Source organism: Gouania willdenowi, chromosome 3 (genome assembly GCF_900634775.1).
Source record: "Gouania willdenowi chromosome 3, fGouWil2.1, whole genome shotgun sequence".
In the NCBI taxonomy this organism is placed as follows: Eukaryota; Metazoa; Chordata; class Actinopteri; order Blenniiformes; family Gobiesocidae; genus Gouania; species Gouania willdenowi.
Window position 1 is genome coordinate 91,271 of NC_041046.1, and position 67,136 is coordinate 158,406.

Here is a 67,136-nt window from a genome sequence, read left to right on the forward strand (position 1 = left end):
TTATAAGTGAGAAAAAGAATCTTGAATTCTATTCTATATTTTATGGGAAGCCAATGCAGAGAGGCTAATACAGGAGTAATGTGATCTCTTCTCCTAGTTTTAGTCAGTACACGTGCTGCAGCATTTTGAACCAGCTGAAGTGTCTTAAGCGACTTGCTCGGGCAGCCTGCTAAAAGAGAATTACAATAATCCAGTCGAGAGGTAATAAAAGCATGGACTAGCTTTTCGGCGTCGCTCTGAGACAGGATAGATCTGATTTTAGCAATGTTACGGAGATGAAAGAAGGCAGTTCTTGAAGTTTGTTTTATGTGAGAGTTGAAGGATAAATCCTGATCAAATAGAATAGGTTTCTAACAGTTGTGCTTCGTGCCAGAGTAATGCCATCTAGGGCAGTTAGGCTAGCATAGGTTTCTCTAAGGTGTCGTGGGCCCAGTACAATGACCTCAGTCTTGTCTGAGTTAAGAAGAAGAAAATTTTGGTCCATCCAGGCCCTAATGTCCTTTAGACAGGCCTCAAGTTTAGATAGCTGATTGGTCTCAACTGGCTTCATTGATACATACAGTTGGGTATCATCAGCAAAGCAGTGAAAGTTAACAGAGTATTTTCTCAAAACATTACCAAGGGGGATCATATAGATGCAGAAGAGGATTGGACCTAGCACAGAGCCCTGAGGAACCCCGTAGCTTACTTTAGTGTACACAGAAGACCTATTATTCACGTGTACAAACTGGTACCTATGAGATAGGTAGGACTTAAACCAGTTTAGGGCAGTCCCTGTCAATCCAAGTAATTCCTCTAATCTCTCTAGTAGAATATAGTGATCTATAGTGTCAAAAGCTGCACTAAGATCTAATAAAACCAGCACTGAGAGTCGTACTTCATCTGAAGCCCAGAGTAGATCATTAGTTACTTTAACTAAAGCAGTCTCTGTGCTGTGTTGAGCTCTAAAACCTGACTGGAAGGCCTCGAACAGGCTGTTGTTTTGAAGGAAGTCACAGAGCTGAGCCACCACAACTTTCTCAAGAATCTTTGAAATAAAAGGAAGATTAGATATAGGCCTGTAGTTTGCTAAAGTGCTGGAATCAAGAGCAGGTTTTTTGAGAAGGGGTTTGATTACAGCTACTTTAAAGGACTGTGGCACGTAGCCTATTGATAGGGATATATTTATTGTCTCCAACAAAGATGGGCAGACCAGGGGAACAACTTCTTTAAACAGCTTAGTTGGGATCGGATCTGAAAGGCAGGTCGATGGTTTGGAGGATGAAATAATAGAGTTAAGTTCCTGAAGTCCTATATGTGTGAAACAGTTTAGGTTAGGCCTATTTACATTTACTGGTACAGCAGGCCCAGGTGAAGGCAGGGAGTGGCTAATTTTGTCTCTAATCTTATGAATTTTATCGTTAAAAAATGTCATAAAGTCCTCACAGCTGAGGGCTAGAGGAATCATGGGCTCAATAGAGCTCTGACTTTGTGTTAGCCTGGCTACAGTGCTGAAAAGGTACCTCGGATTATTTTTATTTTCTTCAATTAGTGAGGAGTAGTATGTAGATCGACTATGTCGTAAGGCTGTCATGTATTTACTATGGCTTTCTTGCCAGAGTATTCGTGACTCCTCTGTTTTATTGGAGCGCCACATTCTCTCTAATTTACGGGTTGTTTGTTTGAGTGTGTGAGTTTCAGAGCTAAACCACAGAGCTTTCCTCTGACGTTTAATAGTTTTGTCCCTCAATGGGGCAATTGAGTCCAAGGTGGATTTTAGTAGACTAGCAGAGCTATCGACAAGCAGATCCAGTTGAGAGGGGCTATAATTAATATCATAGTTATTTATTGGATGGTGCACTGAGTTTAAGGCAGCAGGAATGGCCTCTTTAAATTTAGCCACAGCACTATTGGACAGATTTCTACTCGTAACTATTTTATTGCACAGTGCGAGATCCTCTAGGATAATGTTAAAAGATATTAAAAAGTGATCTGATCGCAGAGGATTTTCAGGGTAGACTTTTAGTACATTAATATCAAGGCCATATGCTAAAACAAGATCAAGAGTATGATTTAAACGATGAGTAGCTTCATTAATAGTTTGAAAAAAGCCAACTGAGTCTATTAGGGACATAAAGGCTGAGCTCAGGCTATCACTATCTTTGTCAACATGGATTTTAAAATCTCCTACTATCAGTATTTCATCAGAACTGAGGACTAAGTTTGATATAAACTCAGAGAATTCTGATAGAAATTCAGAATAAGGGCCTGGAGGACAGTAAATTATCGCAAATAAGACTGGCTGGCAGGTTTTTGATTCGTATGAGATAAAATAAGAACCAGGCTTTCAAAGGAAGTGTAATTGGCCTTTGGTTTAGGATAGATTAGGAGAGAGGAATGATAAATAGCTGCTACACCACCTCCACGGCCTATGTCTCGTGGCATATGAGTATTTAAATGACTGGGAGGAGTGGCTTCATTTAAACTAACATATTCATCTTGATACAGCCATGTTTCAGTTAAACAGAATAAATCAAAGTTATTTTCTGAGATAAGGTCATTTACTAGTAGAGATTTGGATCTCAGTGATCTAATATTTAATAGAGCACATCTAATGGTTTTATGTTTTGGTGTTTCTACATTTGAGATTTAATTTTTTTTCAGATTTTTATAATTGATAGCTCTTTTATTTGATTTTTTGGTAAAATCATTGTGAAATTTGGGTCGGGGGACAGACACTGTCTCTATAAAATAATATTTATCACCTTCACAACAGTTGTCATGGCGATGAACACAGCTATCATAATAGCAATGGGAGGTAAACTGTCCTAAGGCAAGCGCAGAGGGGCGTGGAGGACTCCCCCTCTGTAACATGGTCTCATTCATGAGATGTCATAAACAGTGACTGTGCCATGTTTTCTGATAGTAGAGATGCTCCCTCCAAAGTAGGATGGATTCCATCTCTTCCTATCAGGTTCGGTTTTCCCCAGAATGATCTCCAATTATCAATGAAGCCCACCTCGTTTTCTGGACACCACCTCGATAGCCAGCGGTTAAATGATGACATGCGGCTATACATGTCATCACTGGTCAGATTTGGTAAGGGACCAGAGAAAATTACGGAGTCCAACATTGTTTTAGCATAAGCACAAACTGATTCAATGTTCACTTTGGTTGCTTTCGACTGACGACGTCGGGAGTCATTAGTGCCGACATGGAGGACTATCCTATCAAACTTACGATTACTCTTTGCCAGCAACTTTAGATTTGATTCTATGTCGCCCGCTCTGGCCCCTGGGATGCACCTCACGATGCCCGCTGACTTCGCTAGCTTCACGTTTCTCACTATGGAGTCGCCAATTATCAGAGTTTGTTCCCCGGTGAGTGTGTTGTCCTCACAGAGGGGGGAGAACCTGTTTGAGACGTGAACATGGTGGTGTCCCGAGCGGCTTTTTGACCTTCGACTATGCTTACCACGGACAGTAACCCAGTCATTGCTGGCCGGTGGGGAAGCTAAGCTAGCGCTAGCACGGTCCGCAGCGGCTAGGTCCTGCTTGCTAGCTTCGGGTTTGGTATCAGGGGTGCGGAACCGCTTCTCCAGATTGTTGATCCTCTCCTCCATATCTAACAGTACGCTACACTTTATGCAACTACCATTGTCCCTAAAGGAGGACGAGGAGTAACTAAACATCTGACACACCGAGCAGGAGAGCGGAGGGGAGGAGAGAGAAGCCATAGGTGCTAAATTTAAGCTAAACTAAGCTAAGCTAAGGACAAAAGGAAGTTTAAAGGAGATTACACTGCCTCTTATGCTACGTTCACACCAAACGCGGTTTCTGCGGCACAAGCGAACAGATTACATGCAAAGTCAATGGTTTAGACGCGCTGGGAGGCGAATTATTCGCCGGTGGGGCGGCGCGAACTGTTTCGCGCGTTGAACGCGAATGCTGCGGCAAGCGCGCTCCCGATTTTCGCGTTATTCTCCGTTCGCTTGAGTTGAAAATATTGAACTCCAGCGGCTGTTTCGCGTGACGCGCAGGCGCGAAAGCCAATCAGAGTCCTTGTTGGCAATGACGTCAGGCAGGCAACACGGAAACCAGTATTTTCACCCGTTCAACCATTGAGGAGAAGCTAATCGTAGCGGTGTGTGACCACCGGGAGCTGTATGACACAGCCTGTTATTTTAACCGGGACCAGGACAAGGAAGGATTTGGTGTGGAGGAGAATCAGCGAGGAGGTGGAGCAGCAGGTAAATGTTCTCTCTGTAGTTTTCATCTTTGAAAGTCGGCAGTGAGTGAGGATAGCATTAGCTAATGATAGCATTAGCCGCTAACACCAGCTATTTTCACTTATGGGTTATGAGAGGAAAAAAAAGTCAGGAGAACCGTAGTGGGTCAGCTGCAGGAACATCCAAATGGTGGAAATACCCTGTGGTCATGTTCTTCATCGACCCCTTTGTTTCACCGCGAGAAACAAGCAGCAACATGGGGCAGAGGGTTGAGGAAGACAGGACCACAGAGTATGGTCAACCATCAGAGACTGGAGGTTTGTTTATCAGTGCAGACATGTAGAAATATATACCAGGTTAATATTCAGGCCTTTATGCATCACAGGGCTTCTTCTAGTGGGGGGATCTAAATCTAGTATAGTAATTTAAAATCTATAGTAATGTGTTTCATATATTGTGTTTGCTGTCACTCAGAGGTAGACAATCAGATGAGTGATGGAGAAGGACAGGGAGGGGGAACAGATAGTGCTCAGGGAGCAGGAGGAGATGATGATGATGGTGATGGTGCTACAGCAGCATCTCCTGCAGAAACAAGTGCAGCCAAACCATCTGATATGAACATGACAGAAGTTGTTTTGCATTCTGTTATAAATAAAATGTATCTATAAATGCTTGGTATATCAGTGATGACAATGTTGATCATTACCTCATTTAATGTTTAATTAAAATATATCTATGATCTTATTTAAGTAACAGTGACTTGATAAGCTATTTTATATATACATATATATATATATATATATATATATAATGTTTGTTTATTTTTAAGGAAAAAGAGCAAAGAAGAGGCCCAGCCAAGGCTCTCCAAGAGAGGTGGAGCAGCTTATCCTACAGACCTTCAAGAGACCACCTCCTCACCACCAGCTGTGACTGAGGATGAGATGTTTTTCAGAGACCTGCTTCCTATCCTGCAAAAAGTGCCACCAGAATTTAGGGAACGTTAAATTTCAAAGTTTTAAACTTCTTGATTATCATCCGGTAACACTAAATTTGGAATATTTTAATTAGGTTCTGGATTGGGCTGGATGGGCGGCACTCTTTGCATGGCAGGAACCACATTGTGAATAGTTGTTTATACTAGTTTGTTTATTATGTAAGTATTATAATATTGAAGTAAACAGTTTGTTTAAAATTGAGGTATTATGTTAATGTACATGGTGTTCTTTCAGAATTGTTGATTAAAAACACATTTTGAAGTGTACTTTTGCTTTCTTTTTAATTTCTATCAATGCATCTTAACAGCAATGTGTTCACCACATCAAGGTTATATATTTTGTTCATACAAGAATATATAGTTTCCTCATATTGATTCTCTGTGAGACATTTAATGCCTTAAATTAATTTCAGAGGTGAGGTTTCTTGGATTATTTCTTTCTGGTTAAAAATGAAGCTGACAGACGTTTCTCTTCTCATTCTTCCATATTTATTATACACATGTTAATCCAGTAGGAAGTTGTGGTTGGCTCTTTAAATAGTCGTTTTGGGTGTGCTGGTGCAATATGTCTAGCCATGGAACAGCTCCTGCAGAGAAGTACGATGTGAAGACCTCTCGTCCATAGCTGTTAGCTGTGGTCCTGAAGGAGTCACCTGTGGCCAGATACCTGCACAGTGAACAACATAGAAAAGCTCAGATCATTGATAATCAGATATATATAATGTGGGTGTGTGTACGTGTGCATAAAAGGTGGAGAGATTAGAAAGAACAGGCCTTATCTGCCAGATGACAATAATTAACAGTAGTAAATAAATAATGATTTATTAATAAGAGTTAAAAACAATAAATATTAATGAAACAAGCCTCATCTTCCAGAATAGGTCTCCAGAGGACAAAAAATAACAATAGTAAATAATTTATTATAATGATTAACTTTTATTTTAGTTGTAATATATTTATGATAAAAAACAATAATAAAGCAGGGATTAATATAGTATCTATCTTTATTGTGTATTTAAGAGATGTGTCTGATGAATCATGGCATCTTCGGTTGCTTATGAAACTTACCGGAGACAGACAGACAGTCGTTTGGCTGCAGAGATGGAGCTCCGGTAGTTGGTATCCTGCCGGGACATCCGTGGGCCAATCCGACCCAGCAGGTCGTCGAATCGGGCGCTGGTCATCCACAGGTACCGCTGGAAGCAATCATCATCCAGCTGTAGCTTCTGAAGCGGTCAGTGAAGCTCACCGAGTTGGATGTGGCGCTGGTTAACCTGGTGAAGCCAGGAAAGCCAGGAAAGCCGACGTTCCTTCGGAGGTTAGGAGCAGTGAATTAACGGAGGTCCTCCATAGTTGATGGTGGAAACAAACAGAGCCTGGTTGTCGCCGTTTGGGAGTCTGGTGGGCGGAGCTTCACTTCAGACGCGAATGAAGCGAATAGGGGAACATTTTTTGATCCCGCGAATCCTGCGGAAGGTTTCGCGCGACAGACGCGAACAGTCCCGCAGAAACCACGTTTGGTGTGAACGCAGCATTAGAGGCGAGGTTGCTTTTTACTTAACCTTCGTACGTTTAACTGTACGGTAAAAAATTAAAACAAGTGTTTTCAAGGCTAAAATATCAATGACAACAAGTTTGATTCGCATTAGCAGAACACAGTAGTAGAATGCTGCAAGCAGCGGTAGAGTGTAAACAGGAAATGATCGATACGTCACCACGTCAGCACGTTACCAGCTGCTTCAAACACTTAACGAAGCTGCTACGTTGCTTTATTGTCATCATCTCATGTAGAGATTACAGGAATAGTCCATTCAAGGTAATAGTTCACTCTTTTGTGCAGCCGCAGCATTTGCATTGTGTATTGGAATTTTTATTGTAGGCCTAAAATATCTTCATTTTTATTTCTTTCACCTTTCTTAAAGCTAAACCTATTTAAACCAAACGTCTCAAGCCCCAGTTCTGATTCAGACACCTACAGGAACATGACAATTGCAATAAGCCTTTTCACACTCTGAAACTGCACATGCGAGACCTGGGAGGTCATAGGTCGAGAGTAGGGATGGGCGACATTGACAAAAAAAAATTATCTTGATAATTTCTGGTATTATCTAGGGATTGAACGACTACATAATTTTAAAGGTCGACTTTATGAACATACTAGCCGAATCGACGTCGACAAGTTTTATAGCATGTCCCTTGTCCCTGCCCCTGGGACAAGGGACATGCTATAGAAGCTAATTAAACTCAGGAACACTGCTGCTTCACCTACTGTGAGTCTACGGTAACTGTTTAGCCTCGGGGCTTCCTCAGAACCGAGCGTTTAGACTTTGTTTGGGCTGTTTTTCCTGTAGCTTCGGCCGGTGCTGTGCCAAAGTTTGTGACTCGAAAAAATCTGTGACCGCTGTGGCTTCTCTGTGGTAGAGAAGAAGAGTGCTAAACCTCTTCGTAGCTATTAAGGAGCAATTTACTCCCCCTCAAACATGACGCTCAGGTGGGTGATAAGATTCCATAATATCTCCAATAATCTGTTTAAATAATGCAAAACCCTTGTGATCCAACAGTACAGTATCCATTTTCAAATTTATAGGACACACTTGAAAAAAATATATTTTATTACTTACATTGCAGTCATTATGAGTAAAGTCAGATTTTTCTGTATTTTTTCTAACTTTTCAGTGTTGGTGTTTTATTAATAAGGAAAATATTCCTACTAAACCGTCTGCCTTCTTACTTTCATTGCTCAAATTTTCGTCTTTATATATAAACTATGATAATAAAAAATATTAAAGCCAAAAGTCAACGGACAAATTAAATGACTATTTATAATATATAATATTTGGGTGTAGGAGCAGAGAAGAAACTGGGATAACTTTATCCTGGTTGCTAACCTATTGTAGAGACTAAATCACCATGGTTACTCATCCGGGATATACTTGGCCAGCTTTCGTTCAACCAACTTGGGGATAAGTTTATCCAGGATAGCTGATTTTTCCAGGATTTATCCCCTTCCCTGGTTTTGTGCAATACCCCCCAGGCCCATGGTTAATTTTATTAAGCTATTATTTTAATTAAATTTACAAATTTGAAGAAAGTGCACAAGATGAACACTAAACAGGCCGATAAGTGAATCCGCACTGAACTGATCAGCTGATTGGTCACTGTTTAACGCTGCATTTGATTGCACTTAGAACTCGTATAAATCCAACACAATGAAACGGAAAAGTGCAATAAAACGGCCCTTGAGCTCAGGACCCCAACTCGGGACCACAGGCAGGATCCAAGCGCCCGAGTTTCTCAGAATGACGTTTAGTTAAATGGCGGCGCCCACTGTTAGATATAAACAGTCTCTTTCTCCTCAACTTTAACTTTTATGTGCCATCTAATTTGGCATGTGTGTTACTAAAATTGCAGAATAACTGTGTAGTGGTATTTCCATCCCCCCTCTGTTCATTAGAACCCTGCTCTGCTTAATGATACCGTATAGTTCAATGCACTCATTACAGTCAGCTTGTTTTCATGCCTTGCTGTAGCCTTACCTTCGTTTTTTGGCGTTTGAAATTTTTTCTCTCCCTTTTAAGCCTTGCTATAGCCTTACCTCCATTTTGATGCGTTTGAAATTTTTTCACCCTTTTTTTTTTGCATGTTTTCATGCCTTGCTATAGCCGTACCTCCATTTTGAGGCGTTTGAAATTTTTTCACCCTTTTTTTTTTTTGCATGTTTTCATGCCTTACCTCCATTTTGAGGCGTTTGAAATTTTTTCGTTCTTCTTTATGCCTTGCTATAGCCTTACCTCTGTTTTGAGGCATTTGAAAATTTTTCACCCTTTTTTTTGCATGTTTTCATGCCTTGCTATAGCCGTACCTCCATTTTGAGGCGTTTGAAATTTTTTCGCACATTTTCATGCCTTGCTATAGCCTTACCTTCATTTTGAGGTGTTTGAAATTTTTTCACCCTTTTTATGCCTTACTATATATAGCCTTAACTCCGTTTTTTGGCGTTTGAAATTTTTTTGCTCATTTTTATGCCTTGCTAGAGCCTTCGCTTCGTTTTGAGGCGTTTGACATTTTTTTGCATGTTTTCATGCCTTGCTGTAGCCTTACCTTCGTTTTGAGGCGTTTTAAATTTTTTCACCCTTTTTTATGCCTTGCTATATAAAGCCTTAACTCCAATTTTTGGTGTTTGAAATTTTTTTCGCCCTTCTGAGCAGTGGGAGGTTGTTGTGGCTGAGTGGTTAAGGCGGTGGACTCGAAATCCACTGGGGTTTCCCCGTGCAGGTTTGAATCCTGTCAGCAATGATGGGTTCAAATTTGCTAGGTGACATAGTTAAAGCACCCAGTAGACTGGATACTGTCACTTCACACAGGTTTATTGTGTGGGGAATTTTGTCCAGGAGTCAAAACAATTATCTTCAGTTTTTCTTTCTGACTGTTATTAACCAGTGCCTTACCTCAATATTTTGGTTTTCAAAAATAGGTTTGCATTTTTTTAGCCTTAATAGCCTTACTTCTGTTTTGAGGTGTTTCAAATTTTTTTGCTGTTTTTATGCCTTACCTACATATTTTGGCATTTGAAAAATTTTCTCTCCCTTTTAAGCCTTGCTATAGCCTTACCTCCGTTTTGATGCGTTTGAAATTTTTTCACCCTTTTTCATGCCTTGCTGTAGCCTTACCATCCTTTTGAGGCGTTTGAAATTTTTTCATCCTTTTTCATACCTAACTATAGCCTTACCTCCGTTTTGATGCATTTGAAATTTTTTTGCACGTTTTCATGCCTTGTAGTAGCCTTGCCTTCATTTTGAGGATTTTGTCATTTTTTCACCCTTTTTTATGCCTTACTATATAAAGCCTTACCTCCATTTTTTGGCGTTCAAATTTTTTTTCACCTTTTATAAGCAGTGGGCGGTTGTTGTGGCCGAGAGATTAAGGCAGTGAACTAGAAATCCACTGGGGTTTCCCTGCGCATGTTGGAATCCTGTCGACAACGATGGGTTCAAATTTGCTTAATAACATCATTCAAGCACCCAGTAGTGGATGCTGTCATGTCACAAAGTTTCATTGTGCTGGGAATTTTGTCCTGTAGTCAAAACATTTATCTTCAATTTCTCTTTCTGACTGTTACTAACCAGTGCCTTACCTCAATACTTTGGTTTTCAAAAAATGTTGAAACGTTTTTTTTAGCCTTAATAGCCTTACTTCCGTTTTGATGTGTTTGATATTTTTTCACCCTTTTTTATGCCTTTCTATAGCCTTACCTCCGTTTTGATGCGTTTGAAATTTTTTCGCACGTTTTCATGCCTTCCTATATAAAGCTTTACCTCCATTTTTTGGTGCGTTTTCATGCCTTGCTGTAGTTTTACCATCGTTTTGAGGCGTTTGACATTTTTTTGCATGTTTTCATGCCTTTGTTTTGAGGCATTTGAAATTTTTTTGCACGTTTTCATGCCTTTTTTTATGTCGTTTGAATTTTTTTTTGCCTTTTTAAGGCATCGACCATTGTTCCTGTCCCAAAAAAGCTGAGGACCACAGAACTTAATGACTACAGACCCAACGCTCTGACATCTGTGGTCATGAAGTCCTTTGAACGCCTCATGCTCTCCCACATCAAGGACATCACCGACCCCCACCTGGACCCCCTGCAGTTTGCTTATAGATACAACAGGTCTGTAGACGATGCTGTAAACCTGGCTCTCCACTTCATCCTCCAGCACCTGGACTTCCCAAGGTCCTACGCCAGGATCCTGTTTGTGGACTTCAGCTCTGCTTTTAATACAATAATCCCAGCTCTCCTTCAGGACAACTTTCTCAGCTGAACATGCCAGACTCCACCTGCAGGTAGATCACAGACTTCCAGACTTCCAGGAGGCAGCACGTGAAGCTGGGAAAAACCATCTCTGCTCCCCGGACCATCAGCACTGGATCTCCTCAGGGCTGTGTTCTTTCTCCTCTGCTCTTCTCCCTGTACACCAACAGCTGCACCTCCTCTCACCAGTCGGTCAAACTCCTGAAGTTTGCAGACGACACGACCATCATCGGTCTCATCTCTGATGGAGACGAGTCTGACGACATGTGGAGACAGACCGGCTGGTGTCCTGGTGCAGCCAGAACAACCTGGAGCTCAATGCTTTAAAGACAGTGGAGATGATAGCAGACTTCAGGAAGAACCCAGCCCCCCTCACCCCCCTCACCATGGGAGACTCTACAGTGAGCTCTGTGGAGTACTTCTGCTTCCTGGGGACCATCATCACTCAGGACCTCAAGTGGGAGCTGAACATCAGCTCCCTCATCAAAAAAGCTCAGCAGAGGATGTACTTCTTGTGGCAGCTGAAGAAGTTCAGTCTGCCAACAAAGATGATGGTGAACTTCTACAGCTCCATCATCCAGTCCATCCTCTGCTCCTCCATCACCATCTACGGCCAAGGACAAAACCAGACTGCAGCGTATCATCCACTCAGCAGGGAAGATAATCGGCTGCAATCTGCCCTCCCTCCAGGACCTGTACGCCTCCAGGATTTTGAGGTGTGGAGGAAAGATTGTGGTCGACCCCTCCCACCCCGGTCATAAACTGTTTCAATCTGTCCCTTCTGGAAGGAGGTTTCGGTCCCCCCCCCCCATATTTTATATATATTTATATTTATCCTATTTATCCTTTATTCTCTATCTATCCTTTAATTATCCCTCAACCTTTATATTTATCATTATTATTTTTATTGTTGCTAGGTTGTTTCTTTGTTTTTTGTTTTGCTGGCTCGCTTCTTTGTTCTTTGTTTTCTTTGTTTTTTGTTTCACGCACCAACTACCAAGTCAAATTCCTTGTACTGTCCTAAAAAACTGTACTTGGCCATTAAACATTTCTGATTCTGATTCTATTAACCAGATCTGGAAAACATCAGCAGCGCAGGACAGAGGCGCCGTTAGTGGGGAAAGATGGAAGACATCCAGCCCCTGGGACACACTAAAGGAGCTAATGACAACTTGTATGCACATGAAGTCGACTTTTAAAATTATGAAGTTGTTCAACCCCTAAGTGGTTAAAGTCTCCCAACATGATGATGAGAGCACTGGGGTGTTGAGTTTGAAGTTTGGAGATGGTTGTGTATATGGTGCTGCAGGTAGATGTTGGGTTTGCAGAGGGAGGGATGTACAGGACAACGATGATGACATGCGGGATCTCTCTAGGCAGATGGTATGGCAGAGTCCAATGGCCAGCAGTTCATCATCCGAGCTACAGAGCTGTTCTTTAATTGTGATGTGACCAGGATTACACCACCTGCAATTCACATGAACGGCAATTCCCCTGCCTTTCTGCTTACCGCTCTCGGTACAACCCCGGTCAGCCCGGATGGTGTGGAAGCCATCCATGAAGACATTCTGGTCTGTAATGTCCCTGTGCAGCCATGTCAGACTACACTCCTGGTACTTCATGTGGCTCCGCGTTAGCAACAAAATGGACGAGCTAACAGCGCTAAGAAAATCTTCTCCTCTCTATAAGCCTGTCCCATCTCGACCCTCCTGTCATCCCCCAACGTTGCTTCCCTTCTCTGTATCACCAATGTGTTTTCTCTAGAGTTCAGGTGGTATATCAGCTAGTCTGGCCACAATGCCGGCCGGCATTAGCGCAATCAGTATTAGCACCCTCAGTCCAACACTTACAGGGCCAGCGGAAGTGGATTATTCCTAATGATCCAAACACAACCTAAATATAGAAACAAGACCACCAGTCTAACCAAGCAAAGAAAATTAAAACAAAGAACAAAAAGAAAACATTCAAAGGGTCACATTTGATTAGCCAACCTGTGACTGGAAGCTGCTGTGATGTTGCTGTTGTGGGGCGTCCTCTAGTGGTTGGCTTAAGAGCTAATAGATTGTGATAGTGCATGGGCACTACAGAGAGACTGGGAGTTTGTGGGCGCTGCTGATTGCCGCTGATACTTCTACAGCTTAAATGGAATCCACCTGTGCTCAATTCATTTGATTGGCTATGATCTAGAAAGGCACATCCAATGATCACCGGAACTCCAGCGTTCCTTTGTGGAGAGAAGAAAAGTGTGCAACAGACAACCACTACTACAGCAATCCACCAATCAGGCCCCTTTAGTAGAGTCGTCAGATGGAAGCTCTTCTTTAAAAACTAATTGCAGCCAGCAAAAAACCCCTGAAAAACAAAACATTTACTGACATGTTTAGGCTACGGCTCATCTTTCAGCAGGGCAACGACTCTCAGCGCACATGCAACATATCAAACATGTGGCTTCAGATGAACTCTGAGAATGTCCTTGAGTGGCTTGGTCACAGCCCACACTTCAGTCAGATTGAACATCTCTGGAAAGATCTGAAAATGACTGTGTACCCACACTTTCCCAATGGGGCAATATATAACATATCATTAAAAGTTAATGATATACTGTATATATGTATCATATTACAACATTGATATTCATATGATGCCATGAGATGACTGTTGTATATGGGAAATATAAAATAAAGTTTCAAATATTCTACTTGATGCTGTAATCAGTGCCAAAGGTGCAAAGTTTACAAACTACAAGAAAGTAGTGAGCAAAGCCTGTGTAATACCCAAACACTACTTTCTGAACGCACTGTACTCACTCTCGTGAATTGGAATATTTTATAGATTTGCGTTGGACAACTTTAAATGTGTGTGTGAATGATCTCATCAGGGTTTGCCAAATATAACAGAACATTCTGCAAGAGACTCAAATTCGAGCAGTCATGTTTGAATTTTTAGTTTTCAGGTGCTATAAGATCTCATAAAGGCTGATGTTACTACCAAAGTGCACATTAATGAGTATGGCTATGGTTTGTTTGTGCAGTTGTACTGTATGAAAAAAATAAACCAACTCAGTCAAATTAATAAGATATAGAGTGGATATGTGTAGAAAACACTGAGAAGAAGCATACTAATCAGAAAAATTCAGAAAATCAAAGTTGCGAGATGGAAAATCAAACAAAGTTTAAACTTTATTTCCAGGCACAGAAAAAAAAACTCTCAAACAGCAGCTGTACAGGGTTCAAAATAGCAAACTCAGCAATGTCATTAATGGCATGTTAATTACAAACACAATTGTCAAAAGGTCACACATTAATCTACATATATATGCAGCTAGCAGCAAATGAAACGTTAAAATAAAAACTAAAAACAAACACCCTCATTAACAGTGCTACAAAAGAAAGCTGGTTCTCAGTGAACGGCTCCCATTGGAATAAACTTCCTCCGAGCTAATAGGATATGAAAAACTGTTATCATGTTCACAGTTATCATGCATTAATCAATAAACAAAAATGCTAAGAAAAATAAATAACACAAATTTGAACACATTGGTAAATGCACTAGATTTTAAATTTATTTTACAAATGAAACATCTTCAAAAGTTGTAAACCCCAGCAGGAGTTCCTGATCATCACAACATTAAGGGACATGTGTTAAGGCTTTACTTTCATTACAAAAAGACAGAAAGTGTGTTTGTTATTGGAGAATCTTTTAAGCCTTAAGTGACTGTCAGTCAAGCTGAAATGAAACAATGAAAACTTCAGTGTCATGAGTATATTTCACTCATTTTCTCTTTCTTGTTTATCATCTACAGCCTATCACTGGACTCTATGCATCACTGTGATTGCTAACTTTAGACACAATGCAAACTAAGAAGAAAGCTTCTCATATACAGTATATACTGTATGTTCTTATTGAGATCCTTTCCCATTCAAGTCCATTGATCATTGGAAGCAATAGGGAAAGTAGTTAATTATAGAAAGCTTTCTAAAGTCATTTAAGCTACGGCTGAAAACCTGACTAAGCAAATCTGGGGGAAATTAATTTAATAAATAAAAGCTATTCACTTACAACTATTTTGCAAGTTTGAAAGAAAAAGATCATTCTGGAAACAACTGCGTGATCCCTAGAACTTATACAGTGTGGCTGTGAATATTTTCTGTGCAAATATAAGGCATTATTAATAGCTTTAAACGAAAGCAATGACTAGGAAATGGGAAAAAAGTTACAAACACAGGGACAAAGAACACAGGACAGATTTTAGAAGAAATCTGCATAACCAAAAATATTGCACATTGCTTGAGTTAATTAGAAGCCAGTTTTAGGACAAATAAACAGCAAAGCCAAACATACACAAACACATAATCAAGAAGAAAATGAATACTAAACTGATGATGAGACAGAGACGGGACATAATCTGACAGTACATCTCTGGGATTTCTGATTGTTTTTGTACAGATGTGTTATTTACTTGTATTGATTAAAAGGCCAATTAAAGAATAGCAAAAAGAATAGAAACGCTCTGTGTTAATTATGCTTACATATTAGCTTAAAGCTGATAAAAGGCCAACATTTTCATAATTTCTGCTTATGGTACAGTATGAATTGTTTATTCTATTTATTTTAAAAAACTAATTTTAATGAGGTCAGTTTTATATTGATGTCTTGTTTAATCCTGACAATCCAGTGGAGTGATGCAACATTAAAGATCAACAGGGCACTGATATGCATTATGTACAATACAAGGTAAAAACAGCAGTTTCTATATATTCGTAGCAGCTGTTCTCATTATGAGGGAATCTGCACAAGAGGACAAGGATGGCACGTTAAGCTCACTATATAAACACCAAGAGGTTGAATGTAATCAGTCCAAAAACCTGAAATAGACATTTCCTCACTGAAACTCACTCGCATATTTTATTTACTTTCCCCTTTATCAAAATCCTGCAGAGGATGGAAAATCCACATTTTACACGGAAAACTAAACTGTGTACTTAAAAAAAAAAAGTCTATGTTTTGCAAAAAGCTTTCAATGTCTTAAAGTGATCAGTTCAGTGTTTGTTAGGGTAGAATGATTCACCAAAACAGAGGAGGCCAGGCCAACAGGTCTTCATCACAGATCCTTTCTGTAGAAAACCTTCCAGCATCAGTGACAATTACCAGCAGTCGAGACATCTGGACCATAGTTCAATCACAAGTTAGTGCTGAGATTAGGATGTAACAATCTTTACCTGAAGTTTAATGGATATTTACTGATCAAAGACTTACACTGCAGAGGATCCTGAGACGGATCAGAAACGCAACATTCATGACCGTTTCCTTCTTAAGATGTAGAGAAAAGGAGGAAGACCTTGAAGTCCAGTATTTTGGACTCATGGGCTCAGCTTTTCAAAATAATTATTTATGAATTCCAATTCCCAAAACACCCTCAAATAAGAGACTGTTTCCAATCTCTGCTCAAAGGGTTAATACGTTACTGAAAATAATAGACTGAAAATAATCAGCAAAAACCGGCAGCACTAATCCACTAATCCCTATTTACCAATGATGCTGTTTGTTTTAGCTGAAGCCTGAGTTAGCTAATTTGAGATAAAGTGACTGAAGTCTTCAAGGTGTTGTGGTTATTGTTAACAGTTAAAAAAACAGGCAAAACCTTTAGTGTGTGCTCAGATAAAGACTCAAAACTATCCAAACTATGCCACTAACAGCTAAAAGAGCTTAAAATAGATCCAGTGTTAGCTGAAGCCTTCTAGAATTGCTAACCTCTACCCCACCTATAGACTAGCTTTTGCAATTGTATACAAAACTAATACATCAAGATGTCAATAACTAGTTTCCAGTTAGATTTCTAGCTTGGCTGAAGTTTTAGCATAGTTTAGTGCATTGTTTTCTGTAAATTTAGACAACAAAAACGTTGCTGGAATTTCCGATTCAAAAAGCATGTGACGCACAAAATAACTTGTTTTTTTAACAAAATGTAACTTTTTTTTTTTTTACATTTAAAGACAACAAATATCACAAAAATGGGGATTCAAGTCCATCTGACAAACTTTTGTGGTGCAGTGGGGATAGTTCCACTAAAAGATTAGAGAAAGCTACCACTAGGATCTAAAAAGTAGTCTGTGAAGAAACCAGCACTTTATTTTGCATGGTTTGAAAATCGACTGAAGCTAAAGAATACACTATGTGAAAATGAACGTGTTAAAACGTGTTTAAATGCAGGATAACAATAGGGGATCCTCAATCAGATCATGTCCGATCTGATCACCATCAATAGGCTTTCATGGCTCACAGTATACAGCAGTGCATTATGGCTCTAATTAACAGGACAAAGGCTGTTTTGGCAAATTATTATTTTAGATCAAGCTTCAATTATCAAATCCATTCATATTTGTTTTTTGGGAGACATTTCTGCTTGATCCTTAGAACACAGAACATAGAGACTCACTGCTGGTTTCATTTGTCTGAGGAGAAACTGCATGTACAAAGGTTGGTGCATTTGCAAGATTTATGCTAATACAACGTGATTGGTCAGAGTCTGAGAACAAACCCCCTGTGTGTGTGTGCTCCCTTCTGAATCTGGTGATGCATGCTTCAAGGACACTTTATCAGCTTTAACCAGGCCTTCCTGAGAGCATCAGGATGTGTGTCCCTGTCTCAACCGGCTCCTCCATCACTAAGGACTCTGTTCCTACTCACACGACTGGGCTTGTTCGCTGTAAAATCACAATCAGGTTTCACTGGAGAAGATGAAGGCTCAGCAGAGAAAGTCGACCCTGTGCACAGTGGGTGAGGCGGGGTTAGAGGTGTGTGGGAGCTGTTGGGGTATACAGTGGGTGAGATGGGGGACAAGGGGCCCAGGGGAGAGTAACGTCTCAAGGTAACACCATTCAGGTTAACAGCCAGCTCCAAAACCTGTTTTTTCGACAGCTCTTGGAGGCACAGAGCACCCGGAGCTTCGTGAGGGGTCAGAGGAAGTCTGTTGTTGTGTGAAGGAGTGGAAGGCCCTGTTGGGTGAGACATCCTCACAGGTGGCAGCACCTCTAGTGAACTGTCCTCTGATTGGAAGGAGAGAGGGGAGGCCGGGCTCTCTGGGCTGAAGGGCTGGACATCCTCCCTAGATGAGCTCCATGACCCCTGCAGATGCATCACATCAGCCTGACACCTGAGTTCTTCTGCATAGACCGTCCCCTCCTCGGGGCCCTGCTCTCCTACGGTGTGGTAGCTGTGCAGTCCCAGCCTGACCTGTGGGGGCGCTGCAGGGTCCAGCAGTGGGGCGTGACCTCTAGCTCGCCCTCTGATCTGGAACAGGCGGCTCACAAGATGTGCTATACGCCTTCGCGATGAGGAAGAGGAGGAGCGCCGGATCGAGTGGCGTCTGATCTGTCGTCGCATTGCTAACCGCAGATTCTGTAACATGGAAGCCTACAAAAAAAAACAGATCGTAGGAAAAATGAGCTCCTGGTCCTATTTGATCACAAGACATCCACAAGACATTTCCACTGGTGGATGTCTTACCTGTGTAGGGTTATACACTGGGAAATCTTCAACTGGTGGGATGAGACCCTGGGCTATCAACTGACCATACGATGGAGGAGCTTCTCTCTGAACAAACTCAGCCTCCATTTGAGTCATCTGAGTCTCAAACGCTCTGCAAGGACGAGGGAAACGATTGGCCAGGATACACAAAAAAATACAATTCATTCATTTATTGGAGATAACCCTTAAAAAACTCATCACCACAGAATAAAGTGCAAGTTTTACTAAGTTTTCAAAATATTACAAATAAATAACTTTCAATGCTCACAGAAATTAAAAATAAAACATATTTTTGAGATCCTTTATATCAATGGTCGCCAACTGTTCTGGCTAAGGGACATCTTTTGGTTTAAATTCCTACAATCTAATGATGATATGAAGCAGAGTATACCTTGTATAATACATTATATCAAAATAGGACTACACACACACACACAAAAAAACGAAAAGTTTGTTAGTAAACCAAAATGGTGAGCAATGTTGTTGCTGGAGAGGAAAATATTAATTTTTACTGTGGAGAAGCATCCCCTTTAGTTTGATAAGGCACAATCCACCACATGGCCTTACAATACATGTATGCCAATATTTAACCTTCAAGCATGCGTGAACAAGAAGATGCCACCTGTAGCTGTAAGAAAAGACACACTAATAAAATATGAAGAGAAGCACATCTGTGAGGCTGTAGCTCAGGCATCAGACTGCTGTAAATGCTCCCTGGTGCAGGGAAAACAAAAAGAAATGTTATGTTATGGCAATGTTAAATTACAGTGATTGTTCGCTGACTTTGTAATTGTAATTGCCATGAAAATTCTATAAAAAATATCAATTATAATTTAACGCTAAATTGGGGAACCATGCTAGAGTTCTATGTCATTAACAATTATTAAAATATGTTTCATATCAAGCTTTCCCACATTTTATCATTTAAAACAATATAAATTGAGGTGTATACTGACACAAAAAAGGCTCAGACACCCACACCAAAAACATTAAAACCTATATTTTCATTGATTAGGGAGCCTAACAAGGTAACCAATAGATAGGAAAGAAATTAGATGATAGATATTTGTTTTTTGTGTATTTTACAGCAAATTTAGGAACCATTATCACTAGAGATGCTAACAGAAAGCTAGCACAAGAGGAAGGTGAACTTTTATTGGGTTATTTATTTCAGGCTAATTAATTGTGATTAGTTGTATATGAACTTTAGTAATTGACTTTCTGAGGACACAAAAATAAATGAAATTTAATTGTAATTGGAAAAAATGCTGATCACTGTAATTGTAATTGAATTGTAATTGAACATGGATAGTTGAAAAAGTAATTGTAACTGACCCCAACCCAGCTGCCTTCTGACATGCTACAAATGGGTCTGTTTCTAACTGCCACACAGGGAAGTACTCCACCTGTACTCTCTGCTCCTGAGTGAGTGCAGTTTAAGGGCACAGCCCAGAGCAATGACCAGCAGCAGGCTGCAGACCAGGCTTCCAATCAGAGCGGCTGTGATCACCTTCCTGGGCACCGCGGCCAGACAGTCTCTCTCATCGCTTCCGTCCGAGCAGTCCTCCTGGCCGTCACACCGCCACGTCTCAAAGATGCAAAGGTTTGTCCCGCAGTGGAAGTTTCCCGGTTGGCAGTCGTAGCAGTTCTTCTCATCCGACCCATCCGGGCACCTCTTCTGGTTGTTGCATCGCTCTGACACTGAGTAACACACCCTGTTATCGCCCTCACAGGGGAACTCCCCCTGTGGGCACATCGGGCAACCCTCCTCGTCTCGACCAGACGGACAGTGCCAGTAGCCGTCACAGCGTTGGCGTTCAGAAAAGCATCCTTGGTCACTGCCACACGGACGCTCACCAGGAAAACAATAACCTTTGACCTGGAGGAGTGAAGACAGAAAAACTGTGAAAACTGTGCAATATAAAACAATAATTGATAATTAATTAAAATTATGATGTAATTATAATTGTAATTGGAAATGTATGCTGCTGTTGTAACTGTAAATGAGTTCAGATAATTGACTTTGTAATTGACATGGTAATTCTATAAAAACTGTCATTTACATTTAATTAAACACAAACCTGGGGAACCATGTTACAGTTGTATGGCTTACACATACATAGTTAACATTTAGTAAAATATGTTTCATATGTGGTTTACCAGTCAGTTCTCTTGAGGATCATTTTACCATTTTTTTTAATTGAAATTAGGGGGTACTGTATACTGACAAAAAAAAACCTGACACCCACACCAAAAAATATTAAAACTCTATTTCCATGGATAAGGAAGCCTAACAAGGTAACAAAGAGATGTGAAACAAATTAGATGATAGATAATGTATTTTAGTGTATTCTACAGCTGATTTAAGACATGGGTCAAACTGTGGCCGATTATCATTAGAGATGCTAACAGAAAGCTAACACAAGAGGAAGGTTAAGTTTTATGGGGTTATCTAATAAAGGCTCAGTAACTGTGATTAATTGTAATTTAACTTTAATAATTGAGAACATAATTAATTTGCGATTGACTTTCAGGGGAAAATAATTATTGGAATTTTAATTGTAATCATAAATGAGTTGTAAATGAACATAGATAATTGCTGACGGAATTGTAATTGAAACATGTAATTGACCTCAACCCTGAAACAAACACAGTGATGATGTGATATTGTCCATTTCTAGAACCTGGTATGTAGCATTGAATCCATGTCCAGGACTGTGAGGCTGGGCCACGTACAGCACGCTCATCTGTCCGCGGCTGGACTCCAACAGGGCCGGGCGCCTGTTGTTATGATAGGACAGAACCTGGAGGAGATGCTCCACCCGCTGCAGCAGTCCGTCGTAGACGTGCAGTGTGTCTCCAGGTCCCAGCTGGAGATCCAACTGCAGCATGATGGGCTTGGTGTCCTGAGTGTCCAACAACCAGGAACACCTCTGCTCAGAGGGGCCACTGTGATCTCCACGGAAGAAATCCGGGGAGGCGAAGGATCCATAAAAGTTCCTCAGGTGTTTACCACATGCAGTGTCAGGACATCCGTTCTCATCTGTGCCGTCTGCACAGTCCCGGACACCGTTACAGCGCAAGGCAGCAGGCAGGCAGCGGGTGGACTGACCCAGCGTGCACGGCAGGGAGCCAACCGGGCAGAGGCCCAGCTGAGCTTCAGTGGGAGGAGGAGAACAGCCACGCTCGTCTGTGAAGTCTCCACATTCATCCTGACCGTTGCATTTCCAGGAGCGAGGCAGACACTTCCCATTCCCACAGAGGAACTCATCTGACTGACAGCTGCTCTGTCCCAGACGCCCTACACAACAGAGGTAAAAGTAATAGATTACTCACGTTACTGTAATTGAGTTGTTTTTATGGGTTCTTGTACTTTTTGAGTATATTTCTAAATCAGTAATTTTACTTATCTTTCAAAATCCATAATCATTGAGCATATTGTAATCCAAAGTGTTCTGAGTGGACAGTGAGTCTCTGCTCCGTCTCCTGGCTCTGTAAATGAAATTTAGAAATCCAGGAGCATGACACTGGACTTCAGCCAATCTGAGATCTTTCTACAAACATGTTTGCTCCATGGGCTGTTTTGGGCGATGCTACTGGCTGCTTGAATTAAGTCAAGCGCGTTCAGGTACCAAATGCAATGGCAGACGTTCCGGCAGAAGTCTCCATCACGGCATTAGGCACAACAGTTACACTGTAAACTAAGCGGAAAAAGGCAGACCGAGGTGGAGAAGCAACAGATCAAAGGCACAAACATACTCTGGAAGAACGGACCACTTTGTGTCCTTGTGGATCCCTGTGACTGCAGCACACGTACTGGTGTCAGTAGGAGAGTGAGAACAGATGCTATAAATTGCGTGTAAACCTAAGAGAAGCTTATCCAAGGTGAAATCATTTTACAGTCTGGATCTGAGATCACAGCCAACTGTGTGTGCTTTTGGTGGGGAGGAGCCGACGGCAGCAGCCGTTGCTTCGGGCAGTAACTACACAGTGATATGTGCATTCATGTCAGAGTCTGTAAAACAAAGTCCATACATTTGTCTATAGTGTCTATTGAGAAAAAAAATCGCTTAGAGCGTTCACAAATATACCGGTAAGGGAGGCTAAGTATCGGTTTTGGTTTCAAAATGGAACGGATTCTACAAACTGCAGCTTTAAGTACATTTTAAAAGAAGTAAAGTAATTTGTTACATTTCTACACCCAACCATTACTGAGTAAACTATTATATAATGTTTTGAAATGATCAACGGACATTGTGAAACGACAAAAAATGAAATGACCAAACAACAATCAAATGCATCACATTATAGTCGACCAATCAGATTAAATGTAATGCACGGCACCAAAACAGCATTAAATGCTGGTTATCTTCTCAGTTTTAGAGTTCGTAATTGTAGCTATACTTAGAGTCTGATGATTTTCTTTTAAATTATTTAAAATTAAATTAATTGTCGTTATTTAAATTTTTTTTTTTTTTAAATTGTACATTTTGACAAACCCTATATTTTGTACAGATGCCTTTGAGGAAAATAAATAAAAATTCCAATTGTGCAAGATTTGGTCTTTTCTTTTTTAAGTATATACACGAGATATTTACTGTACACAAAGGAACCGTGGCAAAATTTATTACAAAAAATTAACATGGGATGAAAGTAACTTGTAACTTTTACTTTGAGTACTATTTAATTGAGGTACTTTTTACTTGTACATGAGTATTTTATTTATGACTTACTTCAGTAAAGTAACAGTACTTCTTTACAACTCTGACACACACACACACACCTTTCTCGAGCTGCACAGTCCTGTTTTTTCACTTGTGTAACCCGTGTTTGAAGTTTTACAATAAGTGTGACTAAAATGAAGACAGGCTGTCATGGCCTGGAGGAAAAGATTCATTTTGTGGGCCAGACTCTTCCTCCCACATGGCAGAATGAGGCTGCAGATCATTAACCGTGCACTTCAACAGCTGTGGTGTTGCATAAGTTCCTCACTGAGTTGAATACTTTACATTATGAGGCAATAAGCTTTTGATAAATTGGTTTTAGTTAAGTTTTATTTAACTTGTGTTTCCTAGAGTTGGTTTCCAACACTTGCTCCTGCCTTTGGCTTCCTTCTATCAAATCAAAACGACATTTTCACACCTGTGGTCTCCTGTCTCTATTACCTCTGATGTAAGAAAGGCGAAAACCCTGAGCTTGTCCCGAGCTGTTGACCTGCGAGTGGAAGTAAAGCCAAACACGTCCTCTGGTGGAGATGAAGGGAGGGGGCAGCACAGAGCCACAGAGCCTGGACTCTCCTTCCCACGTGGGCGTCACCAGGAGCCAGTCCCCTGTGCATCGCTGAGACTCTGACACATCAAAGGTACGGAAGCTGGAGCACAGGATGCATCCTTTTAGCACTGAGCTCCACAGAAGTGCTGAGTTAAAGTTAAGTATGGCGTGTAGGAGATACCTGATGGTGATGACCTCTCCCTGACCTCCCTGGATGTGCCAGCTACAGTTGATCCCAGGTGGGTAGTTCAGAGGCCAGGAGGGGCTGTAGATGACGCCCCTCCTCTCAGAGTGGACGTCCACCTGCTCGCCGCAGCCTGCATCACCCAAACCAATCAGTGACGTTTAAACAATTACAATTGTTGCCATTGTAACCAGGGTTGGGGTCAATTATTATTGTAATCAGATAATTGTGGTGTAATTATGGTGTAATTATTATTGTAACTGTAACAAAAAACCTCTGATGATGTTGAAAATCATAATTGAATTGTAATTAGGTTCATATAATTTACTTTGTAATTGTCATGGAAATTCTATTACAACTACAATTGAATTAAAACGCAAAACTAGGGAACCATGTTAGAGTTCTATGGCTTACACATTAGTAATTAACAATTATTACATTTTGTTTCATATCAAGTTTTCCCACTACATTACAGTTCTCTTGAGTATCATTTTATCTTTTTTTTTATATAAATTGAAATTGAGGGGTACACTGACAAAAAAGACTCAGGCGCCCACACTAAATATATTAATACCAATTTTTCATTGATTAGGAAGCCTAACAAGGTTAGCAAGAGATGAGAAACAAATTGGACGAAAGATAAAATGTTTTATTGTATTTTACAACTGATTTAATACATGGGTCCAACTGACCCTTTATTATAAGAAAGGCTAGCAGAAAGCTAACACAAGAAGACTTTTATGGGGTTATTTATTAAAGGCTTGGCAATTGGGATTAATGGAATTTCAACTTTAGTAATTGAGAATGTAATTGTAATTAGATTAGATTATATAGACTTTATTAATCTTTTAGGAAGACTCCGTTAGGGAAATTACAATTCCAGCAGCATTACAGAAAGACAAGAAAAGCAGCAAACAGGGTTGAAATAATATACGAGAAGAAACCAGAATGTACAGAAATACATAATAAATGAATAAACAAGGTTGGTGCTACAGACTACAACTACTGCTGTGACTGGAAAAATAATAATTGTAATTGTAATTCGAATAAATGCTGGTCACCGTAATCATATATTAGTTGTAATTGAACATGGATAATTTAAGACGTAATTGTAATCAAAAAATGTAATTGACCCCAACCCTGACTGGAACACTAACACACAAACAGTAAAACAAAGTTATTACAAGACAAATGACCTCTGGGCCTTTGGGCAGTGAGCACAACACACAAGGGAGGCTAATCATAAGCTAGTGTCACCACGGCAACAGCATCACACTGTGCTTTACAAAACAAGAGTCAACATTTCCAGGGTGGATTCAAGGATTGAACAAAGAGCAGTGATAGTTTAACTGTTCTCAGAGCTGCTGTTTCTATATTGTGAACATGTTAAACTAGTCACGGAGATGTTTTCAACACAACATTAAAGTCCAGAGACTCTGTGAGGACCAGAGCCACATTTAGACACGTGTGTGTGTGCGTGTGTGTGTGTGTGTGTGTGTGTGTGAGTGTGTGTGTGCGTGCGTGCATGCGTGCGTGCGTGTGTGTCCGTCCACATAAGCTGAGTCAGTAGAGTCAGCAGGATATGATCATTTAAAGCTCAGTGATGGATATTGATTCCTTAGAAACACACGCACGCACGCACACACACGCACACACACGCACACACGCACACACACGCACACACACGCACACACACGCACACACACGCACACACACGCACACACGCACACACGCACACACGCACACACACACACACACACACACACACACACACACAGGTGTGTAATGTTTTTCGAGGGTTGAGCTAATATAAATATAAAAGACAATCCACGGCTTGGTTGATTGACTTGATTGTTTTCTCAATGCTTTTCACAGAGTTTCTTTGCTTTATTTACAAAGTGCTCTCTTTATTAGTGTGATGTGGTTGTACACATAACATTTGATGGCTTTCCACTCTCTATTCTAGATGGAAGTCTTCTCCAGGTACCAGATGCTGTAAGAAGGAATAAACCACAATCTTAAGCCGTTTATGGGCATTAGGGCAGATACTGTACAACTATGAGGGGGTCCTACTGAGAGGGGGTGTCATGTCACTGGCTGGGACCTGATGGCGTGCTGGGTATTTCCAAGTTTGAATCTAGCATGATACCTTAACTTCTCACAGCTTCATCCTCTACCTGCGATACGTGTTGTGGATACTCTGATTAAGAGTCACAGGATGATAACACATGAGAAGTGGATATCATACTATCTGGAAAGATGTGGATCTGATTCAAGGCCAATGGGACTTTGTTTCTAAATCCATGGAAATGTCTGTGTTTCCCATGGAATGTGAATGTGCTGCCAGCGCCACATTTGGGCAGTTGCACTTTAAAATACCACAAAGATGAAGAGACCAAATAATGGCAGATTTAATTGGAAAAATGTCACAGTGAGACCCTTCCAGATATATAAGAGACAAATTTGACAGGAGGGGAAACTTCCAAGAAAAACTATTTCTGTTGAGTTCAACCTCTGGATAGTAAATCTTTGTTTTGGTCGAGCTAGTCTTTGCTTTGTATACTCTGGGTTTGACATCAACACTTGTCTGTTTGCCACTAGCAAATTAAAGTTGCTGCGTGGCAAGTTGTCATTATCCCAAACTTGTCTGATCTGGAAAGTCTACGTTGGACTTGTTCAGTTAGCGAACAAAGCCCAGCAGCTACAGTGGATGTTTCACAGGGGTTGGAAGCACTGATCACTCTTAGCTTGGAGGTTAGCCGCTAGTTAGTAGCATTGCTCTACTTCAGACCAGAGAGATGGAGGATGTGTAAAGCCCGTGACTCAAAAGTTGTTACCATTTGGGTTGTGTAAACACTGGAGAGACGTTTAATGTCAATGTGTATGTGATCAACTACAGCTATTATAAAGAGAAGATACACTAACTATGTAAATATTGATGTACAGCAGTGATTCCCAACCACAGTTAGTAGGAAGCTTTTATCAATCAATTTAAAGGTAGCAAAATATATTTCCTAATCAGTAAATATATATTCTCTTGAAATGTAGTTATCGATGATCTTTACATTACAGGTGAAAAATAATAATAATAATAATTTAAAAAAATCAGTAAAACATTAAGAAATTATATTATATTTATTTTATTTATATTTATCTTTCCTTGTCCTTTTATAATCTTTTTCAAACAAGGCCCATGGGGAAACAAGAACCTTTAAATACACATTTGATTTTCATTACATTTGAAGCCAAATGTCAGGATAATTCTATAAAATTAGATAACTTCTTCATTGCTGTGGACACAGGATAGAGTTGAGATAAGCCTGCTGATGTATAAACTAGATTAAAACAAACTTTCAATATAGTTTTTGTTGAGCAATAACTAACAAACGTATCCTCTAGACACGCATCCAAAGCAGTAGTGCTGTACACAAGTACACACACACATAACTGAATGTTTAGCTATTTTATGAGTAGTTACAGTGATATATAAATGACCTTTAGAAGTGAACGTAGAGCCCTGATACATTCATTGAGGTGTGTATTGTGTGGGTACGTTCTTACAACAGTGTGTCAAAGCAGTGATTTAAACTACTGTATGTGCTCATGTTTTGGTTTCTGTCAGTGAATATTAGGGGTGGTAATCTTTAGGCACCTTGCGATTCGATTCAATTATGATTATAGAGACTATAGAGAGATTATAATTATGAATTGATGCATTTAGATGCATATTTTTTTACAGCATGTCATGGTTTCACACCGTGACCACTGATGAATTGCTGCTTTTAAAGACATAGAAATTGCATTCAGACAAGAGACAAATTTACATTTTTTAACTTTTCTTAAAATACCAGAGGACATCTGTAAACTGTTCAGTTAGAACTGCATGGTAGAGTGCCAAAGTAGCAACATCCATGCTGCTTAAAACAAATACAATAAAGAAAATGGGCTGTTCTAAATGATCGCTTCAGTTAATTATGTATGTATAATAAACTAAATCAGCAGCTGGAGTACTGCAGTGCTTTTAAAATATCAGTTATTCCATTAAAATATCCTTCTATAGTATTATTTTTACCTTCCATTTGAACAAAAAAAAAAAAATGGAAATGTGTTTATTGATTATTGATTTCTATGTGGTGTATGATGATGCATTGATTATTTCTCCCACCACTAGAAAACAAGCTTTACATTTTTGGTAACACTTTATTATAAGTTTTATACATAAAGGCTGACATTACGCTGTTTATTATTATGACATGACACCTGTCATTAGCATGAATAAGGTGTCATAAAGGCTAAGGCTAACCTTTTGTTACCCCTAACCCCACCCACTAGATCTCTCCATCTAACCCAAAATATGCCAACATAGTGGAAGGTCTTTCTCTACCTTCTTCCAGATCTTTTAAATGAACAGCTCCAAAAACAGATGACAAGAGTTATACTATTTATCAATGTCATTTATTCTAATTAGTCACAAGGAAAGATTTAGCAGGCCTGCTGCTGCTGCAAACAGCTCACACACAGGTGAGTAGCAAGACTGAGATTTGACCATGTATCTTCTCGGGCTGGGGGTGCCTCGTGCATTGGGAGGGCTGGAGTATTTGGGCTGATTCATCATTGTGATCCAGTCCAGCCGACTGCATCATGACCTTGGGGTTACGTGAGAAGGGCACAAAGTGTACGTGTGTCTGTTTGAAACCAACATGTAGCTAAAGCAACAGAGTTCAAAGTGTCAGAGCCGAAATAAAAGAAATATCTATCATTAGCTCCAAATAATTTAGCGAATGACACCATATTAATTAATGCTAATGACAGTGTAATGTCAGCATTATGTACAAAACTTCAAGTTACTTTTTTTTTTTTTTTTTATCAGCACTAATACTAATAATTACCAAGCCTTGAACATATGTGTTTATGTACTCTACTGTGTGTGTGTGTGTGTGTGTGTGTGTGTGTGTGTGTGTGTGTGTGTGTGTGTGTGTGTGTGTGTGTGTGTGTGTGTGTGTGTGTGTGTGTGTGTGTGTGTGTGTGTGTGTGGTGGGTGGGGGGAGGGGCTGGCAGTAGCAGTGATGTAATGCTGATAGCAGCAGCAGCATCACTATGTTTGCACACTGAGCCCTGATCGTTTCCACCACAGATCGATGCCGCCGCACGTTCCTGTTCACAACAATACAAACACACTTCGATCATACCGTCACTGGGCTCACAGGCCATACGTCATCACACTGGAACCACTAGCGATCACAGGGATGCGAGCGTACAAATGCAGTGATGTGTCTGTGTTCGCATGGAAGCTGTGTGCAGAGAAAGGACGCATTGTTTATTGTTTCTCACCTGCACAGAGCAGATCGCAGCCCAGCAGCATTAGCAGCATTAGCAATAGCAGCATTAGCATAACACTGATGTCCTCTGCTCACACCCGGGATCTTCTCTGCCTCCCCAACTCCACATCTGTGTGTGACCCGGCCAGGCTCCTGCATCTGTTTCACACACATAGAGCCGGCCTGCTGTACCAGCACTGCCCCGCGCAGCCGAACCAAGGTGGAAAAACGGGAAGCGATGAATATCCGGTTAGCTCCTTCAAAATAAGTGCTACCTCTGTCTGAAAGCCTACAGCGGAAATAATAAAAACGTATGGGGCGCCGATTGTAAGGTTAGGCTTGTTAAAATAAACAGCAACTTTTAGCAACAAACCACGTTTTAAAAACACATGTAAATTTTTGTATGTTACTTTTGACCAGATTTACAGCAATATTTCTGAAATGTGATTTTTTTTTTTTTTTCTCGTACAAATATAATGACAATGTTAAATCTAAATGTTAAAAATTAAATCTAAATCTAAATGTTAAATATTAAATCGAAATGTTAAAACTAAATTTTACATTTATATATAAATGTTAAATCTAAACGCTAAATATTCAATGTAAATATTAAATGTTAAATGTAAATCTTAAACGTTAAATTTAAATGTTAAATATAAATGTTAAATTTTAAATCTAAATGTCAAGGATGAAACTAAATATTTAGCTAATTTGCAAATTCAGCGATTAGATTTAGCATTTACATTTAGATTTTGTGCCGCACCTTGCCTTCTTTACTTTTTAGTTCTTAAAAGCCTTAGATGACATTTTAGGACAAAGAAGTGTGTGTATTGGTTATGTTGCTTATTTAAAACCAGGTGTGTTTTTTTCATTCCCTCTCCAACCTTGTATGGATTCATGGATCAATGCTGCCCTCGTGTGGACAGATGTATTACATACGGCTGATTGAAACTATTTTCTGCTCATTTTACTGTCGCGTTTTTCGTGAAGGTATCACACTCAACCACAAAATTATTAGAAAATCTATTAATACTCAAATTACAAAAAAATAAAAAGTAAAAATAAAAAAAAAATAGCAAAAACTGTTAGCAAATGAAAAGGGTGGCCATGATACATTTTAGGTTTGTAATATAGGAATAAGCAGGAAGTCTTACAAATGAATGTATTCCTCTCTCCACCAAGCTTATTAATAAGCATATAGAGGCTGGGAAAAAACTGACCCTACAGATGACTCTGAGTTACTGAAAGTGTGTGAAATCCATGTAAAGTTTGTGTGGAAATGTTTGATTGATGGTATTATGTGATAAGTCAGTCATATGAGACACTTATTGTTTTTAAGATTAGAATATATTGCATACTTATACATAACTTATTCGTCATAATAGCAATACATTTTACTCTGTCTCTGATGTTGACGGTGATGTTGATGATAGTGTTGGATTATTGCTATTGTTATTATTATATGTGGACCACTGATAAGCGTAGAATAAGGTTGTGCTTCTGCTGTTTCTTGTTTTCCTAAAAGACAGATTGTTAAACGTGTATACATATATATTAAAAACAACAAAAGGCACCGCTGGGATTCGAACCCAGGATCTCCTGTTTACTAGACAGGCGCTTTAACCAACTAAGCCACGGCGCCGCCGGTCCATTTCATTTAAGATTTCCAAAACCAACCTCTGAAAAATAATGGTAATAATGATAAAAGTCATTATTAATTTATAATGCAAGAAAGGTGTGTGTGTGTGTGTGTGTGTGTGTGTGTGTGTGTGTGTGTGTGTGTGTCCGTGGAGCGAATATCTCCCCGACGCAGTGACTGGTCGACCTGAAACTTTGTCAACGGCTTCCATATATCCCGACTGAGTGCATCTGTAATTTTGGATTCATTTGGTCATTCCAAAACCAATTTGAAATGACCAATCCACACCGTGGAACTCGGTCAAACATTGTTTTAGAACACTGATGATGTCATCAATGTTCCAATCAGAATGTTCTAACAGATGATGTCATCATCAGTGTTCTATGCTAATGCAGTGCACTTGAAAAGTTACAAACGGATTTTGATGACATTTTCAGGAAAAGTTGATAATGGGTCAAGGAACAGCTGATTACATTTTGGTGATGTTCCACACTGTGGAACTCCTGTTAATGTCAATATGAATGAATACATACCTCACTGTATTAGTAATAATAATCATAATATCATACAGCTGTGCTTTGCGTTGTGCTTCTATCCTCCACCTATGAAAGAAAGCTTTGTGACAGAAGTTGTGACACAGGTTATTTGTCGTTATATGTTCTTACATCAGCGGTTCTCAAACTTTTTTTTTTTGTTGGCTCAAGAACTCTTCTCGTTTCAATGCAAGCACCATCTTTATGTCCGACTACTAACTCCGACTTTGCTCAAAATTCTGTGAAAAAAGCACTATAAAGCATAATAATGGACTGAATGAGTGATAGCACATATTTTTAAACCGTCTCATTTAGTAAATAAGTGGAATGAAACAGCATTTAGTGCCTTCTGAACAGATTTATTTCTAGTTTTTATCATTTCCGGTCAGCTCCCTCCTGACATGGGACAAAGACTGACCCTTGTATTTTCAGTTCATTTTGTGATCAAGATCATTTCTATCATTTTGTGTGTTTTGTTCTTTTTATTATTTTGTATATTTTTCTCATATTTTGTTTTTGTGTTGTTGGCATTATTTAAATTATTGTATCAGTGTTTTTGGCGTCATTTGGTTGTTTCTTATGTCGTTTTGTCTGTTTATCTGTTATTTTTGTGTATTTTGTATTGATCTTATGTATTATTTATTAGTGTGTCTGTTAACATTTTGTGATAATGGTAAGTATTTTACTCTCTTAAGTGTGTCTTTTATGATATTTTGTCATATGTCTGTTCTTTTTATTATTCAGTATATACAGTATTTCTCTTATTTTGTGTGTTTTTGTTGTTTTGTGAGTTGCTAGTAATATTGTGGTTATCATTTTTAACAATAATGCATTAGATTTATATAGTGCCTTATTATGGTGTTTCAAAGCACTTTACATGGCATTCTTTCACAGTTAGTGGTGGTAAGCTACTATTGTAGCCACAGCTGAACTGGGGCAGACTGACAGAGGCGAGGCTGCCAAAGTGCGCCATCGGCCCCTTCGACCACACATACACTCACACACTACATTCATACTAGGCAATGTGAGTAAAGTGTCTTGCCTAAGGCCACACTGTGTTCGGTGGAACCTGGAATTCTCAGTGGTTTCCCATCCAACTACTAACCAGGCCTGCTTAGCTTTTGAGATCTGATGATATCGGGCAATGACAGACATTATAAAACCTCATTCTTCTTTATTTTCTCTCTTACCCATTGTGTACCCCTAGTACTTCCATTTGAGAAAGACTGCCTTACACTCTGAGATGTTTCATACAGAAGTCTGAAAGTCTTGGTGGCATCTTCAGCAGCGTCAGAATGTTCTATACTACTTAAATAAACAGGGTTAAATAGTCTACATATGAAGGCTTTGTGTGGTGGAGCCTATGTGCTCACCACAGAGGAGTGGAAGTCCATTACAGAGCAGTTTGAGAAAAAGAGGAATTTTCTCTTAGCTGTGGATGAAAAGCATATGGTCCTGAAAACTCAGAATCACAGTTCTAAAACTACAAGAAGACATTTTCAGTTGTTCTTTTAGCTGTTGTAACAACCAACTTCCAGGTGATCGATGTTGGTGGCTACGGGAGAACCGGTGATGAAGATATTCTAGCCAACTCTGCTTTTGGTCAGGCCCTTCCCTCTGGCACTCGCCTGTTGCTTGCCGACAGATCACTGGTTGCAGCTGACCACAGAGGACCTCAGCCATATGTGTTCATGGCATATGAGGCATTCCCACTAAGAAAGAACCTCACGAGGCCATAGTCTGGACACATCCTTTGCAGAGAGAGGTTCCTTTTCAACTACCATCTGTCCTGGGCTCGGCTTGTAGTTGAGAATGCCTTTTGGTTTCTTGCTTCTCAGTAGAAGATGTACAGACATGACATCGAGATCCATCCAGAGTGGGCAGTGAGGTGTGTGAAGGCAACATAACTTCTTCACAACTTGTTGTGGAGGACACACCCATCCAGAGGCAGGGGCATCACAGGAGGAGAGGTATATATGTAGTGTCTGTGCATGCAACAGAATTACTATATGCCCTAATGAGACAGAGTATTAAACTGGTCTGGAAACAGTGCAAACCTTATAATCTGCATGTGAAAGAATGACACAAGAGAATATTATTGAAATATATATCAAACTCAGATTACAACAATAAAAATAGTAACTTAAAGTAGGAAACAGGACATGTGAACAAAACAAAAATGGAACAAACAGGAAAAAGCCTGGATCATTCCCAACAGAGACTGTCACCCCATCTACTCCAGAAACTTCATATCATGTGTAAGTGCACTGTTTTCCTCATGTATTATTTTGCACATTTGTAATTTAATGTAATCCCTTCGATGGGGTGGCAGTCTCTGCAGGGAAGGAACCAGGCTGAGAAGGAAATGTTCTTCCTCTGATTGGTGAGGTGCCCTCAGGGACTGCTCTTGGAGCTGTTCTATCCTCTCCTCCCTCTGGGTCTCTCCCTCGCTCTCATCCTCCAGCTTGATTCTTCTCCTCTTCCTTCTCTGGGTTGCTGTATGAAATACAAACACCACAATTTCTGAATTAGGACAATCAAACAAAAAAGTTTAAAAATATTTTAGCAATAAAAACAGGAAAAAAAATAAAACAGTGTTATTTAGTTGGACAAGAAGAACAATACTTAATTTTAAATCAGAAAAAACACTGCTAATGTTTTTTTTCCCTTCTATATTTCTATTTTGGTTTTAAATCAGTAAAACAAAATAACTACACAAATTATAATCAGTGTACTGTTCCTGCTTTGGTTTTTAAAACCAAATCAAAATAACAAATAAACAGAATGGTTATTTTGTTGTACTGACTTAAAACCAAAACAGAAATACAGAAAAATAAAAAACAAGACAAGCAGCGTTTTTCTGTTTAAAATTAAATCTTTTTCCTTTTGTGTGATATTTTGATATTTAAGTTAAATAAAGATGAGAGCATCATGTTTTAAGCTCACCACACAGAGGGGACCCACAGACGGGGGCAGACTTTTACTCCCTGAATAAAAAAGGAGCAACAAATACTTTTTTTTTTTTTTTTAATGCATGTTACTTGAAACGTGCACATGATATATGATTAAAGGAACCAGAGGTGGTGTAATGAAGCTCTTTGTTTCTTGTGATCAACTTCTGTGTGTTTTGACGGCTACCGTTAGTGGCTAGCGGTATTTAAACAAGGAAAACTATATATATATATATATATATATATATATATATATATTTTTTTTTTTTTACTGCCCTCAAAAATGCTGTGTAATTGTTTTTGCAAGTGTCAAATGGTAGAAGTTCTAACATCTAGTGGTCTTCACACCAGCCTCACATATTCCATAGTCAGTTGCCAGTTTATTTGGATAGCATTAAAACCGTAACACCATAAAACAAAACATAAATGTGAGCAGCTTTTTATGAGCTGACCCACAGACAGCATAAAAACAGGAGCTGAAAACTGATTAAATACATCCTAAACAGTCCTATTGTGTGTGGAAACCTGGTCCAGGACCTGTGAAGGGAAACCAAGTGCAGAGGACTTCAGTTCTCGCTCTAATTTAAATATCCAAAAATCTCACAAACAGAATCTTCCAAATGGAAAAACCCTGCTTATCTGGTTTTTGATTTTTCTGTTTCTGCTTTGGTTTTAACTCAGTAAAACAAAATATCCACAATGTTTATTTGTTATTTTGATTTAGTTTTAAAACAGAATCACCATATAATGAACGTACCGTATTAATTATTTTATTTTGATTTGGTTTTTTCTTTAAAACAAAACCAAACAGTACACATATTTCCAATACTTACCACTAAGCGTTCTTGCCACCACAGGAGTCACAGTGGTAAAAGCAGGGGCAGCACCATCACTGTCACTTGAGAATTGATCTATAGTTGTGAGAAACATTTTATGTTATTGCACATTACTGGTTAGCTCAATGGGTAAACATGAACTGTGTTATGTATGTCTTGTCTTGGCAACCAACCATTGATTGCTGCTGCTGCTGTTGCTGCTGCTGTTGCTGCTGTAGTTGCTGCTGTTGCTGCTGCAGCTGCTGCTGTTGCCGCTGCAGTCGCTGCAGTTACCGCTGCAGTTACCGCTGTTGCTGCTGCTGTTGCTGCTGCTGTTTTTGCTGCTGTTGTTGCTGCTGTTGTTGCTGCTGTTGCTGCTACTGCAATCTCATCTTCAGCTTCTACCTCTACATCTATAGATCCCTCTGTGGTCATGTCTTCCTCGGCCGCCTGAGCCATGTTATCGCTGCTTAGTATGGGTGTTACAAAGGGGTCAAGGAAAGACATGATGGCAAAGAACCGCCACCTTTTTACTGGCCCTGCCTCTTTCTTCCTCTCACGTAAATACACGTCTCTCAATCCCTTCCACTTCTTACGACATACATCCACTGCAAAAACACACGTACACTCTGCATAAATAACCAAATTATTGTTGTAACAGGTGATAGGGATGGTCGGCGTGGCGTCACTTCCGGGTCATGTTGGCAACAGCTCGGTAAAAACAAACCACTGGTCAGTTGTCGTCTGTCAACAGCGGTCGTGCAGTCATTTCCAGTTGTCACTCTGTGTGAATTTAAATGTAAAACAAATTACAAAAGGTTGTTGTGTTGTGGGTTGCACAAACTAGAAAATTATGAAGAAAATATATTCCTTCATTGTTTTTCAAAAAAAACACAGAGAGAAGGAAGAAATGGGTGACAGCACTGAAATGGTCCAACTGGAGTCCCACTGAAACCACAGTGCTGTGTGAAGTCATTTTTTAACAGGTACATAAACAGCCTGTCTGTTATGTCCTGTGGGATGCTCTAAACCCCGGAAACATACCGCACCCCATGTGGGAGGGGCTAAAGACAGAGTCAAGGCAGCCCCATACTGCATACAGCTCTGGCAATATCACCAAGTATATCATTGTACTGGTCGGTAGAGCTACTATTTTTTTACCAGGGAGCAAATATCTATCTTTATATTTTATATTTATTCCTGACTCAAAGCTGTGTAACTGGTTTCCGAGCCTTACTGCCGTCTGGCAAAATGCAGTAGGAACTAATCGCTGCTAAATAAAGCCCAATAAAACCCTGGAAAACAATAAACAGGAACAAATATTTGCTCCTACAACAACTTTTCGGCATCTAAAAAAAAAGAAAAGATTTAAGTTAACACAGAGTGACACAACTGAAAATGACAGCACCTCTGTTGACAGACGACAACCGACCAGTGATAACAGTGGTTTGTATTCAGCTGTCGCCGACATGACCTGGAAGTGACGTGACACCGACCATCCCTATATGGTAATGCTATTGCTAACCATGCTACAAAAGATCATCCACAAGTCTAAATTCCATCAAATAAACCCACACTTTAATATTCGGCATTGAGTGTAAATATTACATAGAGTCCATCAAATTAATCAATAAGAAGAAGTCATCCACACATTCAATTTGATAGATGATGTATTTAAAAAATAGAATTGCTACCGCTTTGTAAACTCTTTAACCTATAGAGGGTTTTCACGGCGCATATATCACCGCATCATCAAACGGAAGTCGTGATATTTGAGGTACTCAGCAGGTAAACAAAGCAGATCCTGAACGTCGAACGAAAGGAAATGGTGAATTATTGTCGTGTTTTTGGCTGTACCAATTGGTCAGACCATGAAAAACATTCAGAGTTTATAATTATAACAGATCAGGAACAACAATGCAAAAATCTGGACATCATCCACATTTGTTCGGCCCATTTCTTGTTCGGTAAGTAAATTGTTGATAGAGCTAAAATGTGCTGTATTTCTCATTGCATTCCAGGTAGGACTGTGGAGGGTCTGAGCAGCTCCTTCAGTGGTAGGCTGAAACACCCACAGTGCAGGACTGAGTGTTACAGGTCATTCATCCCCACCGCTGTACGACTGTACAACAAAACAGTCTAGGGCATTGTACTGTCTGTAAATATGTAAATCTTCTTGCCCCCGCCTGTTAATTTGTATATATCTGTACCCTTAATTCTTTTCAGATATTTTTTTCTATTTATATATAACTTCTATTATTGTACTGCTTATTTCATTTTATCTTTACCATTGCACTATTTTTCGGATGTCTTACAGGTTTTTCTGTGAGTAGCATTCTGTTGTATTTATAGATAGTTGACAGCTCAATAAAAAAGACAAGGAACACACACGCACACACACTAAGAAATGTTAAATGCTAAATAATAATAATAATAATAATAATAATAATAATAATAAAGTTTTATTTGTACGAATGTGCGTCTTTTTTACAGATTCCACCTAAACCAGATTGGTGCAAACTTTATTAATTTATCATGCGCATGTCCCATAGAATTAAACCAGGGAAATTGCACACACTATTTTACTTTGCACCCACAAATAAACCCCTTTATAACACTACAGAGTATAGAATATGTACACCTCTTTGTACATCCAACCTTCAAACACATACTCATTTGGCCATAATTGACAACTATACTTAAAATGACATTTTGTAAAGCTGTCACTATGTAAGGACAGCTTTACATCAAACTAGTAGTTTGTGTGAAAAAAAACAGGCTCATTTAGTCCCTCTGCTGCTCCTGCACTCAACTCACGGTACGATTCGATTCACGATACGATTCTCTCATGATTTATTTTACAAAATGGGACTTGTAGACAAATAATGATTGAAAAATATTCCTTTATTTTTTTTGGGAAAAAACTAGAAAATACTGTACTATTTTCCTTTTATTTTTCATTGTCAAAAGAATCCCTTGATAAACTATTCAAAACAATGCAATTTAACTAAAAATAAATCTTCTTGAATGAAATAAATAAAGTAATAATACAAATGAAGAAGAAGCCTATTCATGTAAATTCTGGTTCTATAGTAAACAATGCAAAACTGCATATTAGTTCCTTTTCTTTTTAAAAGTGCAACTGAAAATGTATTTTGTACCTTAACAATTGGACTTAAAAAAAAAAAACAGTCTGCATTGTATTTACGTCAGATATTTGTTTGGACCAGCAGAGGGCGCTGGTAACCCAGTGGTCGGTTGGGATGCAGCTATTCTGTGCAGTGAAGAAGAGATGCTATGCTAGCAGACAGAGCTAATAGAAAAACTTGACTTTTACAGATATTCACGTAATATTACAGATATTCTTTCGGTGCTAAAGGGGTAAGGAATCATTCATGAACATGTTTAAGAGTAGAAGGCGGCCAGAAAGAAAGTAGTAGCAGATTCCGCCCGCCACCTACACTTTTGGACGAGAAGGATAAATATATAGCGCCCTCTGCTGTTTAAAAAAAAGTACTGCGATTACATTTTTAGAAAATCGATTTGAACCGTGATACCTATGAATCGATTTTTAACTGCCTTACCATTAATCGTTACATCACTAACCGTGACCAAGCAAAAAGGACCAATCAGAGCCAGGGTTGTGTTTGATGGACTATCTGACAGCTGTTGCTCACAGGCCCTGCCCATTTCCCAGAGCTAGAGCACCATCTATTTTTACAGTGCATGGAATGGAGGAGTAGAAGATGGAATTGGTGAATTTTCTGCTTGAAAGGTAATTACTTTGTAATTGTTACACTAGAACTCTGTGGTACGTTTTCATGTGCGCACAGCAGCATCCGTGTGGCTGCTGTAAGTGACACTGAGTTGTTGCTGCTGCTGAGGTTTGTGCACATAGAGAGAGAGAAGCGCTGCAGTAATATGCAATCTGAGAGTTGCGGATTGCACCTTTAAGCTCCCACATGAATACATACTTCCAACGGGCACTGTACTAGTGTCAGTACATTTCCCCACTGCGGGATGAATAAAGAATGTCTATCTATCTAAAAGGTCTGGCCTTTATCAAAAGGATGACCCAGATTGAGTTAGGATTAAAACCAGGTATCAGGATACGCAATAGACGAAAGACTCTCTGGGTCGTCATTGATCAGAGACAGGGGAGCCAACTCTCAACCAATAGACTGTAACTTTACCAACGCATTTTGAAGAGCTTTTCTGTGGTTTTGGACATTTAATTTATCGGTGTTTACAATATGGCCGCGCATCCGGGTTACTGCCCAGAATGTGATGTAGGTGAAAACCCTCTATACTGATCTACCTTTTTTATTTCGTTCATACAATGCCTCTTTATTTTTTCCTTTATAAATTGCTGTTCAGTATGATGTCATGTTCGATGCAGTTATATTTGTACTATTACTGAGAAACATGAATATACTATGCATAACATTCAATAAGCCTTTTCACACTCTTGGAAATCTCGCTCTCGTTCAGTTCTCGCGTGAGAGTTCAATGGTCAAGAGGGTAAAATTCGCCTTTGCTGACAACGAGTCTGACAGAGATTTAGATTATTTTTACCGTTAAAGCATCGATTCCTTGAAAAAATTTTTGCGGAAACGTATCGGTCTCCAAGGTAGAAATGCAGAGTTAGCTGCTAAAGCTAATGCTGTTCTTGAGCTGAAAATTCAGGTTTTTTCCTGGTTTTTTAAAGAGTGACCAATCAGCTGATCAATGCGGTTTCACTTATCGGCCTGTTTAGTCCATCCTGTGCACTTCCTTCAAATTTTTAAATTGAATTAAAATAATAACAATAAAAATAATCATGGACCTGGTTAGTAAATGTTGTACCTCGTAAATTTACCTTTTCAAAGTAAGAACTCATCCTGTGCTTTTCACACTCGGATATATCTCTTGTACAATCAATAATAATGATAGTCTATTTATGAGAACTTTTCAAAATATCAAAGACACTTTAAAGCTGTTAAAACAATTACACAAATAAAAAAGAAACTAACAACAATAAAGGTAAATACTGAAAAAAAAATACATAATCACAAGTCAAAAGCTTGGGAGGAAAAAGTGTGGAAACAGAGGAGGTCTGTCACTTTGATACCGCTTCTCTCATTGGTTTTACAAAGGTGCTCAGACATGTGCATCATTCTCGGGTAGAGTCCGAATTCCGCTCGCTAGAGACCCAGGTAGTTGGTGTTTTTTCGTGCACCAGGTGTAATTTTTGTGAAAGCGAGGGGACTGCCTTGCTTTAATTCTGCTGCAGCTGCTCCCATCGGTTTTTACAGGTGCTCGGATCGGTCGAAAGTGGCTTCAGCAGAAGTGCCTTGTCCTCCCTCGTGTCCGAATATGTGTAATCTCATCTATAAATACAAAGAACGTCTGTGTGTGTATGTGTGCGTGTAGCGCATATCTCCCTGAAGCAGTGTCCGATCTACATGAAAAATTTTCATATAGCCCGAGTGTGTACAGCCATTATATTTTGGACTTATTTGGTGATTACGTTGCAAAACATTTTATTTTGAAATCAACGCAAAATCAACGCAGGTTAGTTCGGTGTTACGGTCTGAGTTTACCTTTGTGCTGAGATTATAACCCTAACATAATCCAATAAACAAATAAAACATGTGTCCGTTCACTTTGAAAACAAAAATTAATTAATATTTTTTAGCATGTGAGCGCATGCGCATATATAATCTCAGTACAATGTGAACTCAGACCATGACACCGGACGGAATGAGAACGGCACAGTTGTTTACCAGAAATGAAACCTATTCAGCTTTTGACCTCAGTGTGAGGGGGCGCCAGCGCACCAATCTGTTTATTTACAACCTCTAATAATCAGTAGAAGAAGACCCTCCTCCAGTCCACGACCAGGTACACATTTATTATCAGCATCTTCAGACAACTTACGTGTGTGGGCATACACAGATGTGTGTGTGTCTTGCGAGCGCAGGGTACATAGTCGTGTGTGTGCGTGTGTCTAGCGGACGAGTTCGCGTGCGCAGTGGGCCGGGTACTACAACTTTAATGTACAAAGCCATGTGTGTGTGTGTCTTGCGAGCATGTGCGTGCGTGCGCAGCGGGCCGGTGTTATAGTTTAAGTGGCGACCGACTTCCGGTAGCGTGGCTTGTTGCCACAGCAATGTTCAAAAAGGACCAGGGTGCATAGCTGCCCGCGTTGATGCCAGGTAGCTGTTATTTACGCTGTACAACTGTTTAAAGTGTTAATATGTGATTGTGTTTGCAGCTCTGTGTGCGGACGAGTTACATGTAGAAAACCGGTGCAAAGTGGACTCACCACGGCTGTTGTGAACAGGAAGTTACGTGTCTCGCACTTCTTCATCCCTGTGTTTTTACAAAATCTACAGTTTGTATAATATGATGAAACAATAAAACAAAGAATACGTATATGATCTGTGTCATACAAATAAATAAACAAACAGTTGAATTGCTTCCACTGGGGATCGATCCTGCGTCAATGAGAAAAAAATTAAATCTTTATGTTCACTGCATTAACCACTTGGCCATTGATCAGCTTGCAGTACACTGTTCTAATCTTTACATACCTTTTTATTGGAGGTCGCAGGGGAATTGCACTGTGTGTGAATGTGAGAGTGATTGGGTGAATGAGCTGATATGTAAAGCGCTTTGAGACTGTTTCAGTGTGGGGATAAAGCGCTATATAAAATCAAGCCCATTTACCATCTACAGACCATCAACTTTCTTTGCACCTGTGACTAACCGTAAGTTTTAAATCCCTGGTAAAATAACTAAACCAACAAAAACACTATTACGGAATTAAATAGAAATTTTAATTGTGTGGGGACAGATGAATTTAACCACCAATGTGCCAGTTAAATATGCATGATTTATGTGGAGCAAGAAATTAGCAATTTCAAGTTACTTTTTGCAGCCTTTCAAATACAATTTACGAAAGAAAAATTTTTTCTTTATATAACATTGAGTTCATGTAAACTGACATGTGTAAGAATTTGAAAATGCAAAATACTGTTGTTTCTTGATGTCAATTGATTTTATTTTATTTTAAACTGTTTTAAAGTTTCCATTTACATGATCAATATAATCAAATCAACTTAAATCAAACATTATTCTATATAAGTTTAGCTGTATAGAATTTAATGCACTGTATTGTCTTCATTGAGACAGTATTTTTTGGCTCCTACTTGTAGAGTAAAGGTTGCAGACCCCTGACTAGGGGAAGAGGGTTAGGAGACCCCACTATAAGAACTGGACCCTCTGAATTAAATTCAATGGGGTGAAGCAATGCAGATGCTAAATCGGTTATGCTACTGTCAAGTTAAGTCAAGTACAGTGTTTCTGCAAAATAAAATAAACAGAATACATGTAACCTGTTGTTATGCTTTGCGGTTATTTTTAAAAAAAAATTGTTGTCTTTTTTTATTATTATAAAAAATAAATTACCTGTTATTTCAGCCAATGTTTGTTGCAGAAAAACTTAATATTGAGACTAAAACCTGAAAACATTTTGCAAATATCTCAAGTCATTGTCAATCTTTACTTCATACAAATCTACGGTACTAGTAATAATAATATAGACAAAGTGTCTATTGATACGGAAACGTATGAATAGAGCCCAGGACTATTGATAAGGAAACGTACATTTTCGTCTGGCTGAGTGGTCTAAGGTACCACACTTAGGATCCTTCTTTCTGCTAACGTGGATTCGAATCCCGCTATTTTTTTTTTATTTATTTTTTTAAACATATTTAACGAGGCAAATTACACCCTAAAAATACATATGCGAATAAAAAACATTTTTAGGGTATTGCCTGGGTTCGGGCTAAAATAAAAGGGTTAGCGGGGTAACTAAAAATAAATATGAGCTAAAATAAAACGGAACTTTAAGTCACGTGGTGCACCTATCACGTCACCTAAACTGGCCAATGAGGGGCCGCTGCGTATGGATAGAGGGGCAGTCAATTGGTACGGTACCGTATGAATAGCCACGGCCTAATATAAACACTATTAGAACACTAGAGATCTCTAGAATACAATTACAAACGCTGTTCGGTTGGAAATATCAACAGAGTGAACGAGCTTGTTTACGCTTATAACCCTCTCGACCTATGACTAGAATGTGAAGAGGCTTATATATATATATTTAAACAAAAAAAGCTAACAATGCTAACTGTTGCTAACGTTTGTTCTGAGTAAACACAAAAAGCAAGAGACGGATATTCACAAAACTCACCGGGAAGCCCTACGACTTGGCTCACTTTCGTCCACGCTTGCACTTTTTTGTTGCGGTCCCGGTAAAAAGGAGATGAGGTGTCGTAGAGGACCGGGTAGCTGCATACAGCCACGATTATTTTGTCCTCCATGGTTCTTCAGTGACGTCACAACCGGGGCAGTGACGTAGGGAGAAGCTCATTGCTGATTGGATGTCAGATCACATTTTATAATCAATTTATGTAAAAATCCAGATAATTCCAAGGGGTTCACATTCTTTTTCATGCAACTGTACATATGCACATATTGAGATTACAAAACAGTCACACTGTATATAGACTGTATATAATTTTACAACAATTTCTAAAGCTGCACATCATTCTATCATGTAAAGCAAATGTATTGAAACTTTGTTTAAAAAAAAAAATAGAAATCAGTCACACCAGCTCAGAATCATTCTTTTATTCTGACCGCTTTCTTTGTATGAAAAACAAAAGAACCTTTTGCTCATCTCATTTTATTTGTGTAATATTCTAAACAGCCATGTCGTAATGTCACATATCCTACAGTAGTTTATATGAATTCAAGAAGCTGAAAAAGGCAAAATAGGGGAAAAAATATTCCTACTTTTTAAAAAAGCACACAACTTAGCTACCAACTCATATATAAACTTATATAGCAATAATAAAATAATTTGGAGTAAAACTGAAAAACATTTATTTATATTCATGCTCTTATGTTCCAAAAATGTACAAAGGGCTTAATGTTGGGGTACCTCTGATAAAATAGAGGAAAAGACTCACACAGAATATGAACATTTTAACATTTATTCAATAACTTTGTGGACATTTCTTAAGAAGTTTGTCACTTTTTTGATAAGTGCAGAGCCAAAGCTTTGTACATGCATATGGTCTCAGCACAGTCGATAGGTTTATCCCATTTCACAATTTTAAAAAAAAAAATCATCACAGAATAACAAAGTGTGTGTGTGTATGAATTAAAATTAACAGCCAAAGGAAAACGCAGTAAGAACCTACAAAGAAATAAAGCTGTAAAAATCACAACCAAATCATAAAGGTGGAGCTGTGTGGAGTCCATGTATGCATGAGTCCACCAATCTGTACATCACGTTGCTCAGCAGTTCCTCTGAACATTAGTTAGTTTTTTAAATTAATTCACGGAAATATGAAAAAACGAAAAAAAAAAAAAATCACACGCTCGGCAAACGAGGAAACATTCTTCTGTGTGTGTGTGGGGGGGGGTTACATAGTGCGTCTATTAGCCTTGTTATGAAGCTGCTGTTCAAAGTGTCAGAGCGGGTGCAGTGTGTGTGTCTGTGTGTGTTTGGGGGGGGGGGGGCTGCTCAGACATATATGCCTCAGGCAGTAGATTGTGTCTGAGCAACGCCCTGCAAAACTCAGACCCTAATCCTGCAGCTCATTCATGGTTTCCCAGGTCGCACTTGAAGACAATGACCTCACTGGTGAGCACACTGCACCCCCGGCCCATGGTGGCCGCCCTCCTCATCTGAGCTGTCATTGTAGGCCTCCCTGCGGCCGCTAGATGAGCCCTGGCTGTTGTCGTATTCCTGCAGGTCCACTTCCTCTGTGTCTCCGGTGATGATGGGGGCCTCGGACCGTGACGGGAGCATGTCCTCCAGCTCCTGCAGAGAAGAAGAGTCACAGCCTCGTTCAGCCTTCTGACCACGTGATCATGGAAAAATAGAACAGACTGTGGGGGCTATAAACTGTTTTCTTTGAGCGATGTGGGGAAAAAGAGCCCACATTCTAAAACCATTAAAGCAAATGCTAAAACAAGGGAGCTGATAGAGTTGCGCTGCACAGTGCAAACCAAGTGAAAACCTTCCTACTTCATTAGAGACCGGTGAGTGCACTTTTTGCTGTGCGAGTGAGGTGTAGTGTGTTGGGATCCCTGTCGACATCACTCTGCTTTAGTTCAGACTGGGAGAACAGGTACTTACACTGCGTCAGTACAACTGTCTGTATGCCTGTCACATTTTAGGTTGGCCACGGCACATGGAAAGACCTCTGTTCTCTACTGAGGGAGATTTCAGCCGTAGCAGAATGATCTATAACGTGGCCCTGTCCACTCTTCCAGAGTCGCTACATTAGTTTATTTGACAGGGACAATGTACAAAATACAATAATCTTGTGAAAAGATGCTTTATACCAGATTTAGCTCATGCTAATTTCCATCTGCAGTCCCTGAGCAGGGGTACACAGTATCAAAACACTCGGTTGAGAGAGTAAATCAAATGGCTTATGGTTTTTATTAAATTAAATGTGTTACAATTGATGTTGGAGTGAGAGACATATTAGCAGAGCTGGGCGATATCGACCAAAACGCATATCTTGATATTTCTTCTCAAAATGGCGATATGATATAAACTCGATATTTCTAACTCAAATAAAGTCAGACCCGAAAAACAATTCTGAGTTAAATTTTCTGATTCAAAATGACGCACAGGCAAATTTATTAACAGTGAGTTCTGTAGTGTGGCTTGTTTAGGGGAAGGTCTGAGTTATGACCAGTGTTGTGTTAGTTACTGAAAAAAAGTAACGAGTTACCGTTACTAGTTACTTCATTCACAAAGCAACTCAGTTACTATTTACCAATACACCAAAAAGTAATGTGATACTGGAAAAAGTAACTTAAGTTACTTAGAATGTGCTTTCCATGCTGTTCTGAAAAGTAGCAAAAGCAGCGACTAATTTAATATAAAATAAGCTATAAAAAAAATAATATGTATATATACTGTATATATCTCAATATCAGCGATATTGTAATTTTCTATATTGCCAAAATAGAAAACTCTATATCTTGAATCTCAATATATAAACCAGACATCAAGCATAAATTACATCACTGTGCACCCCGCGCTCAGAGCACTCAGGCAGATCAACGCAACAGTATGGCTGTCACAAAAGCCCACGGCACAAAAAAAGCTAACCATGCTAACTGTTGCTAACGTTTGTTCTGAGTAAAGACAAACAAAGCAAGAGACAGATATTCACAAAGCTCACCGGGAAGCCCTAAGACTTGCCTCACAGCATACCATTTGGGAACCACTGATCTAAGGTATTGAGGAACTCCTCTCTGGCCCTTTTCAATGACATTTTGACAGGTTTGACACAGCTCAGTCACTGTGTTTATAGCCCCGCCCCGGTCACATGGTGAGAGCTCAGCTGCAACCTGCTTAAAGATAACTGTGGATGCAACGCTATGACAGCAGCTTCAGGAGATTCATTTCTGTAACTCACAAACCCAGGCCTGGCTTTAGCTCCCTATTGATGCCCCCACTGCTTTAGGGCATCTCTAATATTTATGTATACAACCTTTAACCACACAATATGTCTTAAGTCTGCACGCTTGTTACATCCAACACATGGAGTGATGTAAACACATTTGCAGTGTCATGTCAATGCACTGCTTTGAATGAGTCAGCAGATTCTTCCCAGCTTTACATATTTAAGATTGGAAACTAAAGGTGTCTTACCGCCAGTTTCTCAGGACTGATCCAGTTGTTTTCCGGGAACTGCACATCAAACTTGATATACAGATCTCCCTTCTCAAAAGGATTGCGGTACTGTGGCATTCCCTCTCCTCGCACTACCCGCACCGACCCTGCAGAAAGAAGCACGTTCATTAAAACCAACAGACATTACTGATCTTGGATGAACAGTATGACAGCAGAGATGAAACAGTCATCATACTACACAGGGAGTCTGGGTGGACGTCTACCTGGTTCAATGACTTTTCCAGCAGGATACTTGACAACAATCTGCCTCCCATCCAAGTGTTTGAGCATAAACTGGAAGCCGCACAGCGCCTCCACCAGCCCGATCTTATAGGTCATGGAGAGATCGTTGCCTTCTCGCTTGAACGTCTGATAGAGACAAAGGTCAGTTTCCAATAAAGGTGTGAATGTCTTTTAATCAAGCATTATTACATTGGTCAGTGACTAAATATTCTAACTGGATTTCTTTTAGTTAAAAAAGGTTTAATGCATAAAAAGATACCAAATAGATAGTAACTTAGTATATATGTGGTCACTTTGATCTTACTAAATTACTTCTGTAATTTATTATTATTAAAGTGTCAAAATATCATGTGGTGTGACTGTCTGGCCATGACTGTGGTTTTGAAAAAAATCTTTTAAATTACTCTAATCTATTCAAATGTATTTTCTGCCCTATTTTAGTTTTATTACAGTCCTGTATAATATTTCAAAGTATATCTATTGTTATTTCCATCATAAAATTCATGCAAACTTTGCCCGATGAAGCCCATTTTATGAAACTAGTGCAGTGCCCGTAGGAAGTATGTCTTGCTGTAGAAAAGTGTGAGGTTAAGTAGCTTTTTCACGGATGGTCTACATGGGAGCTTCACTTCCTCTTTAATTCAGAATAAAAGTTAAATCCTCTACACACACACACACACACCAGTCCTTATGTCATTGACCTACTACTCATTGCACAAAACAAAAGCTCTGAAAAGACTCAGGATCAAAGGTCCCAATACATGAAGGGATAAGTGCATTGTGCATTGGATCATGAATAGAATAAGACTGGTAGTTTGTGGTTAGATCTACTATAGATAGTTTTCCGATGACGTCACAAACAACCCGCAATTCCGTAGTGCGCCATCTTGTGTTTCACCTTTCATTGTTTGGGTGTTTCCTCACAGCTCTCACAATGTTTCTGTCATCAACTGCTGCTGATACCCTTGGCCAACCAGTTTGATGACAGGTGAAACCCAAAGCCAAAAACAAGAACTACGTAATGTTTAAGCAATCAATCTAAAAGGCAACACCTGAGCAACTAGAAACACCCATCAGTCACATGTTCCAATAATTTTGCTCAGTTGAAAAGTGGGTGGGTTTAAACAAAAAGGTGCTATGTCCTGAGTTGTTTAACACATCTAGATGTGAATACCATGAAATAAAAGCTTGAATTCTGAACTATACAAAAAAACAAAAGAATTGACCTTGCCATTCCAATACTTTTGGAGGGGACTAAAGATGGGTTTCCAATGACGTCACGAACCACCCACAATTGCGTAGTCCGCCATCTTGTGTGTCACCTTTCATTGTTTACATCATGACAATACATTTTTGTCCCCCGAAGCTTTCAAAATGACAACAAAACCGAATAAAAATGCCCAAAAGGAACAAACTACAAAGATAGTTTGAATGCAACTTGCTAAGTGAGGTATTTACAGACGTTGAGTGAAATTTCCGTACGAGATCAGGAAAGGAGAATGGGTGTCCGACGTAGATACGTTCCCGGCCGTTTTGTAACCAGATATTGTAAACTATCTGGTGAACGGTGTAAGTGCCCGCACATTGAATGAAACGACCTTTGACAAGCTAACAGGATCGTTTTTGCTGAAATATTGTTTTTCACCTGGTCAATATTAGTGATCGACCTGTTTTAATCGGCCGATTTTTGTGTGTTTTACGTGTATCGGCATCGGCCGATGCGCGCTGCTGTGTTTGCCGATTCACTTTATTAACAGAGCGGCTGCTCATGTTGCTGGAGACAGAGGCTGCACAGAGCACAGTGCAGAGCCCCTCCCCCCACTAGCAGAGCTTGAAACAAGCTCTGAAATCCCAGGCAGGTTTTAAACTTTCAAAGCATCTTTTAACTGTTTAGCTTATCTGCTCCGTGGGTCTGTTGTGTCGCAGTTATAGTTAACCAGCAGCTGGCCGGAGGTTTGGCGTGTATGTGTGTGTGTTTCTTTCCCTCTCTCTCTCTGCTTCTCTCAGCACTGTCCTGAGAAGTTTTTTTTAACTTTGAGAAGCAGTTTACTAATTGTTTGAATATTTCTTCTTGTTAATGTTGATATTTAGAACAGCAACTTGAACAGTTTGTTGCTTAATGCGCATCTGACATCACGTTATTTTCCTCTGCTATTTTATGTTCTGGGGTTGTGTTGGAATGGACTATTATTCATGATTTCTTTTTGTGATTAATACTATAATTATATTATTTATAGTCAATAATCCTGTTAATAAAATATATCTTCAGTCAGGCCAACTTTTGTCAAAGCTATTTTCAGGACAAGGACAAACAGTTATCTTTCATGAGATGTCTCACTCTATTTTTGACTTGCTCTTGCTCTACATCACCTGTTTTTATTATTTGTTAAATATTTTTTACTTGGCGTCATTCTACCTCACCTTTGTTAATTTCAATAAATGTTCCCTTTTTTAAAAAATGAGACTTGTACCATTTATCATCACCACAGTGTAATTTTTATGATCTAAATTGAGGGAGCAAAAGTAGTATCGGCTCAAGAAAATCGGCAGTCTGTATCGGTCATCGGCTCAGGCTGATGGAAAAAAAAAAAATCTGTAACGGCATCGGCCCTAAAAAACCCACATCGGTCGATCCATAGTCAATATGAGGCTTCAAAGGTAAGATGACGTATTACTGTACTTTTTGATTGAACTGACAAAAGCATTAATAACTTAGGCTGTGGTTGTTGGATCGTTAAATGGTTTATATGGCTTCAATCGCAAGAATCGTAGCTTTCCAATGACGTGCAGCCTGAACAACAACGTAAACATACGAGTTGTGTATTCATATAAAAACATCATAACATCTCTGCCGGCAGACTGACAAGAGATGCATCTACAATATATACACTTGCCTGTGATGAAATGATCGCTACAGATTTTATTGTGTCGCTTTTCTGGGTCAGGTTGGAAAGCTTTCCTGTTGATGATGGCTAGCCATTTGTTTCTCTGTTCCGTGGACAGACGTTCTGTTTGTTCTCCTTGACTAGTTATTATTTTAGGAATGCAATTAGGAGTGTGACGATATCTCGATACAGTGACATATCCCAATATTTTTTCGCACAATCAATTATCGATATGCTCGTGCTAAGTATTGATTTTTTTTATTTTTATTTTAAATTTATTTATTTACTTTTCTGCTTTTTCACAAAATGTGCAGGTAGGTCTTCACAGAAATTTTGTCACTGTTTGTTTAAGGAACCAATATATTGTTTACTGGAATATTGCACTATAATGGTGTCACTGGTAAGAAAGACCCTATTTTTTCTTTACAGAAAGCACTATTGGAGATACTTATTCATTTACATTGGTATGTTGACACTTATTTACATAAATATTGCACTAAAATACTGTCACTGTTCATAGGACACTTTTTCAATGTATTGTCTTTCATAGATATAAAATAATTGTACTTTTTCACTTACTCTTTTTTTTCTTGTTATGTCAGATTATTGTAGATTGATTTCTGACCAATATATCAATAATCGCAGTATCGTCATATCGTGAGATAATCGTTATCGTGAGCTTGGTATTGCGAATCGTGAGGTACCCACCCCGAAATACAATAAACTGTCTAAAATCGGTGACTTGCGTTACCAGTAAAAGTTACAGTGACACACAAGATGGAAACACGCGCAGGGGATCATGGGTAATTCCAGAAACGAAAACCACTCTATTGGCTCATTTTCCCTTTAAGAAGGTCAGAAGACATTCCGAGTCAGCATAAACACATTTCCTCAACCTGCAGGTCAGAGTGACCACAACAAACTGATGACAAAAACAGAAAAGACATGTGATGCTTCTTGACACATCTTCAGCTTTGAGTGAGGCCCATTGGACACATGGTGGATGTTAGACCTGCTGCAACGGAAAACCCCTCCCATCATCCTGTCATAATGTCATTTTGTTATATTTGTTGATGAAAGTCCAGGAACAATAACTTATTTGGGTGTAAACACTAAACTGCACCATGTCATGGGACACAAAGACTTATTTTGATGCACCACAACATTAGTGGTATTCGTTACAGTGCCGCAACCTCACAATGGAGGATTTAAGATGTACTTCTGAATCATGCAATTAAAGCTACAAGCTATATTACAAACAATTAATTAATACTGTATGAAGTATGTCTTGCTATAGAAAAGTGGGAGGTTAAGTAGCTTATTCATGAATGGTTTACATGGGAGCTTTAATTCAGAATAAAAGTTATATTCTCTTTAAACTAACCTTGTAAACACTAATGCAGATTTTATTCTAACACATATACACACTTTTTTATGGTTAGATGTAACAATGTAGTGAGTGACAATTCAGTAAGATGCAATGCGTCACCATAACCCGTTACACTTTTACTGGTGCTGTGTTCACTTCAGCCATGATCACAGAGCAGACAATCACACCTAAGATAAAAACCAAATCAGCCTTTAACTCTTCGGCATCCTGAACGCCATGTTACGCCACAATGCTGGTTGCCGTAGCAACCAAAATTCAGCCCTTTACTTTTGTAAACCCGAGAATAAAGGTCTCCTTTAATTATCGCTCCCAAAGTAAATGCGCACCATTTTAATGTTGTAAGGATGGAGCCACAGATTTCTGAAAGCCTTGCACTACAGGTAGACTCATTATAAAATATAAGCATTCATATGATGTCATGCACACATTGTGTGTCTTACAACACTGTCAGAACAATCTGGCTGAAGGCACTGCTGAGAGCTCTGAAGTACAACCAGATGGACGAGCAGCTCAGGGGATGAAGCGCCAACACTGAAACTCTGCTCATATGCCAACATTTTCAATTCAACCTACAAATGATAACTGATTTGAAGGAAACTGCATTGCTTTCACAACACTAACACCATTTGTGACTCATGCAAAACCACACGTAACGATGACTTCCGTGTTTCTCACTTAACCATTATTCTTAAAACCTCTACGCCCCATTAACATTATTGTGTTCAATTGTTTTCAAAAAGGCAGTTCTTTGGTTTTTTTTACTGCAAGGACACAATGTCAAGTGTTGTGTAGAAGTGACTAGACTGTAAATAAATCTCTGACCAATAGCCTAAAGGTAATTTCTATAACAAACAACTCTGTTAGATGCAGTCAATCCACCCACTTCTGAAAATGAGTGTTTTTGGCCTTTGAAGTTTTTTTATAGATATGTGTAAACAGCCTCATTAGATAAATAAAACATGGGAGTTCTTGTTTTGTTGTTTCACTGCACAAAAAAATTAGTACAGCACAATGACAGTCCATAGAAAAGCTAGTTTTTAGGTCGTCAACATGAATTTACAAGCCCAAAATAATCTAGTCTCACCTAAAACAGAGTTGCATCTTAAAGGAAGGGTTTTGCAGTGAATCCTAGAGCCGTTAAACTTCTCTAGAATTCTTTTTTTTGGCCTACTATACACTTCCCTGATGTGCTCTAGACTTCGGTTGTCTGTTCACATCGGCCCAAACAAATCTCAGAGTGAGTAGAGGTATCTGCTAATCTGCTATGCCTGATAAGCATGGGGTGGTCACTGGTTGCACACACCAAAGAGGAACAACACAAAAATAACAGAAAAGAGATAACGAGCTGAGGTGCTAAAGTTAATGTAGAGAAACACGTGTTTCTAACTGCCTTTGCTGTGTAGAAAGTCACCATCACATTAAACAAGCATACGATTCCAAATAATTATTATTAATTAATGAAAAGATGATGCAGGCTTGACTATTATTTTTAGGGCTGTCATTTTAACGTGTTAATTGTGATTAATTAACTACAGGAATAAATAATGCCATTAATTGCTTCTTTTTGCACTCCAAACAGTTTGGAACCTCTCATTTCAAGAGTTCCCGGTATACCCATAATGCTGATGCACAGACTACAATACAAGACGGGAGACTGCCAAGCTTTTCAGCTTCGTTGGTGTTAATTTTGGTTTATAAAAACACAGAATGGAAAACAAAAGCCCAGTTCTGTGCAAAAAAGAGTTTGCCAGAAGCTTTTGTAGCCTCATCTAATACTTTAATGCTAAAGCACAGACAGCAAGCGCGGACACTCGGACAGTGCTAATTGCAACATGCTCCAAGCAGGCCGTGTCTCCAATCCACACTAGACAAGATGACAGGGTTCAGAGCCAAAATTATTAAATCCATGAGTGGCCACAGTTATTTCGGAATTAGGTATTCTGAATTAAATCATTTGGAATTAAAGTGTTCTGCTTTGAAATAGTAATTCCCGAACTGAGGTTTACATGGAAAACCGGTTTATTCGACTTTAGTTTATTTCGCTTTACAATGTTAAACTTGGTGATATTACAGCCTGTGCAGCAGCATGGGGACACATTTCCTCCGTCTCTGGGGCTTTAGTATCACCCGTCCGGTGAAGCCAGCTCCGTTTGCTGATCTCCATGTGTGTAATAAGTCCATATATCTGTGTTAATGTCCGCAAGTTTATGCCTCCGTCCATCCACTCTTTTAAAGTTCTTATTATTGTTATGTCGGCTCTTGTCCGGGCGGCCATGTTGGATTATGTCTTCGCCAAAATGACCGGAATGAACTTAAAGCGGCTTTAAGTCTTGTTAACTGTTTACAAGAAAGATGAATTATTTAAGTCGGAATTAAAAACAGAATAAACCAGCCACCTAATTCGGAATTAAATTAGCATTAGGAATTATGTGTTTACAAGGTCAGATTAAAGAGGAATTAAAGCTAACCCCCTGCTGGGACAGAGCCTACCTCATGTTCTTTTCCCTGCAGGACCAGGACTATGTCTCCAGGCTCTACCCCTGGAGCTTGGTCGGCCTCCCCTCCAAAGGCGATCTTCTGACCGTGCCTCATGCCTTTATCCACATGCACCTCCAGGATCTTTACCTCCTTCACCACTTTCTTGCCCTCACATTTTTTACAGCGGTCTTTCTCGCTAATGACTTCACCTGAAAAGAGATAAAAACAAAATAACCTTAATGGAGTAACCAATACCAGCCAGAGATCAAGCCTTACCAGTGACTACCAAGTCTTCCTCACCTTCTCCATTGCAGTCTGTGCAGACAGACGTCATCTGCTGCATCATCCCTGGGGCCAGCTGTCTCATCATGATGCGCATGCCACGCCCCCGACATGCTGTACATTTCTGAACTGAGCCCATCTTGCCTCCTTGCCTGTATTCAGAAATCCACAGATGGGTTTTAGTATAAGCAACAAAATTACTGTAACACCAAAAACACAGACTGCAACATACTCACCCATTACAAGTGCTACACAGAACGTTCTTGCTAAGCTGTAGTTTAGTGGTTTTGCCATTGTACAGGTCCTCCAGAGACACCCTAAAGAGGATTTGGATAAGATTTGAGAACATCACTCCGTTTGTGCACTTCACTGCCATTCAGTTGGCTAATGTTGGGTACATAAGTTTGTTCCTTACTTAAGTGGATGGACCATGTCCTCCCCTCTCCTGCGGCCTCCGTTTCTGGTGCGACTCCCCTGTCCACCCATGAAGTTAAACAGGCCACCACCAAAGATGTGGGAGAAGATGTCATCCATGCCCGGACCCCCCCCACCTCCTTCCCGCAAGCCTTGTTCTCCATAACGATCATACAGCTCCTTCTTCTCAGGGTTAGTCAGCACCTCGTAAGCAAAGCTGATCTCTTTGAACTAGTTTGACACGTGACAGAAAAAAAAAACAGTCTTTCAGAACAATGGGATTGCACAGCAATCATACAAGGTTGAACAGGAAATAAATTTGAAAGAGAGACAACCCAATACGAAGCAGGGATTTAAAACGGTACCACATCATGTGGGTCATAACACCTTAGTTTGTTGTCTAGGCTGGCTACAAAACTGAAGAAAGAGGCATGCTCCACAAACCAACCCCATCTTACTGTTGAAGCAGCAAACTCGTCCTATCCCTTCACCAGAGAAACACCCCTAAACTAAATGCACCCACCTCTCCTGTTTCAGGGTCATTTAATTCTTCTTCTTATACATAGAAAGCAGAAAAGATGACAGAAAGCTCCAATAAATCCAATTAAACAATGCATCGACTCATTTTCCTAATTAGTTTAATCGATGAGAATCATTTCAGGCCCAAATCAAACCCATTGAAGATGTGAAAACTTTAATTAATCCATTCCCATTAAAATCTCCCCAATGCTGAGGATAGTAGCAGTGCTCTTACCTTGTCACCAGCATTGGGATTTTTGTCAGGGTGATACTCTTTAGCCAACTTCCGGTATGCCTGAAGAACAAAGCAGAGGCACCTCATTAGCGCTTCAACAACATCCTGGAAATCCTGTTTACTATAGAATCAACAGGATTCAACGGCATAAATAGACGGTTGGCTGCAATTTACACAATCAGGTTAAGTCTTCTGTCTACAGCAGATGGCTTTTATCATAATATCTGCATTTCGACATGAATACATCAGTTTACGCTGTCTAATTCTGCCTTTATTGAAGGATAATGGAAACACAATTTAATTAGATGGTAAATAAAGCATGTATATTTGTTTCCTGGTTACGTTTGCGTTCATTATTGAATGCACTGCAGTCCTTTTGAAAACAGTGGTTTTCAAGCATGCATTCCACCAGTTTCTTAATTTTTTGTGTGTGATGTCATCATTGGGGGAAATTGTTGATTGCATCTGTAAAAAACTAAAACAACATGGCCACCAACATGCACACTTCAACAAGTGCAAAGACAAACTGACATTAAGTGGTTTAATGAGCCATTCAGAGTGTAAATGTGCTGGTCTTGCGTTTTATTTAGTCTTGCATGACAAAACCAAAAACCCAGCTGCTAGCTTAAGCTAGCAGGGCAAACAGCGGACTCAAGAAAAACAAACCGGCTTAGTACCTCCAAAAGTGTTCCCTGCTGCAGAGGAGGTCAGCGACTTAAAAAAAGTCCCTCAACTTCCTCCCAGAGAAGGTTCTGCTATGAGAAGCAGCACAAGAACAGGCTGAGGCTGTTGAGGAGGTGACAGAGCAGTGGGTGCAGAATGCCGAGGAGGAGGATAGCCTACATGGCTATAGAAAAATGGTGGGGCCTCAGAGCCCAGTGAGATGGATGGTGGTGGCTGTGTACATGCAGTCCAATGGAATAGACTGAAACAAAAAACAACACTGAGGTGTTGTTGTGCCACGATTCTCTAAACAGGACGAATATCAGCAACAAACCAGTTGTTGTTATTTGGTAAAAATAAGACCACAATACTAAAACTCAAGGCTACAATGTTTAATGAATGAGCTTCATAAGCGATGCTGTTTCATCAGCTGCTCCTCGTAGCTACGATGTGGGAATTGAGATCTGGCTTCAATAACTGCGCTGGGTCTGCACCACAAAATGGGCAGATGGGAGTTTATTATCCAGGCCCTGTAGGATCTAAAGAACTTTAGATCATCCCTTGAATCATCTCATGATGTGTCTTCTAGAATACCTATGTATGGAGGAGTCCATTATGAGGCCTTGACATTCAAGGTGGATCTATTCAACACATGCAGGCAGGACTGTAGCCCTCCATGGTAGTTTGAGCGCCTCTGTTTGTATAGCAACACACAACCAACATGTAGCAGTAGCCATGAAACGGCTATAAAACAACACAAATAGCTCAAATATTAATGACATCAATCAATGCTATTAGACGTATCTAAAATTGGTCCTTTTGAGTAAAGCACAGTTTGTATTTGGTAGGATCAATAGGCAAAACGGAAAAAATAGTTTGAAAGCAAATCCTTAGGCTGTAAGTTGCTGTGGAAGCTACCCTATCGATGTTATCGACGGATCTAGAAAATATTCGACAAACCCAATTGAGCTCTTATTTCGCTTTAAAAAGATGTCAGACTGTTTTTCCCCGACAAAACCCCTCTTTTTAGCCTCCAGGCGGCTTTAGGTGAGCAAGTTGTGCAACACACAGGAACACACGTTTCTGTGAGATCATCATGCTAACTTCAAGCTAACGCCAACACTGCTGGCTCATCCAGATACTAAATCATCAATTGACAAACAGATTCACCCATAACGACTGAACGGCAGATAAAAAGACAAAAACTGTGACCATTAAACATCACAGGATACCGGTCACATGAACACCCAAGCCGACTAGCATCTGCTGCTAACGTTAGCATTTCAGCTGCGCATACAACACATTTCCTGATTTATAACGATTTAAGTAATTTAGACGTTAGACAACTCCGATCCTTTTTCAGCCATTCCACTGTATTTACCTTCTTGAGTCGTTTTCGGTGGAAGACGGAGACACTCCGAGGATGTCGTAGAGCTTGGTGTCGACTACATTTGCCATGGTGTTCAGATGGTGGTGGTGCTGCAACAAGGACTGACGTGACGGACAAAGAGACGGAGCCGGCGTTTGCTGCTGCTTCTCGTCTCCAGGCTCCACTTCCGGAAAGGTGGACGTTCCACCCGCTGCTGCCACCCAGTGGTAGATGGTGGGCATAGCAGGTCCAAGGTCAGCTTGAACGTAGAATCACTACATGTACAAGATATTATATATACAGATTCGAAACTTACTATTCTCTCCGTTCCACACATTTACAAATACAATAACACGACAATGTAGGAGAGAGTGAGAGGGTGAGAGTTGCAAATATGAATATGAAAATAAATAAATATATAAATGCAACTATGATATATAACAGTAGGTGCAGAGCTGCCTGATGCTGATGAGACAGGTGCTGTCAATGTCCTGGAGGAAAGTGTTAGAATGGATTATTATTCATTGTTATGTTTGTGTTGTAAATACTATAATTATGTCGTTATACTCACTAAATATAATCAGAAAATAGATGCAGGTCAACGTGGTTAGCTGCCATGTTCAGGACAAGTACAAACAGTTTCAGAACATCTGGATTGCAACTTAATCTAAATCTAAAAACAACACAACCATGTGCGTAAGCGAAGAGACAAAAAAGATAGGAGCAAGGGACAGTAAGATTAGCACTAAAAAAGATAGTTTGACCCAAAGTGCACAAAGTCTAAATCATTAACAATAAGGAATAATTAAATTTCAAAAATTAAACTTAGACACGTTAATCAAGCCATGGTCATATACCTAAATAAATCAAATGGACCCCAAAAGACCCCTCAATGATAAATAATAATAATAAATAAATCAATACTTTTGTACATAATTTATATTGCTTTAAATCAATAGTAAAATGTCATTTTTAACTAACTATAATAACTGAACATTGGATTTGTAAATGTAAAAACATCTTCTAATCAAACAAATATATGTGTTTAATTAGAAGATGTTATACATTTACCAATCCAACAGTTATACTGTTAGATATTAACTTTAACTTTTGAAAAAACTATGCTTTGACTTGTAAAAGTCTTCCTGCATGTATATCTTTATCTTTGATGAGCTCATGTTTGACCCTGACAATCACAAATGTCCTAGTATCACAACAAAAGAAGACACATGTCTCAGCCATGTTCCAGCTAAAGGAGGACAAACACCAGATGACAAAATGGAATAAAAACGCTGCGAAATCTACGTTCGAGGCCCAGGGAGTGAGCAGACCCTGACGCCCACAGCAGAACCTCAGACTATGTCTCTCTGTATGAATCTCATACTGAACTCGAGAGTTAGCTCGAAAACTCTAACAGAAGGGAGACAGGAACCAACTACTTCTCAGCTGCTCTCACTATGAACTGGAGGGACCTGCACCATCCCACACAGTGATGCAGCTGGAAAGGAAGCTCTAGTCTCCATGGTTCCTCTGTAGAAGGTGCACATGATGGGGGCAGGGGGAAGTAAAGGCGCTGTTGAGCCTTGTTGGCTAGTGAGGTGCTGTTGGTGGTTTATAGGACATAGACATGAAAACATAGACTCCTCATTGAGCGAGTTGGTCCATTGCTGCGACATGTCAACGTGGCCGCCATATTGGTAAAGGCAACGCTGCCCTGTAACTAATGCAAGTAATGGACCGAAGTTCATAAAGTGCCTTTCTACAAAGATATTAGAGTTATAACTTTTTATTAACCCATTCACACACACATTAATATATTTGGGAAACAAATAGGCATCAAAACATGTATGTAACTTTGAATTTGGTGGTTATATTTAATGTTTACTCCATATACTTTATGTTTAGGACATAGGTAAGTACTAAACCACCTTTGTTTCCAAATGTTTTTAAGAGTTTTTACAGCTAATATTAACATTTTATATTCTGGAAATAATCTGGTTATAAGAATATATAACTTGAGGGCCACAGCCTCACCAGCGTTGAACTTAAGGAAGGATCTGACAGAGGCAATAAATGCTCTTTAACCGTTAAGGCATATTATTATTACAAACACACATCATCTCCAGGTAAAAGAGGAGGAAATAAGAAGTCAAAGAAAAGGAACACTGCGCCTCACAGTGGCGAACACAATGTACTGCATCTTAAACAAACAGCAGTAATAATATCACAAAGTAAAACAAACTGAGTGAGTAGTGAGTACGAACAATATATGAGTCTCTTAACATCCTGGAGTGTAAATGTGACAGGTGGATTTTCTGAATAAAGAGGACAAACGTTTACATTTCACTGATTTTGATTCATCATTTTACTATTCATTGATTACTGAAAATATTTACATACAGATGTCTGTACAGGGCCATTTATGAACACACACACACACACACACACACCACTCCACACATTTACAAATACAATAACACGACAATGTAGAATATATAAATTATACAGACAGTACAACAACACAAGTATTTACAATATTTACGTTGAAAGTGCAACTATGAGTATGACACACACAATATGAGTCTCTTAACACCCTGGAGCATAAATGTGACAGGTGGATTTTCTGAATAAAGAGGACAAACATTTACATTTAACTGATTTTTTTTTGATTCATCATTTTACTATTCATTGATTACTGAAAATATTTACATACAGATGTCTGTACAGGGCCATTTATGAACACAGTCACACGCACACACGCACAGGTATTGGTACCAGGGGCATTTATGACCATATGCACCTTTTTGTGTGACGTCAGCACATGACTTAGCAACGGGCACCGCCATTTTAAGAGTGGTAATTATTTGCCTGACAACCGCTGATTTTGCAGTCTGGCTGATTTTTATCGTATAAAGCCCAAATCCTGCGTTGTATTTGGCTGTCATAACAACGCCTGGCTGAAGGAAAAGATAGACTTTTACAGAATACCATCAGAAAAAGGTCAGAAACAGAAATTATGGATCTAAGCACTGAGGCGAACAAATGTAGATGGAACTACATGGAGCCCAAAATCAAAGTGGTCGTATGTTTGCAGTAGACATTTTGTTAATGGTAGGTTGTGTATTTTGGGGATCTAATTTCTTCCTGACTGATTTTATGTCATTGATTATGAATTAGCCTACATTTAAATTGTAATTTATTCATTAATGACTGAAATGTTTATGGCTGGTATATCTAACTTGAAGTGTGAAATTAACAGTAAATATGCAATGCGTTGACTTGTATATGAACTGTAAGTATATTAAATAAAGAAATGTGCTTCATATACCCATTTATTATTATTATTATTATCATATTATTAGCGGTGCTGGCCTACCATAGCCACATTGCGTAAGGAGCCAATTATCATGATGACACAGGCCTATATAGACACAAAAACACATACATGAGCCTATCTTAAAGAAAATATATGCATCCGAGCTTTTGTAAGTCCTCCATTGTGTAGGCGCCAGGGCTGTTAATGAGCTCATTGTATATAGCAGACCATTGGAGATCTGGCCATGTTGTCGAGTCGTTTTTCCATGAACCTTGAGGTGCTTGGTAAAGACATGATTCCAAACCAACCAGATGTAACTTCCCTTCATGTTGGTGCTTGGCCTTTGGCTCTAGTCTGCTGAAATATTCATACAACATTAAGCAACAACCTTCGTGTTGTCCACGGTAAATAGTGTAAATAGTGTGTTGTCTGGCAAATGTAAACCCTCTTCAAATGCCAAATGTAAACCCCTCTTCAAATGCCAAATGTAAACCCCTCTTCAAATGACAATGACCCTGGGGGTCCTGGACCCACCCTCCAAAGGGCACCACCCGTGCTTGCACGGTTTAGCCTGCAGCACCACTTTTAGCAACTATAATAAAAATCGGAACAAATACAATAGGGTTGCTAGCACCGCTGGTCCCTAGCCCGGCGGGCTTGGCCCCCTAATAATTGTAATCAAAATCACATGATCATTGTGCAAAACTGTCGATCAATTGGCTTGCAACACATGTAGCGTTATAAAAGGAACACACATTTCCTCCTCCGCTTTTATGTGTGATCGTTTATTTTTCACCTGTCACAGTATGATGAGGCAACACAATGTGATCTGCCTTTCTATCATTTGTAATACACACTGTGTCACCAAATTACGCTCTTCTGCGTGTGTACACCTCAACAATTAATACCTCCACCTCACATTGAGTGAAACTTGTTCAATTTGCTCGTTTACCCCTTCGGTCCACTGTGAAATTTGTATTAGTGAATATAAATTTAGGGCGTTCACCTGACTTTTTATGGGCACCAAATGGGCGGAGCAAGGTGTTTCTTCACGTGCGCCAACCTTTGAGTTGATTGTGATTTATAACGGAAACAGGCGTGGGACGTACGTGCGCCCTCGTTATAAATCATTAAAAAAAATATTCGTAAGCACTTCCTGGTTTTTAGCGTACGCCAGCTGAAGTGTGCTTACCTAGGCACACTTTTATAAATGAGGCCCCTGATCCGGACTGTCTGACCTGTCCTGTCAAAGTCCTGCTGTCTGAAGTGCTCACTCCAGACTACAGTATGGAAGAAAACCCCTCCCGTCTGACAGCTGCCTCCCACTGTTTTCTGAGCTCTTCATCTCTGGGAAACCTACATAGTATGTGAAAAGTTAGCTAAGCAACTCGCAACAATCAGAGTCGATTATCTAGTTCAGCGTTTTTGAAATGGGGGTAGGAACAAAAAAAAGAGGTTTTGTAATGTTTATTTTTTGTTAAAAACATTATAAGAAATGCAATATCTTTATTTATTTGTTGCAAGAACAAAGCATGCATAGCTGTTGTAAAAAATAGTTCACCTTATCAGATGTTGAATGTTGACATCATTTACATATTGGTCTGTCCCCAAGTCAGTTATATCAGAAATACAGGGGTTGCTTGAGAGAAAGTGGAAAGTAAACAAACAAAAACCTTAAAAAATATAGGGTTTTGTATTGTTAATTTTGAAGTAAAAATGATAATCATTATAATGAAATTGAAAATTATCTTGATAAAAACAGGAACTGAAAATACAAGGGTCAGTCTTATTCCAACACAAGGTGGGAGATGACCAGAAATGATAAAAACTATATAAATATATTAATTTAAGAAGCACTAAATGCTGTTTCATTCCACTTATTAACAAAGAGATTCTTTAAAATGTTCATCACTGACGTCTGCTGCAAAGCAAACTGAAAGTGTTTGATAAAATACTGCAACTATGTTTTGATGAAAAACTGGGGAGGGAAATGAATGATATTCTTAAGAATTTTAATACATAAAACAAGACAATGCTATTATTTTAATGGGGCTAGACCACAGCCATTTACTTGCTCTTAAGCTTTAAGGCTGATGAGCAATTCTCTGATATTAAAGATACTAATGAACAAGTTTTGGTTGAACCAACAAGTGTTAACTCTGATTTTTTTCTTATTTTTATTCCAAATTATATAGTTCAGAGTTGGCACACACGGAACATGTTTGCCAAAACTTTTTAGATTCTGCTCATTTACCCAAAATATCGGAAGACGATTTGATTAAACTTAATTGTCTCCCGTTACGCTGATTGAATTAGAGAAGCGGTTCAGGAATTGCGTAGAGTAAATCTCCTGGTGCTGACGGGATCCCACCTGAATTTTATGCTGCTTTTCGGGATCATTTTGGCTTTTTGTTGTTTGACATGATCCAGGCATCCCTAGAGACTGGATCCTTTTTAAGAGACGTTGTTGGAATAATTTCATTATTACTCAAAAAAGATAAGGACCCACAGGAATGCTCCAGTTATAGGCCCCTCTCTCTGTTGAACGCTGATCTGAAAATCTTTGCTAAATTATTAGCCCGCAGACTCCAGCCTTTTATGACAAAATTAGTAAATTGCGACCAAACAGGTTTTATAAAGTCAAGGACTGCTGCTGACAATATGAGGAAGTTACTGCATGTAATTGACGGCACCTCAACAACTAAATTACCGGGAGGAGTTTTTTCACTCGATGACATGCAGGCTTTTGACAAGCTGGAGTGGCAGTACCTGTGGTCTTTATTAAAATCTTTTGGCGTGGGTACAAATTTCATAAAAATGGTCTAGGTCCTTTATAATAATCTATCAGCAATGGTACTTACCGTCAAGAAGTGTTCCTCACCCTTTGCTATTGCCAGAGGCTCTAGACAGGGATGTCCTCTTAGACCTCTTTTGTTTGCGCCCTCTCTGGAGCCCCTGGCTCAAGTTATTCATCTGTCTGATAAAGTCACTCCAATTGAAATTAACAGCACGAAACATCACATTTCATTATACGCAGACGATGTTCTTTTGTATATGGGGGATGTTCAGTCAATCCCTAATTTGTTATCAATATTTAATAACTTTAGTGACATATCTGGTCACAAGATTAATTGGGATAAGTCTGCTTTTTTACCATTGAATGAGACTATGAGGAACTCTACTCTCCCCGCTGGAATTTCCGATTGTGAAACAGTTTAAGTACCTGGGAATTGAAATCTCCTCATCTTTGTAATCTATCATTAAAAGTAATTATGACGGTGCTTTGTCTAAAATTTTGTTGACCTTGAGAGGTGGTCTTCGCTACCAAATTCTTTTCGTTCTCGTGTTTCAAAAGTTAAGATGAACTTGCTACCCCATGCCTTAAACTGTCCACAGTGCAACGTAACAGAACTGCAGGCGGACTGTCACTTCCAAACTTTATATTATATCACTGAGCTTTTTACTCCGTCCTCTATTTGCATGCTTTGATAGTTCAGTTGAACTGGCCTGGCGATTTTTAGATGAAGCAATAGCGCATCCATTGGGTTTGATTGAGGTATTATTTGAAAACACTCCACCTCGTAAATGCCGTGCTCGTTTTGGTCCGATTCTAACGCATTGCAATGCAGTCTGGCGTTCTGCTGAAAAGACATGTGCTCACTCAGCTAAATGGAATCCTTACTCCCCTATTTTTTAACAACGTTAACATTCTTATTAACAGATGTCCTGTTAGGAAATCTCAATGTAAACATTGGTATGAAAAAGGAATACGTTCCCTTGGGGATATGTTTAGTGGCAGGGGCCTTCTTTCATTTGAGGTCCTCTGCATCTAGTTTAATTTACAGCAATCATCTTTTTTTTTAAATTTACAATTAAGAACCGCCATGAAAACATACGGAGTACCTTGGCAGTCCCCTTTACAGCCTCATCCCTCGTTAAAGTTTATAGATGGTACATGTGGATTAAAAGGTGTTTTGGGACAGGCTTATGTACCATTGCTCTTGGAGCCGAGATGGAGGACAGATATTTAAAATTTTCCTGTGGACTTTGACTGGCACACTGTACTCTGTTCCTCGAAAAATCCAGATCACCAACAGATACATCTGGACTTTTTACATAGGACGTACTTGACACCACGTAGACTATTTTCCATGAAGTGTAAGCCGGATCCGACTTGCACTCTGTGCCATGATGGCATTGTGGGGACCTTCTTCCACATGGTTTGGGAGGGCCCAGGGGTTGCTTGGTTTTGGGAGATGGTGGCTGGTAATCTGTCTCTCCTCTTGTCGTGCCTGGTTCCCTGCTCTCCCCTGGTCCTTCTTCTGAATGAATTTTTTCTCGGCTTGGACTGAACAAGGCGAAACAAATAGTCCTTTTGGCGGGACTTACAGCTGCCAAAAAGATGGTCGCCATAAGGTGGAAGCCCCCTCACTTGCTGTTTCATCGACAGCTGGTCACAACATTTGTTGACATTGCTTACCTGGAGCTCTCCACAGCGCGGATGCGGTGCTAAGGTGGGCATCACCGAAATGTGGGACAGTGCAATTAAAGAACTTTAGTCATCCCTTCTTTTAGTTTAAAATCAGTGATCTAGTTAAATTGGAAAGACCTCTTGGTTTTTTGGAGGCTGGTTTACTGAGGGAGTCTACAGTATAATGAGCCACAAAGTCAACAAAATCTGCTCATAAAGTAATTATAAAATGGCCAAATACAAGCAAAAGTATTTTTTCAGTCATACCCGTGAAAGGTAATCCTATGAGATCTAGTTTGGACAGTACATCAGCTGGAACAATTCCATGCAGCACAGGAACTAGGCATCTTCTTCATTTGCTTTTGCAATCACCAATATGGTGGCTACGTTGATGTATGATCCAGCACTCAATGAGTCTCTATGGTCCAGGTGAGGTCCTCTGTGATGTGCACACCCAGGAACTTGGTGCTGCTCAGCCTCTCCACAGCAGCACCGTTGATGTCCAGAGGAGGATTCTGAGTGTGCACTCTCCTGAAGACCACAACATTCTCCTTGGTCTTCTCCACATTCAGAAGGAGATTGTTGTCACTACATCACCCAGCCAGGTGCCTAACATGTTACTTAAGTACGTAATTTTTTTTATTTTAAAATTAACAATGGACATTGTGAAACTACAAAAACATTGAATGACCAGACAACAACCAAGTGTATCACACCATAGCCGCCTAACCCAAAACGCCAATCACTTTGAAGTTGTTGTTGTTGTTGTTCTTCTTCTTGTTGTGTACACTCGTTAAAATTGCAACTCCTCTGTTATGCGTGAACAGATCAGGCTGAAATTTGCTAGGTATATCTATGGATGTGTACGCATCAATGCTCTGAGCCCAATTTTTAATTTGGGGCTAAGGGGGGAACCAAAGGGCCCCAAAAGAAGAAAAAAAAAATCAAAGTACGACTTTCAATTACCATTAAAGATGTTTTCTCATTTATTTGTGAGTCAAATATTGCAACAGTTGGTGGTACAAATCATTGACACATACCAATATATGAATGGGGCCCGTTACTTCATATGTGCCACGGGGGCGCTAGGGGGGCCCCATTTTTCAAATGACTACTCCTTCGTTAATGCTCCAGCAACCTCTGAAACCTGCAAGTAGGAACAAATCCATCAGGATTTGAGGGTGCCTAATATCAGAGTGAATGTTGTAGATATATAATGTAAATTGTACATATTTTTATATTTAAAACATCAAATTATACTTTTATATGTAAATAGGCCAATATCAGTTGCCTGATTTTGTTGTCACTGTTGGAAAACATCAGGTTGGTGAGCATGTCAAAATTTAAAGGATGGATGGATGGTAGTTCTGCATTCACACTGCAATAGTAACCTTCGGTGTATCTCACTGTTATCATTGGAGAATGTGGGTTTCATGCCATTCACTCAACCATTGATTAAAGTAAACACATCCTTTATATAACATTAACATTTATGACCCATACTTTCAATCGTAAACATGTAAAATGCTAAGAATCTATCTTTCAGGTCCAATAATGGGGACACTGACATGGTAAGGCCTGCTTTTATCGACATTTCTTAAAGCTGTTGCAGTTTAGGCAGATTCTCATCTCATAAACCTAACAGCTATGACTTTTTTGTCTGGGTGTTAGAAAGGATTACATCACAGGTGAATAACACATGTGGTCATAAATATTTGAAGGTCATGTATTTTAAAAAAGGATGGCCCAAAGCCTCCTACAGAACAAATGTGTTGTGACAACAGAGGAACAGATGAAGGGACGTTGTGTGTGGACGAGCAAACAGACAGACTGACAGTGTGAAGGCTTATATTTGTTGGATGTGTGACAGTCAC

The 67,136-nt window shown here is 39.5% G+C and overlaps 3 protein-coding genes and 2 non-coding genes across 6 annotated transcripts; 1 reads left to right on the forward strand and 4 right to left on the reverse strand.

Moving 5' to 3' along the window:
* The first annotated feature begins 9,415 nt into the window (after window positions 1-9,415).
* Window positions 9,416-9,497, forward strand: trnas-cga (transfer RNA serine (anticodon CGA)). The gene has a single exon. It is a non-coding gene; the product is annotated as a tRNA-Ser (tRNA).
* Window positions 9,498-14,195: 4,698 nt separating this feature from the next.
* On the reverse strand, window positions 14,196-29,585 carry lrp3 (low density lipoprotein receptor-related protein 3). Its single transcript, XM_028474730.1, has 7 exons — window positions 29,315-29,585; window positions 23,981-24,116; window positions 23,694-23,899; window positions 21,213-21,829; window positions 19,935-20,407; window positions 18,508-18,640; window positions 14,196-18,414 (listed from the first exon to the last, which is right to left on the reverse strand). Exons 1-7 carry the CDS (start codon window positions 29,373-29,375, stop codon window positions 17,647-17,649), a joined length of 2,394 nt encoding a protein of 797 aa, XP_028330531.1. The 5' UTR covers window positions 29,376-29,585; the 3' UTR covers window positions 14,196-17,646.
* Window positions 29,586-30,869: 1,284 nt separating this feature from the next.
* trnat-agu (transfer RNA threonine (anticodon AGU)) lies at window positions 30,870-30,943 on the reverse strand. Its single transcript has one exon. It is a non-coding gene; the product is annotated as a tRNA-Thr (tRNA).
* A 2,623-nt stretch (window positions 30,944-33,566) lies between these two features.
* Window positions 33,567-43,631, reverse strand: LOC114480522 (antifreeze protein Maxi-like). Of its 2 annotated transcripts, none has more exons than XM_028474752.1 (5): window positions 43,482-43,631; window positions 35,498-35,705; window positions 35,434-35,464; window positions 35,258-35,335; window positions 33,567-33,969 (listed from the first exon to the last, which is right to left on the reverse strand). In XM_028474752.1, the coding sequence occupies exons 1-5, from the start codon at window positions 43,583-43,585 to the stop codon at window positions 33,707-33,709; spliced, it is 684 nt and encodes a 227-aa protein (XP_028330553.1). In that variant the 5' UTR covers window positions 43,586-43,631; the 3' UTR covers window positions 33,567-33,706. The 2 variants fall into 2 exon arrangements, with proteins under 2 accessions (XP_028330553.1, XP_028330545.1); XM_028474744.1 differs by having other exon boundaries at window positions 35,498-35,847.
* Window positions 43,632-44,936: 1,305 nt separating this feature from the next.
* On the reverse strand, window positions 44,937-57,718 carry dnaja2a (DnaJ heat shock protein family (Hsp40) member A2a; the record flags this gene model as incomplete). The annotated part of the gene is made up of 9 exons (XM_028440993.1): window positions 44,937-45,122; window positions 46,977-47,104; window positions 47,222-47,366; window positions 54,006-54,202; window positions 54,294-54,427; window positions 54,512-54,592; window positions 54,691-54,920; window positions 55,444-55,503; window positions 57,488-57,718. Coding segments are annotated over 9 exons (1,392 nt in total), but the record flags the coding sequence as incomplete, so codon positions are not given.
* Between the last annotated feature and the right edge of the window lie 9,418 nt (window positions 57,719-67,136).

Bases quoted from the DNA above. Each gene is read 5' to 3' on its own strand.
- lrp3 (XM_028474730.1), bottom strand. From the start codon at position 29,375: ATGCTAATGCTGCTATTGCTAATGCTGCTAATGCTGCTGGGCTGCGAT. The intron at 21,830-23,693 runs GTAATAGAGACA...TCTGTTGTGTAG, and splicing joins TCGCCTTTCTTACATCAGAG to GGCGTCTGGGACAGAGCAGC. The intron at 18,415-18,507 runs GTAAGACATCCA...TTTTTTTTGTAG, and splicing joins CAGTGTATAACCCTACACAG to GCTTCCATGTTACAGAATCT.
- LOC114480522 (XM_028474744.1), bottom strand. From the start codon at position 43,611: ATGGAGGACAAAATAATCGTGGCTGTATGCAGCTACCCGGTCCTCTAC. The intron at 35,848-43,481 runs GTGAGTTTTGTG...GTGTTTTTGCAG, and splicing joins CCAAGTCGTAGGGCTTCCCG to TGGATGTATGTCGTAAGAAG. The intron at 35,465-35,497 runs GCAGCAGCAACA...ACAGCAGCAACA, and splicing joins CAGCGGCAACAGCAGCAGCT to GCAGCAGCAACAGCAGCAGC.